The sequence below is a fragment of the Pinus tabuliformis genome, chromosome 9, assembly GCF_031772625.1.
Source record: "Pinus tabuliformis cultivar Carrire ecotype Pingquan chromosome 9, CPIR1, whole genome shotgun sequence".
NCBI classification, from domain to species: Eukaryota; Viridiplantae; Streptophyta; class Pinopsida; order Pinales; family Pinaceae; genus Pinus; species Pinus tabuliformis.
Genome location: NC_142307.1, coordinates 1,400,565,800 through 1,400,637,888, shown reverse-complemented (window position 1 = coordinate 1,400,637,888; position 72,089 = coordinate 1,400,565,800). Strand labels below are relative to the sequence as shown.

General features: G+C 36.9%; 2 protein-coding genes across 2 annotated transcripts; both read right to left on the bottom strand.

Annotated features, from left to right (window-relative positions):
- Nucleotides 1-36,198: 36,198 nt before the first annotated feature.
- LOC149153781 (uncharacterized) lies at nt 36,199-37,344 on the bottom strand. Its single transcript, XM_089443918.1, has one exon. It carries the CDS (start codon nt 37,342-37,344, stop codon nt 36,199-36,201), a length of 1,146 nt encoding a protein of 381 aa, XP_089300044.1.
- Nucleotides 37,345-38,633: 1,289 nt separating this feature from the next.
- On the bottom strand, nt 38,634-39,830 carry LOC149153780 (uncharacterized). Its single transcript, XM_089443917.1, has one exon. It carries the CDS (start codon nt 39,828-39,830, stop codon nt 38,634-38,636), a length of 1,197 nt encoding a protein of 398 aa, XP_089300043.1.
- Between the last annotated feature and the right edge of the window lie 32,259 nt (nt 39,831-72,089).

Below are 72,089 nucleotides of genomic sequence, written 5' to 3'. Positions count from 1 at the left end.
TGGATAACCATTTCAAACTAAGTAAGGAGATGTGTCCCAAGACATAGGAAGAGATGGATTATATGTGTAAAGTTCCACATGCATCATTAGTTGGATGCTTAATGTATGCAATGGTCTGCACAAGGCCTGATATTGCACATGCAGTGGGAGTTATAAGAAGGTATATGAAAAAGAGCATGGGATGGAAATGAAATGGATTCTCAAGTATTTGAGAGGTACCACAAATCAAGTATTATGCTTTACTGGTTCAAACATTTCTCTACAGGGATATGTTGATGCAGATATGGAAGGTGATATAGATAACAAGAGTAGCACCATAGGGTGTGTGCTTATTGTAGGTCGAACAATTGTCAGTTGGGTTTCAAAATTGAAAAACATTGTTTCACTTTCAACAATGGAAGCAAAGTATATTTCTGCTACAGAGGCTAGTGAATAAATGATTTGGTTACAAAGGTTTATGGATGAATTGGGAAAGAAGTAGGAGATAACAAGGTTATACAGTGACAACCAGAGTGTCGTTCATCTTTCAAAGAACTCAACATTTCATTCCAAGACTAAACATATATAACTCAAGTACCATTTCATATGCCCAGTGTTGGAAGATGGACATTTGAAGCTGGAAAATATACACACTAGCAAGAATTCTGCAGATATGTTAACAAAAGTTGCAACTAGGGAGAAATTGAGATTCTGCACAATTTCAATTAGTCTTCAAGTAGGATGGTGAAGATGAGAAACATCCAGGTCCAAGTGGAGTCATTGTCCAACAAGTGAAGCAATGATGGAGTTTATATAATCAATCTCAAAGTGGGAGATTGTTGTGTGTGGAGCCTGATTATCTTCCTGATTATGAGATAGCCTTTTGGATTAATCACATCATTGATTTTTGGTCGACGTTTTGAACCAACTAATGTGGTTCATCTTCTTGATTGTTCAGATGTTTTTTGTATCATCCACATTGGATCCTTGTTCATAATGAGGCGGCAACGTCACCCATTTAATCGCCATCAGGGGGGTCCATGGGGGGGCGATGACGAATTTTATGAGCCCCCTCCCTGATGGGGGTTAAAGAGAAGCAGGTCCCCGAAGCTAAAAATAGATGAAACATTGAAACATTACCTTATAAAATATTGTAATTTCGTAGTCAATCTGGGTCATTCATTAGGCGGATGATCTGACAGTAGAAGTTATGTTAATTTCAGGTTGTTTTCCCTAGAAGGCAACCCTCGATTTATATGAGGGAATTGTATTGTGACTATTTATTATTATTCTGAGTGAGAGAGAGAGAGAGGAGGATGCGTGAGAGAGAGGAGGAAATTAGAGCGGATCTGCTGTAGGTGCGTATCTCTTCATTTTGCTGGATAATATAAAAGAAAAGAATGGTTTTTTCTCTATGGACATAGCCCAAATTGGATGAACCAAGTATATTAGTGTCTCTCTTATTTTATGCATTTCTGTATTTGTGTTTCTGTAATATTTTGTGTATTTCATTGCCCCGTTAATTAATTTCTAACAATTGTCACACGCACACACTCGACTATTAATTATAATAAATAAAAACAACTCAACCATTACCTTGCCATGCTCACACCAAGCATATTTCCTTGTAGTTGCTGACACATCTGAATTTTCATGTCAATCACATGTTCCCAAAACCAAGAATACACATACATATATAATCATGCCATTACAAAATTCAAGACAAGCCTTTTTACCAATACTATCATCATAAATTAAAATCAACCTCTTTACCAAGACCAACATTATTAATTAAAATCAATCTTCGTTCCCCAAAGCTAGAAATCTGGACCTTTGTAATCCTAAACCAAGTATATAAAAGAATGTCATTTAACTAGCAATGTTGGTGTACCACAAGCACCTCCATAACTACCAAGGAATGGGAGAATCCACACATTCCATGCATACACTACATCAACAATTCATCGACCATTCATATTCGTGCGTTATTGGGAAGCAATACAATGATATATATCTGTGTGTCTGTGTGTGTGTGTTGGGCCCTCTACATGCTCCCGACAACCATATACAACATAGTCATTGTGCATACATATACACATACACCTCCTGTGGTGACCTAACAACTTTTGTGCGATGGGGAAAATCAATGGTACTGATTAATAACATAACCCTCACTTTTAAAATAATTTTATATTATAAACATTGAACATTGTCAACCAACATGACTAACATGCTTGGCATGAGGTCCTAATACCTTATCATACCATGTTAGAGTCCATACTCGTCTCTAAAGGTCTAGTGTTAAACCTTCAACTCACATTACTCTGCAACAAACCTTAATGCATTACGTTGCAATTTTAGAGACCCCAACATTGATCCCTAGAGGTCCAAGTATTGTACCTTTTGCTCTAATACCACTTTGTAACATCCCCATTCACCCCATAGGCCATCCTAATGGCATAAAAGGGTATTTATTTCATAAAAACCCAACCTCCATAGTCCTGTCATGGAAATCGGATCTCAAAAATTCCTCAGACCTCAAATTTCTCAGAACTAAAATATGACACCACCATCACATTTGGATCATGGAAAGCTTTCCGATGATATAAAATTTTCTGAAAAATAACTTCAGGATCAAAAGTTATGATCATTTGAATTCGGGTCATTTAACTCATGACATGCCATTGTTGTGCTTCCACGTGTCACCCACATGGTTCCCATGTGGTGCCCACATGGAATCCCTCCATCCTTTAGGGGAGGTCCATGCCATCGCTCCTACCCCTGTGGATTCCATCGTGGCTCATGCCACATCACCCTTGCCTAGGGCCCACAGGACTGACCCATATCATGTCTATGATCCTTTTCACATTATAATAGATTTTGGCATGTATCGAGCCTACTAAGGTTTGAACATACCAATTCTTCGAGTTGAGACAAACCTATTCACACATGAGTAGATGAGAATATATCTATGTCGACCCCCATTATAACCCAACGCGCACAAAACCATTACCTGAGGTCATGAATTTTTCATGTTAAGTGTCGAAGACTTCCCCATCTTGGCACAATAATCTCACCCTATCTTGCCATTGCACATGGCTTGCTCACTGCCAAGGTGTCAACATGATTCCATCCTCACATCATCTTCTCCATGTGGCCTCCTCTGAGGGCACCATGTGTCACTCATTTTTAGGGCCAATTTCCCCTATGACATGGTCAAATCTAGCTACTACATGGCACACCATCGCGTCACCATGTCTGCCTAAGTCCACATCATATTTCCACCTAGCCTAGGTTCCACTAGTCTCAACTATTTGGAGAAAAATGCGACTTTCACGTTATAAAAAAATCTCAATCTCAGTCATCCCTCTTTCCTTGGCACAAATAACAATACACAAAAGTGTTATACCCTGGGTTGGATGGCAAATATTTACGTTATTTGCTGAGTGGGATTTCCTGTCTCTCAGCCCCCACTCTCTCACCCTCCATAATATAGGTTACAAGTGGGAATCCTTCGAGGTTTGAGTCCCCAAGGTCCCACAATATAAAAGGGTTCTGCCAATTGTCAGGGAGTTTTTGTCTCTTGGTCTTGTCAAGAATAAACCCTCTCTTTCCATTGTCATAGCTAAGAACCCTGAGGTCTTGAGACAAAATTCCCACAACGTGAATTGCTGGGAATACTTCTCCGTCTCACCTTTGTTCCTCCCTCAATACTTAGTCAATTACACCATCACTCTTGAGATATGTATATATGTATGTATATAATATAGGGACACTAGGGCACTTATCCAACTTAGGTTATCCCTCTGTTGTGCTATACAACAACCCCCCCATTTCAAATTTTTAATCTTAGTCTTAAAATGCTAAATAAGAAATGGGTCCCCTTTAGGATATAAAAAGAAATAAAACTTTTTAATAAAATAGATTTGCCATATTAGTCATATAAAAGTTGTTTTATGAGTATTTAGGACTGCTCATCACAAATCGCAATTCTTTAGAACCCATGAACATCCATTTGGAAAGTTGCAATGCAATCAGAGTCATAGCAAAACCCTCATCGCGAAGTTTTAATCAAAATAAGCCATTTATAAAAAACATGAGGTGATATAACTATCACATCTCGCACATCATTAATCCCAAAGAATGACTTATAGTGTTTCATTGAAACCTTGCAATGCGATAAGGCTATCGCAATTGCATATCTCCGATCCATAGGAAAGCATCCAAAACACTCCATTGAAGAATTGCGATAAGACATAAATATCGCATATCGTTCTCTCGATAAAAGCGAGTAATAAATACTATGAATACATGCGGTATTGGGATAAAGCAATTATAGAGAAAAAATGTGATTTGCCAAGTTTGAAACCCTCCATCCCCCCATGCCAGCTCAGCACTCATCGCAATCACAACAATGCAAAGAAACCTTTTGAGCGTGGTGCTTGTAACTCCCAATTTGCGATACGCGATGGTTCTACAAATATTAAAATAATACAATCGCTAATCGCAAATCGCAAGAGTCATGACACCTGTTCTAAAAAAAGGACCGTTACGAAACCTGCGATGCAACATATATTACTTCAACATTAAAGTTTCACGTTATGAAGTTACGGTAAAAGCATTAAGGGGCAGTTATGGTTAAGTCCTTTAAGGATTTCATCCATGGTGGCTATGTACAATATAATATCTTTTGCATCTAATGCACATAACTGCTTGTAGTCTATAATTTGTGTATTATCTCCTCTCAAGATTTTCGCCTATTACGCTCCTCTTTCTCATTTTGCAGTGTTAATATAGAATCACACAGTTGGTCAAGATGTCTAAGAAATATCGAAAGGAAAAGGCCCCATTACAATGGAAGAAGGACAAGCAAAATTGGTGTTAATTGCAGATACTACCTGTCAAGGCCTTGGTAAAATCTCGTGGGAAGGCATATATGCTTTACTTGAAGCAGAGAATCCAAAGGAGATAGAAGAAGAAGCAACAACTAATGGAATTGATGAAACAGAAAACACTCTTAGTGATTTGGCTAGCTCCTTCCTCCATAGAATAGCAGCCCATGCAAAATTTTTACCATATAATGATTTAGTGACATGGGTAATCGAAAGTATTAATATAACAGACATATCTTTCTTCACAGCCGATAGAAGGATGTTCAGAACATTCAAACCTGAAGATGTCAAGAGAATGTATCACTTGCCGGGTCCCCAGCGACACTACAACAAATCATTCCTGGAAGCTTTCGCTAAGGAGAATTAGATAGAGTCAGACCCTATCAAACAGTGGAGACATTTTCCTAACAAGCATAAACATGAATCTTCTGGTATGTACTCTATGGACTCTTTAGCATCTCCACATTGTTATGCTGCTTCTATGGTATGTAGGCTCTTTGGAAGCTTCGATTCTGCTATATTTTCTATAGAAATGGTTCCATTGATAGAAGCAATGATCAACTCCTTTGTTATGGATTGGGCAACCATTCTATCGGATAAAATGGCCAGTCAAATACTATATTATAGAAGGAACATATTCGTCACCACCCAAGTTGTGCCCCCATTCTATATGAGTGCTTACATAATGGACACAATCTGTTTTAATTCTAACTTTCCCATCCTAAGTTGGAAATGGACTGTTCAGGATCCAACCCCCATTCATATTTATCATAAGTACTTATGGAAGTATGAATACAGTAATCATTTATACAGGATTTGCCATCGTTTCATTTTACCTATCCATCAAGCCATCTTTAATAAACCTGCTCCTCGGCTGTCTGACGAGGCTAGCGTTGATTTAACCTCAATCGGTAGTTGGTTTGGGGAGAAGAAGTTCACTTATATTAGGGTTTTTGGCAGTATCACAGACCCTCGTGTCCTTCCACTCTACATTCCAGATAAGCTGTTAGCTAGGGAAATAGCCTACCAGATAGTGGAAAAAGGGATGTCTAGAAACCTTAAAGACTATAAGAAACAAGTGTGGTCTCCATTTCCCCTCCGCTATGGCACTTACACATTACATGATTTTAAACATGCCGAGAAAGAAGCAGAGAAAACAAAGGATTTGAGTCTATCGATTATTCCTAAAAGAAAATATGATCCAAACAAGGTCGCGTTCAATTTCACCACTCAGGTGAAAGTTAGTAAATTCATACATGAGAATGATGAGTTTGATGACTTATTCGCTTCAGCAGAGTTATTTTCACAAGTAAGTCATCTGGAAAGATTCAAATTGGGAGCTGAGAAGATGGACAAATTCATGGAATACAAGACATAGAGGTTACTGACAGTACCTCTAGATTTATTAAATACTACCCCTATTGTTTAACAAGCAGAGCACAACGGGGAGCAGACTATTGAAAATATTTCCGGAGAAAGTGAAACAAGTGAAAAGACCAACGAACCGCTTAGCATATATGTTCATATTGACCCCATCTTGATTAAAGAATGGGAGCAATTTGATCAACAGATCAAAAGCCAAAGCAATCCCTAAAATATTATCACATCAGCATCGCCCGCAACACAACAACCCAACATTCTTGATAGTGCGATTGAAGGAACACCCAATAAAGACATAGCTGAGAAAGAGATTGAAATAATCCCTGAAAATTATTTAGGAGAAATTACATTGAATATTGAGGAAATACCACCCTTGGATGTATTTTATAGTCCAAAACACAAGGCTGTAATCAAGAGGCAGAGGAAAATAGACCAGACATGATCCACAACTCCTCAATATGAATTTATGAATGTTTTATGGAAGGATTCAGAGGTCAATCCTTCTGAGGATTTGACTAAGTTATCTCAATTTGCAGGGGCATACACAGTTGCTACAATTGATAAGGCAACTGAGGTTAACCAATTGTTCAAAGAAAAGGATCAAAGGATTAATCAGCTTGAAGAACAAGTAGCAGTAGAACAACAAAAGATTAATCGACTTGAGGAATAGTTGGCAGAAGAAAAACAAAAGAACGAGCAGCTTGAGGTACAATTAAACCTGGAGAAACAGAAGATTGACCAACATGCCATCCAAAAACAACAACAGTTGTCTCAAGAGCTCGAACAACTTCAATTGACACATCAACAAGAAATTAAGGCTAAAGAGGAGCAAATCACACAACTACAACTCTATATAGAACAGTTCAGAGATTATCCCAAGGTTGAGGAATTTAAAAAGGAAGCCCTAGAGGCAAATAAAGCCTTATCTCAACAGCTGAATCTACTTTGCCATAAAATATCTCTTATCGACCCATTATGCATCACAACTACATCACTGATCGATCAAGCAGTTAATACCAGATTAGAATTTGAGGATGCAGATGATAAGGTCACAAATTACCTCTCTTGGCAAAGCACAGAGGAAGGAAGAGCTGCTAAACTACCGAAAATTCAAGAGTCACATAAAGAAATATTGTTTTCGAAATGGGAAACACAGTTGATAAAGGCAGAAAGGGATACCTCCAGGGCCAAGGCTATAATGAATAATGTGATTGAGCTGGTAAATGATAGTTTATATGGAGCCAATTTAATTTCCGATTGTTCCCCAGGAAATATTCCAAAGGCGAAAGTGTTAGAAAATCAATGGAAGCAAGATTTGGCCACCAAAGATGAATAGCTCAACATAATACAAAGCCTTAACTAGGATGCATATTGGTCCTTTTTGGTCAAGCCACACAGCCAACAGATGACCATCAAATGCCTTGCCAATGTTGTTGATCGCATGATGCCCGAGCTTTCAGATGCCACTTACACGGGACAACTACATTCCAGGATGAGTCATCCTCCGAAAATTCAAAACATGCTCTCAATTTGTCAGTTGCGGATACAGGAGAAGAAATAGATGCGATGAATCTTTTCAAAGGTGATCACAATACTATTTTTGAAATTCAAATCCCAGATTTTAATGTAGGCAGTTCCAACAACTCTCAACGATTTTTGTGAACAGTTTGTTTTAATTTTATTATAAAACCCCTTTCATGTTATTTTAGAAGGGGTCCTCAATTTGTACAAAAACTAGACTTGAGAAGTTGCACTTCTGCACTTCTTAATTTATTTTTTATAAGCCGTGGATCAAGGTTTCAGATTTTTGTGAAAGAACTTCAATCAAGACCTGCATTTTTGTATCTCCTTGGAGTTTTTGGAATAAGAAGGTGGAACCAGAATGTTACTTACATAACGAGACTCAAATGCATTCGATATTCCTATCACTGTTCTTTCAATCTTGTTCTTTATGTAATTAGCATTCCATTTAATTTGCTATTGTTGATGTATTAACATGCTTCAAGCAACTCTATATTATGTCACTTCTGAATGATTTAGAATTGTTATATTAAAAGATATATGTCAGCAATAAATATTAGTATGTCATGCGATATGTTTTTACAATTACTTTGTTTAATTTCTTAAACAAAGTAATCATTATTTAAATGCATCTTTCTATGGATAAGTAAATCATCTATATGATTATTTGTCTGCTAGGAATCATCAAGAATCGCATTGTTATGAGATTACCTGAGTTATATAGATATATTTGTATATTTTAGAGTTATAGATTAAATCACCTATCATCTTTGTTATACATTTAAAACACTCATTCATCAAACCATACATTATTGGGAAATTGGTCCCATAACATCCAGTCGGAGCCACCACACCAAACAGAAAAGGAGTTGTACTAAGGTCTGGACCAGGTGGTTATCCCCAATGTTAGTGCTACGATTTTAGAGGCATCAAAATTTTTGGCGCTAGGAGGGCTTAACTATGAATGGCGAGTAAATCTAAATCCATAGGCCATTCTAAGAGTAAAACTCCCTCACCATCTCCTCCAACTTCTCCTTTGCATTCTAAATCTCCTATTCCTAAGCGAGAAGTTGAAAAGGAAAATACAACACCCACTACTGAAACCCTAAACACACCAGATAATTCTTCTCCTGAACCCCCTGAAGTACAGTCTTTGATTCATAAACTCCAAGGGTTTTCAATATCCCAAGAAGATTTTGAGTTATCTCAAGGCAGTATGACTTCGCAATATATCTCATCACAGCTGCTTACTAGGGCAAAGAGTGAAAAACTTGGTATTCCACTAGTTGAATTCCCTCTACCAAGTCAAAAAAGGGCTAGGAAGACACCATCAGAATCTAACAGTGAGACTTTGTCCTCATCATCATCCATTCCATCCATACCATTGCAAGGTCATCCATCCGTTTCCCAACTTCAGATCATAGTCCAAACAGGTACAAAAACTTCAACATCTTCTACCCAATCGCCTGCAACTGCTTCTTCACCCTATTCTACTGTTATCTCAACGATGGCACATAATCAACCTCAAACAAGGCCATGGACCAACCCAAGAGCTGTCAAAATTCTTGCACCTTTGAGCCAATTGCCAACACATCCTGAAAAATGGTTACCAAAATTTAATCCTGACATTGGCCTGTTAGCAGAAGAACATATAAACAATTTCATGTTATCAATCAACTTGAATGGAGTAACGGAAGAAGATGTTGTTGTTAGACTATTTCCATACACTCTACAAGGAGCAGCAGGATCGTGGTACTTTTCATTACCACCAGGGTCTATCAATAGCTGGGATGATTTTTAGGAGCAATTTCTAACTAAGTTTGGAGACAATAGGTCTACAACAACTTTGATTAATGATCTCTCCAATCTGAAATCCGAATCAAAGGAACCCATCAAAGATTTCAACTCACTCTTTAATAAACTGTTGAATAAAATTATTGCAACATCCAAGCCTAGTGAGGAAGTCCGGAATGAATGGTATATTTCTGCCTTGCCTTCAAACATAGCCATCTTCGTTGATAGGGCTGCTAAACCAACATTAGCAGAAAATATGAAGGAATCAATCGCTGTTGAAAAATGTATCCTTGCTTTGGAAAAGAAAAGTGCTCTAGAAGAAAGGAAATCCAAAAAAGTTACCTTTAGATATGATTCAAAGAATAAAGCAATCAAGGATCCATATGACATGGAAGGTTTACAAAAAGTTCTTAAAACTATGTCTAATGAAATGGTTGAAATAAAAAAGAAAGTAGCTGAAACTTCTACGAAAATACCATTTAGGAACTTTAAAAGAAATCAACCAACTGATCCTAAACCACCTAATGCTATATCTAATGCAGAATCTGATCTGGATGATGATGAAGATGAAGATACTGTTTTATCAGCTGAAGAAATGGATGAAGATGAAACAGTTGAATGTCATGGAATGTGGGACTTTATCTTACCCAACTCTGATAATGAAAGTGAACAGGAAGCTCTCCCAGTAAATACCAGAAGAAAAAGTATAGTAGAGCCTAATCAAGCAAATTCAAAGAAGAAAAACTCAAGTCCTGTTACTAAAGACAAAGCCCCCACAAAGAAAACTCCAGTTGTGTCTCCCCACAATCAACCATCATCCTCCAATCCTCCCCATCTTCTAAAATGCTAGTAGTTTCAGATTCCATGGATTATAACATTGTGGAAGACATGAAGAAGACTCGAGCAAATATTTCTTTACATGAACTTAGCAAGCTCAAACATCAACAAAAGTTGTTGCTTAAAGAATTAAATGCAGTACCTTCTTCTCCTCTTCCAACTGGTGTATTATCCAAGGCTGCCAGAGGATCAGGTAAGCCACCATCTGATAAGGTAGATGCTACTGATGCTGTTTTAATTGGGGATAGGTCAAATTCTCATACTCCTCCTTTTCTCTTGACTTATGAGATCTACAATAGAAATTTGCATAACTATTTGATAGATTCAGGGGCTTCATCAAATATAATGCCAGCCTTGGTTTGCTCCAAGTTAAATATTGAGCCCCAGAAGTCTGCAGTTCATATTGTTCAATTAGATCGAACTAAGGTTCAAGTTTTAGGAGAAATAAATTTAGTTACTATTAGATTATTAGCTGATCCCAGGGTTGTCCAAAGAATTGATATATTAATTACTGACATCCTTGAGTTTTATGGTTTGATCCTTAGCAGAGATTGGTCCAAAAAACTTCACGGTTATATTTCGATTGATTCGTCTCACATGTGGCTTCCCTATAATGGGAAACCAAATCAAATCAGCATAGATCGTGAAAAACATTTGACTCATCAGTAACTGAGATTGAAGAAGAAAATAAACTTGTAGCCTTCAATAATAACATTCTTGGAAACTATTCCGTTGAATCATTTTTTGGGAATTTTAATGCTCGACAATCCCCTTTTCCTGTTAATAGTGTCATGTCACAAATTGAAAATTTCTCCCATACTGATACCTCAAAGTGTGTTAGTGTTGTAGATGAACTTGTAAATAAGCCTTTATTTTGGTCTTTGTATTTTGATGGATCAAAATCTAATGACGGTGCAGGAATAGGATGTATTTTAGTTAGTCAAGAAGGAGAAAAAATGATGTTATCATGTAGGCTAGAATTTGAGTGTACCAATAACGCTGCAGAATATGAGGCATTGATTTAAGGGTTCTATAAAGCAATAGGCTTGAATATCCAATATCTGAAAGTATTTGGTGATTCTGAAATTGTCATTAAACAAGTGAGAAATACTATCCACTGTCTCTCAGGACATCTCAAATATTATCAATCACTTGTTCAAGATCTCATAACTCATTTTTTGGCATTTGACATTTCTCGTGTTCCTAGATCACAAAATGCAGTAGCCGATCTTTTGGCTAATGTTGCTTCTAAACTCCTTCCATCCAAGGATTATAGTCCAGATAGGTTTTCTATTGAATTAATTTTTCGGCCATCTGTTCCAGATAATGTCACCAATTGGTGTGTGTTTAATCATGATGAGGATATCTTAAATTTCTTGACTTCTGAAGGATCTTATGACAACCAAATTATCGATGAAAGCAATCATGATATTCAATTAAAGCAAAGACTCAATGAAAATCCTATTCCTAAATCTGTGGTCAAGCTAGAAGATATTTATGACATTAAAGATAGATTCAAAAAGGTCACTAATGCAAAACTTCAAAGTTCTACTTTAAGGTTTGAATTAGTAAATCTTGGCACTGAGGCCAAACCACAAAATTTCAATCTAGGACTTGGACTTTCATCAGATGAAATATTTTCTTTCATCAGATTATTAAAAAAATACAAAAATGTTTTCGCTTGGAATTACAAATAGCTAAAAACTTATGATACTTCTATCATTCAACACACAGGTCCAATGATTTTTGATGAGAAACCTATACAACAGAAGCTAAGGAAAATTCACCTAAATCTTGAAAGTCAAATCAAAGTAGAGTTGAATAAACTCCTTAAAGCTAAAATAATATTTCCTGTCAGACATTCTAAATGGGTCTCAAACTTAGTACCAATAAGAAAAAAGAATGGTGATATTAGGATTTGCATAGATTTTAGAAATCTCAACAAAGCATGTCAGAAGGATAATTTCCCATTACCAACAATGGAGTAGATACTTCAATCAGTAGCTGGCTCAGAGTTAATGTCTTTTCTTGATGGTTTTTCAGGATACAATCAGATACTGGTACATCTAGACGATAGATTAAAGACTACATTCAGAACTAAATGGGGAACCTATGCTTATCAGAAAATGCCTTTTGGTTTGATAAATGCTGGAGCTACTTTTCAAAGAGCCATGGATATAGCCTTCAAAGGTTTGATCAATAGGACAGTCGTTGTTTACTTAGATGACATAACTGTCTATTCTAAGAAAAAGAGCAATCATCTGCATGATTTAAAATAGATCTTTGAACATTGCAAAAAATATGGGATTTCTTTAAATCCCAAGAAATCATTCTTTGCTCTTAATGAAGGTAAAATCTTAGGGTTCATTGTATCCAAAGATGGCATATAAATTGATCCAGACAGGATAAAAGATATTTCTGATATCCCTTTGCCACATAATAAGAAATCTATGCAATCATTTTTGGGAAAGATAAATTTCATGAAGAGATTTGTTCCTGATTTTTCCCATATAGTTTTGCCCTTGCAATCCATGATTAAGAAAAAATCATTCTTCAAATGGGGACATAACGAAAAAGAAGCCTTTAACTCAATCAAACAAGCAATCATTAATGATCCTGCATTGAACACTCCAAATTTTTCTAGTCATTTTATTTTGTATAATTTGGTCACTGAAACATCTTATGCTACTGTTTTAACATAGATAAATGACCAACAAGTAGAAGCACCCATATCTTTCTTTAGTTCTAATTTGCAAGGCGCTGAGCTCAACTATTCCGAAGTTGAAAAACAAGCTTTCATTGTATTTAAGTCTATCAAACACTTTAGACCATTCCTCCTAAAAACACACACTAAAGTAATAGTCCCATTCTCTGCAGTGAGACAATTGCTAATTCAAAGGGAAGTAGGAAAAAAGAGAGCTAACTGGGTAACAACTTTACAAGAATATGATATTGATATTAAACCAGTGAAAATTGTTAGAGGGCAAGGTTTTGCCAGGTTATTGGCAGAAGCTTCCAATATTCTAGACCATGCAGATTCAGATAATACTGCACAAGTAAATGAGATAAGTATCATTAATTTTGAATCTCAATATGCTGATCTGATCTTTTACTTAAAAAATGGATATGCTCCCCCTGAATTCAGTTACAAAAACAAACGCGCCTTTGAAATCATTGATAATGTGTTATTCAAAAGAAATTATGACTCAATTTTATTAAGATGCCTTGAAAAAATTGAAGCACAAACGGTTTTGTAGGAATTGCATGATGGCCCAGTAGGTGAACATTTTGGAGGAGACACTACAACTCACAAAATACTACATGCTGGATATTATTTGCCGACTTTGTTCAAAGATGCCCATGAATACATAAGGAAATGTAAGATATGCCAAACTGCTAGTGGAAGACAAAGGAAAACAGCCTTTCCTTTACAACCAGTAAACATTGAGAAACCATTTGAACAGTGGGGGCTTGATATTATAGGAAAAATCGTTCCACATTCTTCCAAGCAACACAGATATATCCTCACGGCTGCAGACTAATTCAAAAAGTGGGTAGAAGCAATTCCACTAAAGGTAGCCAATTCTGATGCGATTATTGAATTTATTGATCAGTTCATCATTACAAGGTTTGGTTTACCTAACGTGCTTATTTTTTATAATGCATCTTATTTTTCTGGGAATAGTATAGTTGAATTTTCTCTTAAGAGAGGTTTTAAGTTAAAATACTTTGCAAATTACTATCCTCAAGGAAATGGCTTAGCAGAGTCATCTAACAAGAATCTCATCAAGATTACTAAATGAACTATTGATCAAAACCAAAAGAATTAGCATAAATCTTTAACATTTGCATTATGGCAGATCGCATAACTCATAAGGCCTCAATAGGTACTTCTCCTTTTAACTTGGTGTATGGGAAAGAAGTTGTAATACCACCAAATTTAGCACTCCCATCTCTAGCCCTAGTACAATTCATTGAAGAAATTCCTTCCTCCTCTATTCAATTGAGGTTTGATCAAATCCTTAAATTGGACGAGGAAAGAGAAAAGGCCAAAATTACTCATTCTAAATATCAGCAGGTCATTAAATCTTCTTTTGATGCAAGTTTTGTTGGCTCAAAAACATTACAGATCGGTGATCTCATTTTGAAATGGGACAAAGCACATGAAGACAAAGGTAAGCATACCAAATTTTAGAATATGTGGCTTGGACCATTTCATATCGTTGAAAAGATAGGCTCATCAACGTTTCTACTGCAAGACTTATCAGGAAAGAGAGATTCTCTTCTTGTGAATGGGCTTATCTTAAAGAAATTCTTTTCTTAAGGAGGTAACCCCTTCTTACCTGTACATATTCTTTATGCAAGCCAGTTTCTTTTAGGAAATAATGTTGTAAATAGTCTACCATTGGCTTTTCACTATTGAAAAGCTCTTTGAAAGAATATTGTGAATACTTGCTTTCAAAAAGTAGAAACTTTCAAGAAAATGATTACAGTTTTGGAAATTAGATAAAACATGAATCTCTGAGATCCTCTTTAAATTGTGAAATCTTCCAAACTTTGAAAGTACATTAAATCATTTTGAGTTTTATCAATTGAGAAAGGTTATTTGTAAAAAGGTGAAGACTTTTTCTAGCTAAGCATCCATAACTCTAGAATTTTCATCCATAAACTCTTAAGGAGTAAGTCATTCACCCCATCCACTAGGTTTATGATTTTTCAGAGTGTAATTCTAAAATATATCTGATTTAAAAGATAAGAGGTCTCATGACGAGCCTGCTTACCATGATCATAGGGAACTAATTAAACTAACATTACCAATACTGCATACCAAAACAGGGTAATGGATTATAATCATAAGACAAGGGGTCTCATTACGAGCCAACTTGTTTAGTTCAATTACAACCAGTGAATGGCATTGTCATCTTCTGGCTCCCAAACCAAGACAATGGCTTTTATCCAAAAAAATAAAAGTAAAAAATGAAAATACATGTAGATATATCTTTTTGGATTTATCTTTCAAAAGTTATACTCTTAGATGGATGGGACAATGAATGATTGATGGTTAAAAGGTAACCCTGTCGAGACTATAGATGTTTGCTGGCAGCAGAGGCACTACCTGTGACAAAAGAGTAAATTTAAACGCTGATTTGGAAGAGCCCCCTACTTTATCTTTAACAACCAATCAAATCTTGAAGAAACCCAAAAATGTTTTTATTTTATCATAAGGGTTTGTAAATGAAATTGCAAAATTGATATTTTGTTTATTCAGAGTAAGATTTGTTTTATCTAACCAATTGTTGTGCTATACAACAACCCCCCCATTTCAATTTTTTAATCTTAGTCTTAAAATGCTAAATAAGAAATGGGTCCCCTTTAGGATATAAAAAGCAATAAAACTTTTTAATAAAATAGATTTGCCATATTAGTCATATAAAAGTTGCTTTATGAGTATTTAGGACCGCTCATTGCAAATCAAAATTCTTTAGAACCCATAAACATCCATTTGGAAAGTTGCGATGCGATCAAAGTCATAGCAAAACCCTCATCGCGAAGTTTTAATCAAAATAAGCCATTTATAAAAAACATGATGTGATATAACTATCACGTCTCGCACATCATTAATCCCAAAGAATGACTTATAGCATTTCATTGAAAGCTTGCGATGCGATAAGGCTATCGCAATCGCATATCGTCGATCCATAGGAAAGCATCCAAAACACTCCATTAAAAAATTGCGATGCGATATAAATATCGCATATCGCACTCTCAATTGATCTGAAAATGGGGTGCTAAAGGCTTCTTGTGAACTTACAAGAACCTCTCCCACTTTCAAAGTGTAAATATTCCCAAGATATTATGATTAACCAATGCAAAATTTAATAATGTGCCTGAAAATAAGGTGTATGCTGGTGTTTATTTTTTACTGTTTATGTGCTTTAAAATTCTGTTGTTTATGCTGATATAACATGCATATAACAGTAAAACAGTGCAACAAATAACAAAGACATAAGACAACAATTTAATTAGGAGTTCACCAAAAACTCTTGGGCTACGTCTTTGTGAGCTCTAGTCAACTCGAATAGGCCCTCTGGGATTATGGCAATAGTCCTTTTACAAGATCCTCACTCAACTCCATTGGTTTACACAGAACACAATGGGTTTAGACGCCATATTATCCCTGGCTCTGAAGCTCTCGGCTTTCTGGCTCTAGCTCTGTGCTCTGGCTCTGGATCTGGCTCTTGGTTCTAGCTCGTGGCTCTAGCTCATGGCTCTGGCTCTGGCTCTTGGCTCTCGGTTCTAGCTTCTCTAAGCTCTCTCTCAGCCTCTGCGTGCATCAGTGGTTCGCTAGACCTCCCAGCGACCTTTTGCAACTTTACTGCCTGTCAATCGTGCTCTCTGGTTCACTTGACCTCCAAGTGACTCCAAAAAACTCTCAACTCTCTACGCTGCCTGCTTTTGCTAGCTTATTCCCTCAATCATGCTCTCTGGCTCCTTTGAGGTACTTTTCCAGCTCTTCAGCTTCCCCCAGCCGTTTATTTGCGTATAATCATCCCTCTTAGGCATTGCAGCTTCTCTGCGCATTGTCTGTTCGACTGGCCATCTAGATCTGCGGCTTTGTGGCTGCAGACGCATCATTGTCTGCCAAAAACACCTGCTTGCGGCGTGGCATGATGATCAGGAGCCGTTACAGGGGATTTGGGGCCTTTTTCCAGGCAAAAAAGCCGAAAATGGAGAAAAATCTAATACACAGAGAGTTACTGGAAAATATACTATCGGGCGTGAATTCCAGACGTGAAATTCCATCAAATCGTCCCTAAAAACCCTATTAAGTCCGCCATTAGGCAACATATCACATTGCAAAGGTGGATTGGGAAAAACCTCGAATACATGGGAAAACACTGAAAACCCTGTCAAAATGCTTTCTATCGGACTTCAAATATTATTGCATTTTCCCTATAAGCATATCGAGTCCACCTTTGGTCGATATTGCAAGCCCCACCATTGATCTGTGTGATCTCTGGTCCAACGGTTGATATTCATTTTCGGGTGGCGTAGGAGTACGAAGGTTACCTACCCAAAAAGGTGGTTTCTCTCTCTCCTCTGCCAACCACGTGTTGGCCATTGTATGGTATTGGGCGGAGCCAGCCCAATACCACTTACCTCCTAAGGCCGGCCCGAAATCCCGCTTATGGAACTCAAATAATATAGGGCCGCTTCTAAAATTCCTTTCAGGTCTGGCTTTACCGCTTCGGGGCATTTTCCTTTGTATTTCGATTTTATAGCAGAAATGTGTTAATACACAGAAAATCCGAAAAAAATGGATTTCATATTTTATGCAATCGAGCTTATAATTCCCATCGGGTCTGGCCCTTATCACTTATCGCAATCGCAATCGCATTAGCCCTGCTATCAAGGATCGTCGATTACCGATTGCCAATTTAATCTGGACCATTGATCTGATCCTCGATCGGATGGTCCAGATTGCATCGCATATCGCTATCGCATCGGCCCTTTGTGTCGAGGATCGCCGATTTAATCCTAGCCGTTGATCTCATTTCCGATCCGACGGCTGAGATCACACGCCGCAGATCGCTATCGCATATCGCATCGCATACGGCCCAGGGGTTCTGTACATTGCCGATGTCGATCCGCCGATCCGATCATCAGCAATCAACATATCACATAATCGCAATCGCCAAGTCCTCCTGCCAGGCCTTTGTCCCTTCATCGCTCCGATCCAATACATCTCACGGATCTAATAAGGGTTTAGGCTATAGAACATAATATTTCGGGTTCGCCCTTTTAACCTTTCACACGCGATTTTGCATATAAGGCCTTTTATGCCATTTTTAGAAGAAATGCCTCCTTTTCCAAAGGACAAAGGCAATCTTCTTTCTGCGATAACTTCATCATCCGAAGTCCATTTTAGCCCATTCAAGTTGCAGTAGATTCAGAATGAAAAGATCTACACAATGGGGCCATTTCCAAGAGAATCCTTTGACTTTCATTTTCCTCTGTGAGGAATACCTAGACTTAGAAGTCTATCCAAAATCCATTTTGGATCATCGATAAAAGTGAGTAATAAATACTATCAATACATGCGGTATAGGGATAAACCAATTATAAAGAAAAAACGTGATTTGCCAAGTTTGAAACTGTTATGAAACCAGCTCACAAAAAGATAGAAAAGAGAGATCCACGCCTTAGAATTCAGCCTCTTCGAGGGGGCAACCTCCTTTACATTACATAAATGAACAATTCTTGGATGATACAAATGAAAATACCTCCTTTATATATATAGGAGTCTAAGTGGTCCCAATACAATCAAAGCCTACATAACAATAATATTGTAGGGCACAACAATAACAATAGTGGGCTTCTATGTGGCACAATAGTAACAATATGGGCACTACATGGGTACATCAATATAAATAAGAGGTATAACTACAATAGTAATGGGGTAATCACTAGTATTATAGGGACCCAACATGCCCCTCTCCTTCAAAAAAGTGTTGTCCTCAACGCTTGAGTAGTTCAGGATACTTCTGCATAAAATTCTCATCCTCCCATGTGGAATCTTCAGCGGATAAGTTCTTCCACTTGATAAGGTACTCTGAAATTGATCGATTTCGTAGCTGTCGAGTTCTTGTTTCTATAACTGCTTCCGGTTCCAATATAATTTTTCCTTCTTCGTCAAGTTCTGGCAATATTGTTTGAACTGGGAGCTTGTCGCCTATAACCTTCTTTAAGCATGAAACATGGAAAACTGGGTGCAATCGAGAAGCTGCAGGAAGCTCCAATTTGTATGCCATAGTACCAATCTTTTGCAACACCTTGTACGGACCATAATACTTTGGTGATAATTTATTATCCTTCTTAGCTTGCTTGAGGGACATTTGCTTATATGGTTGTAGCCGTAGGAATACCCAATCACCTACATCAAAACTTCTTTCACTGCGATGTTGATCTGCCTGTTGTTTCATTCTATTCTGTGCCAACACAAGGTTATCCTTTAAGAGTTGGAGGACTTGTTGTTGATGTTCGATGTGATGTTCCACTGCCTGAACCTTAGAATTTTCTCTTAAATATGATGTGATGGATGGTGGTTGATACCCATAAAGTGCCATAAATGGGGTCATTTTTGTTGCTGTATGAAAGGAAGTGTTATACCACCATTCAGCCAGAGGCAACCATTTGACCCATTGTGTCTGTTTATCAGATACAAAGCAACGAAGATATCCTTCCAAACATTTGTTTACTATCTCAGTTTGCCCATCAGATTGAGGATGATAAGATGAGCTATGAGCTAACTGAGTACCAAGACAAGAAAATAATTCTGTCCAAAAATTTCCAGTGAAAATGGGATCTCTGTCACTTACAATAATCTTTGGGTTTCCATGTAGCTTTTGAATTGTTTCCATAAATGCAGTAGAAACTGTACTGGCTTTAAATGGATGTGATAATGCACAAAAGTGTGCATACTTGGTAAGTCTGTCAACTACCACCATGATGACACTCTTTCCCTCAGACTTGGGTAAACCTGTGATAAAATCCATTGAAACCTCCTCCCAACGTTGGCTTGGAATGGATAAAGGTTGTAATAGACCCGGTGTCTTAATTGTTTCAACTTTATTTTGCTGGCAAACCAAACATTCTGCCACAAACTTTTGAATATCTGATTTAAGGCCATCCCAAAAAAATTCCTTCTTAACCCTGTGGTAAGTTTTTAAAAATCCTGAGTGCCCTCCTAAGGGAGAAGTGTGCAATTCCATAAGAATCTTTTGTTTTAGCTGGGAATTCTTACAGAGGTATAAGCGATCTTTGTACCATAACGAATCATTTTTCCAGCTAAATGTATCAGACGTACTGGAATCTTGTTGTAGCTTTCGAATAAGTGCCCACACTTCTTCGTCATTCTTCCATTCCTCCCTTGCTTCATTTATCCAATCTGGTTGGATAATAGAAATGGCGCACAACAATGCTTCCACATCCTCATCCTTTCTTGAGAGTGCATCTGCCACCACATTTTGCTTCCCTTTTTGTAGATGATTTCAAAGTCATAACCCAACATCTTTGTGACCCACTTTTGTTGCTCTTCAGAGGATAATCTTTGTTCTAAAAAGTATTTAAGGCTATCATGATCTGTTTTTACCTTGAAGTGTCTTCCCATTAGGTAGGGTCGCCATTTCTTAAGTGCATGGAGTATTGCCAACATTTCCTTCTCATAAATAGCTTTTCTTAAAAACTTTCCCTTGATTGGACGACTTTCAAAAGCAATGGGTCTTTCATCTTGCATTAGAACAGCACCAATTCCATTTCCTGAAGCATCACATTCCACAATAAAGGTTTTTGTGAAGTCCGGTGTAGCTAAGACCGGTGCTTGGCACATTGCCTCTTTAAGATGTTCAAAGGCCTTTGTTGCTTCCGGAGTCCATGAAAATGCATCTTTCTTCAATAATGTTGTTAGAGGTGCTGCTATTCTCCCATAATTCTTAACAAACTTGCGATAATACCCTGTCAACCCAAGAAATCCTCGCAATGCTTTATGGATGTGGGGATTTTCCATTCCTTAATGGCTTTAATTTTGCTAGGGTCTACCTTAACTCCTTCATGAGATACAATATGACCCAAATATTCCACCTCCTGGACTCCAAAGAAACATTTGGATCTTTTTGCATATAATTGTTTCTCCTCCAATAGTTGTAGCACCCTGTCAACATGTTCAACATGATCCTTCCAAGACTTGCTGTAGATTAGTATATCATCAAAAAATACTAACACAAATTTTCTAAGGAATGGTTTGAAAATTGAATTCATCAAACCTTGAAATGTTGAAGGTGCATTGGTAAGGCCAAAAGGCATGACCAAAAATTCATAATGACCCTCATGAGTTCTAAATGCCGTTTTCGGAATGTCTTCAATCTTCATTCTGATTTGATGATATCCTGAACGAAGATCCAACTTGGTGAAGTAAATTGATCCATGCAATTCATCCAGTAATTCATCAATGACAGGAATGGGGAACTTATCTTTAATAGTGAGCTTGTTGAGCTCCCTATAATCCGGACACATGCGCCATGATCCATCCTTCTTGTGCACCAATACTACTGGAGCAGAGAAAGAACTTTGACTCGGTTGAATTATACCAGCCTCTAGCATTTCTGCAACCATACGTTCAATTTCACTTTTTTGGACATAGGGATATCTGTACGGCCTGATGTTTGGAGGAACACTTCCTGGAATCAGATGAATAGCATGATCATGATCACGCATAGGTGGGAGACCTTTGGGAGTCTCAAATACCTTGGAATGATTGTCCAGGACTTTTTGGAGATCTGGAGAAATAGATGATTCTAATGTGGAAACATCTAGCGAACATAATTGTGCAATTACACCCTTTGCTCCTTTTTTAGAAGCTTTGTCATACCATTAGAGCTGATTATCTTTCCTGGTTTCCCTGCAATACCCCTTAATTCAACTTCCTTTCCTTCCACAGAAAATTTCATGAAAAGTTCTTGAAAATTAAAAGCTATTGTACCCAAGGATTGTAGCCATTGGACTCCTAGTACAACATCAGCACCTCCCATTGGAATGGAAAGCATTGGGCTAGTCAATACATATTCTCCCATGGATAGCTTGATATTATGGCACTTTCCAGAGCAATTTATTGTTCCTCCATTTGCAATCATCACTTGACACTCTGGTGCTGGATATAGGAAGCAATTCAATTCTTTTGCTACCCTACAATGAATAAAATTGTGGGTGCTTCCTGAATCAATCAACACTATTACCTTTTTCTTCTTGATTTGTCCTTCTATCTTGATGGTTTGAGGAGTGGTAATTCCTGCCAATGCATTACAAGATATGGTCGGATTTATTTGTTCTTCATCTAGGCTTTGTTCCTGGAATATATCCTCTTCTTTTGACCTTTCTTGCTCCTTTTCTTCTTCCTCTTCACAATCTATGTAGAATAATTTCTTCTCAGCACACTTATGACCTTTTGTGTATTTGCTATCACAATTGTAACAAAGCCCTTTTGCTCTTTTTTCTTCCAATTGTTGTGGTGTCAACCTTGTAGGTTGTGGAAGACTATGGGCAACAACACTTCCATCTTTATAGTTGTGAATGGTATGCTTCCTAGTTGCCATAATTTTGCTTTCCATTTTTCTTGCTAACCTGAATGCCTTCTCTAATGAATCAGGTTCCCAAAGGCGCACATCATGTTGGATATTATCCTTTAAAGACCCTATGAACACATCAATCCTATGCTCCTCTGGAATATCTTTTATCCTTATGTTCAATTTTTGGAACTCCTCAATGTGCTCCATTATTGAACCCTTTTGTTTGAGATTATCAATTGGCTAAAAAAAGTGTTGCTTTTTGTATCCTCATAATGTGCTATCAATTCTTCCGTAAAAATTGCCCAAGTGATAAATTGTTTACGAGAACAAAGCCATTGATACCATACAAACTGATTTGGTTCCAAATATAAAGTTGCCATACGTACCTTTTGTGTGTTTTGCACATTATTGAGATCGAAGAATTGCTCCATCTGTAATATCCATGTGGCGGGATCCTTGCCATCAAACTTCCTCATATCGATTTTTGGAACATGGTGAGTCTTCGATCCAACATTAGAGTCTATGGAATCATGATTAACATTTCTTTTATTCTCATCATGAGTTTCCTTTACTACCTTTTCACCATTAGTGACCCTTTCTTGTAGCAACTTCTTCAATTCATCCATCTTATCATCCATGCCATCAAATTTAGCGTCAATCTTAGCTTCCATGCCATCCATCTTAGCTTCCATGCCATCCATCTTAGCTTCCATGCCCTTTATCTTAGATTCCACGCCATTTACCTTAGATTCCACGCCACTTATCTTAGCTTCTGTTAGCTTTTGTGAGCGTGACATTTGTTGCACTTGTTCTTGTAATTTTGATATATCATGTAGCATTTCTTCCTCTTCTTCATGAGTCATGCTAGAGCTTTCAGGTTCCTTACTAGGTGTTTGCATTTTCTTTCCTCGGGGCATCGGTTACCGATAATAATGCTTTACTATGCCCTTTGAATTCCGTTAAACCAAGCTTACACAAAAATTTAAAAAAACTACACACCTTTTTTCACTTTATTGAGGCCTGATATTGAATCTGATGTATCTCTGTGATTTTGGATCATCCAGTTCTGAAATTGCTATCTGTAGTAGCCTTCTGCGTCCTCTTTCCAATGCCACAAGTCTGAGCCAAATTGGATTCTCCAAGGAAGAGTTATGTGAAATCTCCCACAGTGACTTGCTTTTAGACTGGTTCAGTAGAGCGAACTTGTACGACGTGCCACGAGTCACTGTTTCAACCTTTGAATCTGAAACTCACCCACAAGAAACTACCGTCCGTCTGATTTATGTACCTTTTTACGAAATTTCAATCCGATCCTCAGAGAGAGAGTTATGACGAATTTCCCCAGGTCACCTGTTTTGAATGTAATTCAGGAGTCTGCAAAAAGACCAACTTCCTCAGATCATATCTCCGAAAATATCGCGAGAAAAGTTCTGAAATTCGGACCCAAGGTTCAGCGCCAATTCTTCTCAAATGGGTTTTTTTTTCGACTTCTGAAACGTCACAGAAAAAAAGTTATAGCGAAAATTCCACGATGACCTGTTTGGAGCAGCGAAACCCTAGAATCCAAAGCTCTGATACCAAATGTTATGAAACCAGCTCACAAAAAGATAGAAAAGAGAGATCCACGCCTTAGAATTCAGCCTCTTCGAGGGGGCAACCTCCTTTACATTACATAAATGAACAATTCTTGGATGATACAAATGAAAATACCTCCTTTCTATATATAGGAGTCTAAGTGGTCCCAATACAATCAAAGCCTACATAACAATAATATTGTAGGGCACAACAATAACAATAGTGGGCTTCTATGTGGCACAATAGTAACAATATGGGCACTACATGGGTACATCAATATAAATAAGGGGTATAACTACAATAGTAATGGGGTAATCACTAGTATTATAGGGACCCAACAGAAACCCGTCGTCTCCCCATGCCAGCTTAGCACTCATCGCAATCACAACAATGCAAAGAAACCTTTTGAGCGTGGTGCTTGTAACTCCTAATTTGTGATACGCGATGGTTCTACAAATATTAAAATAATACAATCGCTAATTGCAAATCGCAAGAGTCACAACACCTGTTCTAAAAAAGGACCGTTACGAAACCTGCGATGCGACATATATTACTTTAACATTAAAGTTTCACGTTATGAAGTTACAGTAAAAGCATTAAGGGGCAGTTATGGTTAAGTCCTTTAAGGATTTCATCCGTGGTGGCTATGTACAATATAAGATCTTTTTCATCTAATGCGCATAACTTCTTGTAGTCTGTAATTTGTGTATTATCTCCTCTCAAGCTTTTCGCCTATTATGCTCCTCTTTCTCATTTTGCAGTGTTAATCCAGAATCACACAGTTGGTCAAGATGTCTAAGAAATCTCGAAAGGAAAAGGCCCCCATTACAGTGGAAGAAGGACAAACAAAATTGGTGTTAATTGTAGATACTACCTCTTAAGGCCTTGGTAAAATCTTGTGGGAAGGCATATATGCTTTACTTGAAGTAGAGAATCCAAAGGAGATAGAAGAAGAAGCAACAACTGATGGAACTAATGAAACAGAAAACACTCTTAGTGATTTGGCTAGCTCCTTCCTCCATAGAATAGCAGCCCGTGCAAAAGTTTTACCATATAATGATCTAGTGAGATGGGTAATCGAAAGTATTAATATAACAGACAGAGCTTTCTTCACAGCCGATGGAAGGATGTTCGACACATTCAAACCTGAAGATGTCAAGAGAATGTATCACTTGTCGGATCCCTAGCGACACTACAACAAATCATTCCTGGAAGCTTTCGCAAAGGAGAATCAGATAGAGTCAGACCCTAGCAGACAGTGGAGCCATTTTCCTAACAAGCATAAACATGAATCTTCTGGTATGTACTCTGTGGACTCTTTAGCATCTCCATATTGTTATGCTGCTGCTATGGTATGTAGGCTCTTTGGAAGCCCCAATTCTGCTAGATTTTCTATAGAAATGGTCCCATTGATAGAAGCAACAATCAACTCCTTTGTTATGGATTGGGAAACCATTCTATCAGATAAAATGGCTAGTCAAATACTAGATTATAGAAGGAACAGATTTGTCACCACCTGAGTTGTGCCCCCATTCTATATGAGTGCTTACATAATGGACACAATCTGTTTTAATTCTGACTTTCCCATCCTAGGTTGGAAATGGACTGTTCAGGATCCAACCCCCATTCATATTTATCATAAGTACTTATGGAAGTCTGAATACAAGAATCATTTATACAGGATTTTCCATGGTTTCATTTTACCTGTCCATCAAGCCATCTTTAATAAACCTACTCCTCGGCTGTCTGACGAGGCTAGCATTGATTTAACCTCAATCAGCAATTGGTTCGGGGAGGAGAAGTTCACTTATATTAGGGTTTTTAGCAGTATCATAGATCCTCATGTCCTTCCACTCTACATTCCAGATAAGCTATTAGCTAGGGAAATAGCTTACTAGATAGTGGAAAAAGGGATGTCTAGAAACCTTAAAGACTCTAAGAAACAAGTGTGGCCTCCATTTCCCCTCCGCTATGGCACTTACACATTACATGATTTTAAACATGCCGAGAAAGAAGTAGAGAAAACAAAGGATCTGAGTCTAGCAGTTATTCCTAAAAGACAATATGATCCAAACAAGGTCGCATTCAATTTCACCACTTAGGTGAAAGTTAGTAAATTCATACATGAGAATGATGAGTTTGATGACTTATTTTCTTCAACAGAGTTATTTTCACAAGTAAGTCATCTGGAAAGATTCAAATTGGGAGCCGAGAAGATGGAAAAATTCATGGAATATAGGACACAGAGGTTACTGACAATACCTCTGGATTTATTAAATACTACCCCTATTGTTCAGCAAGCAGAGCATAGCGGGGAGCAGACTATTGAAAATATTTCCAGAGAAAGTGAAACAAGTGAAAATACCAGCGAACCGCTTAGCACAGATGTTCATATTGACCCCATCTTGATTAAAGAATGGGAGAAATTTGTTCAACAGATCAAAAGCCAAAGAAATCCGCAAAACATTATCACATCAGCATCATCCGCAACACAACGGCCCAATGTTCTTGATAGTGCGATTGAAGGAACACCCAGTAAAGACATAGCTCAGAAAGAGATTGAAATAATCCCTGAAAATCCTTCAGGAGAAATTACATTGAATATTGAGGAAATACCACCCTTGGATGTATTTTATAGTCCAAAACATAGGGTTGTAGTCAAGAGGCAGAGGAAAAAGAGGAAAATAGACTAGACATCATCCACAACTCCTCAATCTGAATTTATGAATGTTTTATGGAAGGATTCAGAGGTCAATCCTTCTGAGGATTTGACTAAGTTATCTCAATTTGCAGGGGCATACACAATTGCTACAATTGATAAGGAAACTGAGGTTAACCAATTGTTCAAAGAAAAGGATCAAAAGATTAATCAGCTTGAAGAACAAGCAACAGTAGAACAACAAAAGATTAATTGGCTTGAGGAACAATTGACAAAAGAAAAACAAAAGAACGAGTAGCTTGAGGTACAATTAAACCTAGAGAAACAGAAGATTGACCAGCATGCCATCCAAAAACAACAACAGTTGTCTCAAAATCTCGAATAGCTTCAATTGACACATCAACAAGAAATTAAGGCTAAAGAGGAGCAAATCACACAGCAACAACTCTATATAGAATAGTTCAGAGATTATCCCAAGGTTGAGGAATTTAAAAAGGAAGTCCTAGAGGCAAATAAAGCCTTATCTCAACAACTGAATCTACTTTGCCATAAAATATCTCTTATCAACCCATTATGCATCACAACTACATCACTGATCGATCAAGCAGTTAATACCAGATTAGAATTTGAGGATGTAGATGATAAGGTCACAAATTACCTCTCCTGGAAAAGCACAGAGGAAGGAAGAGCTGCTAAACTACCAAAAATTCAAGAGTCACATAAAGAAATATTGTTTTCGGAATGGGAAACACAGTTGATAAAGGCAGAAAGGGCTACCTCCAGGGCCAGGGCTATAATGAATAATGTGATTGAGTTGGTAAATTATAGTTTATATGGAGCCAGTTTAATTTCCGATTGTTCCCCAAGAAATCTTCCAAAGGCGAAAGTGTTAGAAAATCAATGGAAGCAGGATTTGGCCACCAACGATAAATAGCTCAACAGAATACAAAGCCTTAACTGGGATGCGTATTGGTCCTTTTTGGTCAACCCGCACAACCAACAGATGACCATCAAATGCCTTGCCGATGTTGTTGATCGTATGATGCCCAAGTTTTTAGATGCCACTTACACGAGACAACTACATTCCAGGATGAGTCATCCTCCAAAAATTCAAAACATGCTCTCAATTTGTCGGTTGCGGATACAAGAGAATAAATAGATGTGATGAATCTTTCCAAAGGTGATCACAATACTATTTTTGAAATTCAAATCCCAGATTTTAATGTAGGCAGTTCCAACAACTCAGCGATTTTTTTGAACAATTTGTTTTAATTTTATTATAAATCCCCTTTCATGTTATTTTAGAAGGGGTCATCAATTTGTACAAAAACTAGACTTGAGAAGTTGCACTTCTGCACTTCTTAATTTATTTTTATAAGCCATGGATCAAGGTTTTAGATTTTTGCGAAAGAACTTCAATTAAGACTTGCATTTTTGTATCTCCTTAGGGTTTCTAGAATAAGAAGGTGGAACCAGAATGTTACTTACATAACGAGACTCAAATTCATTCGGTATTTCTATGACTGTTCTTTTTGTCTTGTTCTTTATGTAATTAGCATTCCATTTAATTTGCTATTGTTGATGTATTAACATGCTTTAAGCAATTCTATATTATGTCACTTCTGAATGATTTAGAATTTTTATATTAAAAGATATATGTCAGCAATAAATATTAGTATGTCATGCGACATGTTTTTACAATTACTTTGTTTAATTTCTTAAACAAAATAATCATTATCTAAATGCATCTTTCTATGGATAAGTAAATCATCTATATGATTATTTGTCTGCTAGGAATCATCAAGAATCGCATTGTTATGAGATTACCCGGGTTATATAGATATATTTGTATATTTTAGAGTTATATATTAAATCACCTATCATCTTTATTATACATTTAAAACACTCATCCATCAAACCATAGATTATTGGGAAACTGGTCCCATAACATCCAATAGGAGCCACCACACCAAAAGGAAAAGGAGTTGTACTAAGGTCCGGACCGGGTGGTTATCCCCAATGTTGGTGCTACGATTTTAGATGCATCAACACCCTCTTGAGCATATATATAAATATATGTATCTATATGCATGCCTTTGTTGAGGACTCTTGGCACTTGACAATGTGTATATCTCCTAAGATTTTCAAATATATACAAAGGCCTATCTCTCTTAATCTTCATTGTAGTGTGTGTGTGTGTGTGTGTGTGTGTGTGTGTTTATCAAATGGATAGGGATGCCTCCGATAACCTACCATATAGGCCTATCTCTCCCAAGCTTGGAAAATTCCCTTCCCCAACCCTTAGAATTGAGTCTAGATATCCTTCCAGAGCTCAAATGGGAATTCAATTCATCCCATCCATCTCAACTATTACAATGATTTCATAAAGGAAAATCATGATTTTTAGCCAAGAATTTCATAGTATAAGTCCTACCAATATAGTATCTTGATTGAATAATTTAACCAATTAACATAGAGAATTTACATATCTCACATGTATGGAAATTAAACTAGATTCAAGCTCATAAATTAAACACAAGAATTAGCCATTCCTTTGCAATCACACAAGAAATCAACATTCTGCATTATCCATACAGGAAATAAACATTCTTCAACACAACAAGCCTTCATGCAAGATTTACATACATGGGAACTTAGTTAAGAACTTATCTTGTAATGTGAAGTCTAGCAACTGAGATTGAAACTTCAACTCTCCACACAACCTTAGATTGGTTTTGCTGCAATATTTCTTGCATCCAATCACCCTTGAGCCAAGTTTAGAGCTTGAGGAGTGCTCAAAGGAATAAACTGACACCGTAATCCAAATGAAAGTTGTAGTCCATTGAGTACTGATGTTTCATCCACATTGTTACTGTGTGCATCCACGACCTAGCTTCGGCCTGTGAACACTTCTTCATCCTTCCACACTATGCTAGCATGCTATCTCTCTCTAACTTCCTACCGTGCCCTCTAGCAGTCTGATGTTATTGTCTTCTTCTTTTTCCCTAGCATTATTTCCTTTCTCTCCACAAAATTTTATCCTCTCGATCATATGTGCTTCCCCAACACTCTTAACCTTGTTACCTATGCATGTCCTTTTTCCTATCGAATGCCACTAATTTGGCTTGTTGACTTGACCAATGCAATCCACGAAACAATCATAGGGGTATGGGCTTGTCCTCCATTGAGAAAGCCCATACTCTTCCTCAAATTAGCCTTTAATTTTAGTCAACTCTCATTAAAGCAAACCATCCAAGCCATGGTTGTCATTAAATGAGCATTTTCCCCAATTTCTACAGCAATCTCCTCCTCAAGGCAACTGAACCTATGTGCCTTTTCTCAGCCAATCCATTTGTGTTCACATTTCAACAAATATAACTACAACAAAATTTATAAATATTTACACAAGGGAGTTTACCAAAAGGGTTGTCACATGCATAGTCTAAAAAGGAAACATTTTCCCCTTTTCACTAGAAGCCGGTGATGCAATTCTTGGTGATATTATATTGTTTTGTTGTTTAAATTGTATTTTTGAATGTGGAAATGGATTCAATTCCCTGGAGAACCCAAGAAACTCAAATTGTGTAGTCTCAACAATTTAAACCTACAATTTTGTCAATTTATAGTAAGTCTTCAATAATATTGACTAAAAAAACTATTTGGGAAAGGTGCAAAATGTTGCCTCATTAGATGATGCCTTTTTCAAAGCCTTGAAATTTAAGATGTTTATGCTACTATGTGTCTATGAGGTTAAACCATTGAAACTTTCTAAAGGTCAGGTTTTTGAATCACATTAACCTTCAAGGATCAATTGGAGAGAAAACAAAGAAAATGTTAAGGGTTGCAGTGACAAAATTGCCTATTTAAAGGTTTGTATGAGACTCAAGGATTTATTTCTTAGTTTTTATCATTAATTTATTTATATCATAGTGATATGCATCAAAAATTTATTTTGGGATTGACATTAAATCTTACTTCTACATTATTATATAATGTGGCCAAATGTTCTCACGAAAATTTACATATTTACTAATTTACACATCATCAGAATCATGCCTTATGATTATTTGTATGTTATAAAAACATTTAACACAAAAAATAGTGAGAACCATTATTTGTTTTAATGTTTAAAATGATGCAACCTTTCTAAATTATAAATGTCAATGGAATGCAATTGTCACATGGCATTATCATTGTGATGACAAAATTATGTGATATTTCTACTTATTTTCTACTGTTATATTTTGTCTTCTTGTACTATCAATGTTTGAGGCGAAGTTGGGAACCTTCATATTGTTAGACTATGACTTCCTAGACAATGACAAAGTCCAAGAACACAATTTTCATGAGTTGTAATTATGATCAACTAATAAGTTGTTAGTGAGATCTAAATCTATATCTATTATATCTAAAAGATCTAGAATGATTATTAATGTACTATAAATTTAGATAATGAGATAAATACAATTGCAATAGAATTACATTTAGTATCATAGCTAGTTTATGAGAAGTGAAGTCTAAGTTGAGGTAATGGATGGAAGATGCTCCATTGTAGTGATCCATGAAAGAAGTCATGTTGCCTACATCAACAAAATGTAGATCTACATCACCCAAGATGAACAATGGTAGAGATGAAACAACTCTTCATGGTAAAAAATTAAGTCATCGTTTTTTTTGGAAAAGTTTATTTTGTGAATCTAGAAAAAAAATAGATCTACTAATCAATCTCATAGTAGTGATCGGCCATATATTATAGCAATTTCCTTGATTTGTAAGCACCATAAGTCCGGTTTAGTTGTTATTTGTCAACACTCTTAACTAATAGTTTGGGAAGTTGTTTGCTACAAACATAGTCAAATTCTTGTTATTCTACATCTATTGTAGATCTATCTCTATTGTAAATTTTTGCACCTGGTATTGTTATGAAACGGATATGTTATTTTCAAATGTTGTATTTGGAAGAATTTTTTGTGCAATTCTCATATGTACAATATTTTATGGTTTAAGCCTATTTGTGCAATGGATTGCATCGTGCTTATGTGCATTGAAATCACAATTTTTTTGGAAACCCTCCATTCTTTCTATCTAATACATCACCATTGTTTCAAAGTTTGATCAGATGTTTCCTGCAAAAATTTGCGTTACTTTTCCATACCACACATGGGATAATTTCACATCCCTTTTTTGAACAAGTATGAACATGAATCTTGTGACCTGTCTCCCAGGCAATGAAACTCTGTCTATTTATTCACTCAGCAGAAGTCGAAGGCTGAATAAATGCCCAACGATGTTTTACACCGTCCACTGCCAACAACGATAGCGCATCCGTCGAACCCCTAAACTTACATGTTTATCGCTCAAATCAAGAGTAACACCCATTGCCTTGGTGAATTATGGATTGTCTATAAAGTTGGTGACCGAGTGAATGTTGGTTTGATAGGCTTTATTGGGCTTGGAACTAGAAATGAAGAACCCTTCGAAACCTGAAGGATTCCTCAATGCAAGAGTAGATGCACACGATGCGGGTTTCCTACATGAATAACAAATGAGCATAGAAAGCTCCTTGCGCAATAATGATGCTATGTTGTTCGTTACAATGGCCATTGATGCAAGAATTACCTCGCTTCCCTTGTAAATCAACTAAAACCTCCAGCGCTATTGATTTCTAGGTTTGGTTTTTTTTTTTTTTTTGAAAAATACAAGAATAGTAGATATTTAACTTCTATTCATAATATTATCTTATCATATTTTTCCTATCTTTCCTACGCCCATACATTTCTATGTCTAGTTCTGCTAAAAGTCTCTCTCTAACCAAACTAATGTTTAAAACCATTACATTTTCAGAAATGAAGACTTCGATGTCTTTTTTATACAAAACTTCCTTCATTTTCAGGTTTGTGTTTAACTATCTTCTAAAATTAGTTGATTCTTCTTGTGTTTACCATTATGCCCTGCTTGAAGACTTAGAAAAAAAATGTACCTGTCTCCTTTGAAATACCTCTTTAAGATAGGAGGTCTACAATCCAATTCTACTCTCTGTATATATGTTGGAAGTAGATATGATTAAAAGTCCTTACCAAGTTTTGGATCCTCGACATTCAGTTTGCAAGTATGGGGGGATCAAAAGTAGTATGATTACTTACCTAGTCAATCATGTTGTACAATTAGTTCATGCTTAATTTTTGACAATTCATTTAGAGATAGAAAATCTAGTAGCTTCTATATCTATCAAAATAACATAACTCATACCATCGAGATTACCTATCATCTCTTGTACAGTGGACTGGTGCTTAATATGGAAATTACTCATCGGACACATGGATGAGATGAGCCTTTCCTAGATCCCCATTGTGGCTTGTTGTGGAGCTGGGTTGGAATTACCTTGCCATAAATCATTCTCGAAGTGTGGACCTACTCAATTCAAACACCCCCTCTTAAGATCTCGGTTCCTACTACCAGTTGAACTAAAGGCTAGGCTGAAACTATGCTGATATAAGAAGACTATTGCGCTAGATGCTTATATGGTGTGGCATAATATTGATGTGTAGAATGATACGGTGGTGTCTAAAGTGACTATGGGGCAGTAGATCCTGCATGGTGAGATATAGTGCATGATTTTTATGTTGGAGGCCGATATGGGGGCCTCTACTTTCCTGCTGACTAGTTTTGATGGTTGTGAATTGATCCCCTCTAAAAGCTCCTACATTCTATATTATTCCCACTAGGTGTTGTTGACCCTTCAAGCTCTGGTGGCTTGCTCTATCCACTATTCAATATATCTTCTTTAGCAATGACGACCCATTGAACTACCTCATGCAAGGTACAAGGAATCAAAATTCTAATCTTAGCCCGAATGTTGAAATTCAATCCATAAGCAAACTTGTTTAGTCTCAACTTCTCTGTCTTTAAGTGTGGGACATAATGAAGTAGTTCCATGAATCGGGCCTTATACTCAAGTATTAATTGGCTACCCTTCTTCAATGCATTAAATTCATTTAGTTGTCTCTCAACGAACCCTCTGACAAGTAGCATTCTCTAAATTTTTCTTAAAACAACTCCCAGGTTAACTTTAAAATGTTCATCCCTAACTGAGGTAATAATGCTTTCCGCCATAGCAATGCACTTCCTTTTACTGAGATACACCCATTTTAACCTTCATATTTGACATGTAATCCCTCAAGGTGAAACACATGGCCATGTCTCCAGTCATGCCTCTACAACTTGTCCATCTATGGATTCCCAAGATTCTAGAAACTTTACCGTTTACAATTCCCAACACACATCGTACCTTGTTGGATTTTGGGATCCTTCATTTGGTGCAATGGGTTCTACCCGCTCTTGTTCCAAAGGTTTTATTAATGCCTATGAAATATACTGAAATAATTTCATTAAATTCAAAACTTATCTAACAAGAATTTGTTTTTGCTGCATTGTGTTCCCCATCATTGGGTGGGGGGGTGACAAGAGTTGGTTTCTACAATGGTGCCATGTTGTGCACTTTAACATCCCTACTCCTTCAAGCTCCTCTTCTAACCACGATTACCTATTTCATTCAACATCACTAGTTTAGTTAAATCAAATAGCAAGTGCTAGGATGCTAAGTGACAATGGTTTCAAGGCCCAGTGTATGAACCAAGTGCTCTAATACCAATATTTAACACATACTCCAAAATACATTAACTAACCATATGAAATAAATGATTTTTTTTGTTTATTCTTTTATTCTGGTCATAGAGTTGTGTAACTATTCTATTCTAATTTCAAGATTGTGTATTTTTTTGCCATTAAATTTATCAAAGATCTAATAATTTAATTATCATATTACAATCATAATTTAATTATATAACCAATTTAAGTGTGATACTAATCAAGATATAATCCTCATTTCATTTTTATTTTTTTTTTTATATCATAGTACCTTTGTTCACAATGCATCACCCTCTTTCCATTTATTTACAAGTATGAATATCAGATTCCTAACTCATTATATTGTGCATTGATACACATATTCATCTCAAAGCAATTGCTAGAAACAAGAATTAAAATTTCTGTTGTTTTACTACAATATCTTATATTCGAATTTGATGTTAAGATTCCAAATCAGTCAATCAACTTGGGCATCTTTATATTCGAGTAATTAAACTTATTTAGCAAGGGTTTTTTTTTTTTTTTTTTTTTTTTTTTTTTTTTTTTTTTTTTTTCAGCACGAAAAAACTATATATATTGTATTCATAGGAGGAATCAAAATACAGATACATTATCTCGGATATATGGCCGGAGAAATATGACTAACGAGTATATGGCACATTCTATAAAGATGACTAAAAATATGGACCATATGCAACCTATTTACCTGGAATAGTTACTTTGGGAATAGAGTAGAAATCAATAGGACTTACAAAACTTACAAAAACTTGAAGAGCACATACCTTAACAGAGAGTTAAGCCATTGTATGAGAAAAAGAAAAAACATAACAGAAATTAACTGTTTTGAGAATCATATACCCTGAAAACGAAAATCCTGGACCTGGAAGCAGTGGTTGTCCGTTCTAATTTGCATTCGCCATGTGCCTTGGGGAGATCTCAAAGCAATTGCTAGAAACAAGAATTAAAATTTCTGTTGTTTTACTACAATATCTTATATTCGAATTTGATGTTAAGATTCCAAATCAGTCAATCAACTTGGGCATCTTTATATTCGAGTAATTAAACTTATTTAGCAAGGGTTTTTTTTTTTTTTTTTTTTTTTTTTTTTTTTTTTTTTTTTTTTTTTTTTTTTTCAGCACGAAAAAACTATATATATTGTATTCATAGGAGGAATCAAAATACAAATACATTATCTCGGATATATTGCCGGAGAAATATGACTGACGAGTATATGGCACATTCTATAAAGATGACTAAAAATATGGACCATATGCAACCTATTTACCTGAAATAGTTACTTTGGGAATAGAGTAGAAATCAATAGGACTTACAAAACTTACAAAAACTTGAAGAGCGCATACCTTAACAGAGAGTTAAGCCATTGTATGAGAAAAAGAAAAAACATACCAGAAATTAACTGTTTTGAGAATCATATACCCTGAAAACAAAAATCCTGGACCTGGAAGCAGTGGTTGTCCGTTCTAATCTGCATCCGCCATGTGCCTTGGGGAGCTGAAAGGCCCATTTTAGATAGTGAATTGGCTTCACTATTTTGGTTCCTGTCAATGTGGGAGATGGAATAGTCCCGCCTGCTATTCCACAACATTGCAATCCTGTCCAACCACCTTGCAAGGTGAAAGTTTTCTATATTGTGCTTTTGCAAAACATGATCAATGATTAACCTCGAATCTCCATAGATTTTCAAATTCGGAATATTAAGAAAATTGCAGAAGGAAAGGAGTCCCGTTAATGCCACCGCTTCAGCTTTATTGTTGGATCCTGGACCTGCATTCTAGTTGATTTCAATGGCTTGATCCTTTGCAGTCCTGATGAGTACGCCGCATGCACATATTCCCTGTTGGGTTGCGCCATCGAAGAAGGCGCATGGGGGGTTCGCGGAGAACATTATCAGGGGATCTCCTCCATTTCTAAATCTCTTTGAATTTGTCGTTAGGCTCCTTCCATAAGAGATCCTATTCTTACCGTCCAGACCAAGGGAGCTGTAAAGAGATATAATAGAAGCGACCACCGAATTGTTTGTATCCTTCTTTGAACTGAATATTCTGCCATTTCGCCACTTCCATATAGCCCAAATGACCAATAAGGGAATGGCTCTCTGTTCTTTGTTCATATTGCTCCATTTCTTGAAAGCTTCAGAAACCGTAGAGAAAGAATAGTGGGCGAAACCGCATTGTGTTGCAATGTTCTGCCATATGGGAAGCACCTGGGGGCAGGTGAAGAAAATATGCAGGTTATATTCCGAGTTTTCCATGCACAGAGGGCAGATGGCAGGCCCGTGCCAATTCCGTTTTTGAAGATTATCCCATGTGAGGTTCCTGTTGTGGAAAACCAACCATGCGAAGATGATGATCTTTGTGGGGCATCCAGATTTCCAAAATATAGGGGGGAATATCTCTCGAGAATTGTCTTCCTCAGAATTTTTGAACTGCAGATATATATGTTTTACCTTCGCAGTCGTAGATCCGTCCATACCCTTCCATATAAGATAATATTTAACCTCAGAGCGATAAATACCATGTCCCCACAGCTTTGTTATGATATTATTCCATTGTACCGCCATTTCCTGTTGGAGCTGGAGTTCGTATGCTGTTTTCCATAAGGGGATAGCTCCATCCCAGGTTTTTATGGCGCTGGCCCAGAAGAAGATCCCCCGGCTATGTAACGCTCTCATCAGGTCTGGGGAGATCTGTATTTTACCTGCCCCTCCAGCAAATTCATCCCTGCCGATCATAATTTTAGCTCCCGTTTGAAATCTCCAAATAAGGTTCTGTTTGAAGAATGGCTCCAGTTTCCTAAATCCTCTCCAAATGGAAGATCCATAAGGGGATCCAATGGTGTTTTCCCTGATCCAAAACGATATATCCATGTTGTTCATATATTTTGCATGGATGGCCGAACTCCATAATGAATCCCCCATAATTTCCCTCCACATAGATTTGCATAGAAGTGCTTTACTGAATTGGGCAATGTCTAAAATGCCCCATCCTCCCATTTGCTTTGGCCGCGTCAGCGCTGATAATTTTGTTAGATGGAATTTTTGTTGATCCTTGTCACATCCCCATATAAAATTTGCAATCATCCTGTTCAGGTTCTTTATAATAGTGGATGGAATGAAGAACAGGTGTGCCCAATAAACCATTGTCTGGACAAGAAATGATTGTGTCATGATCATGCGTCCGCCTTTTGTTAAACACAGATGCTCCCATGCTGTTATTTTCTTGTAGAATCGGTCAGCAATCTAGGTCCAATCCACTACCCGGTACCCCACGGCTTTCAGATTAAAACCCAAATACTTTATACCGTGCCTGAGAGGGATGGCTTGGATGTTAAACATACGAGAGAGGAATTGGATCAAATTCCCATTTATATCCTCCACATGGAAGGAGGATTTCCCTTCATTAACTATCATACCAGAAGCGGCTTGAAATCTGACCAATATATAATGTAAACACAACCAAGTTGCTCTGCACAGGATTGCCGAAATAAGGATGTCGTCGACAAAAAAGTTGTGGGATATGTGTATCCCTCTGCATATTGGAAGAGGCCGACAGGAATTTATTTGAACTGCCTTCTTGATATGTAGGCTAAGAGAATCCATAATCAGAATGAAGAGGAGAGGAGACAAGGAGCAGCCTTGTCTAAGGCCCCTGGCAGCTTTAAAAAAGGGGTGGGGTAGCCATTAATCAAAACAGCATAATTTACCTCCTCCACACACGCCATAATCCACCTTGAACACCTGTGGTTTAGGCCAATCTTGGCTAGTAGACAACGGATATAACCCCAGTCCACGCTATCATACGCCCTTTTTAAATCTATTTTTAATAGGGCAGCTTCCAGATTCTTTGAATGCATAGAATGCAGAGCTTCTTGAGTAAGGGCCACGGCGTCCATGATGTTCCAGTCCTTTAGAAAGCCGTGCTATTCGGGGGAGAGATGCATGGATAACACATTCCTAACCCAGATGGCAATAATTTTAGAGATCATCTTGTATAGAACATTGCATAAAGATATAGGGCGGTATTCAGAGAAGCATGTCGAGTGTGATTTTTTAGGAATCAGAGCAATGTATGTGGATGTGATACGGTGGTTAATATATCCATTAAGTCTGGATTCTTCAACCATATTTAGGATGTCATCCTTGAACAAGTCAAAGAAATGGATGAAGAAATCAACAGACCACCCGTCCAGTCCTGGGCATTTATCCTTCTAAAAAGATTTCAATGTCACCAGCAATTCCTCCTCCGTGACTTCAGAAAAGAGGGCTTCATTTTGACTTTCATCGAACATGGTGGGGTACAGCTCAATGCCCCATCGTATGTCTTCAATATGACTACCAATCTCTCTACTGTAGGCCCTGCTGAAAAAATTAACTGCTTCTCGCGATATGTCCTCCTGAGAGTAAAAAGATCTTCCAGCTTCATCTTTAATTTCCCAGATCATGTTTTTCTGCCTCCTCCTATTGGCAAACCTGTGAAAAAACTTGGTGTTTTTATCACCCTCCTTGAGCCAAATGGCTCGACTCTTCAGTCGCCACGTAGATTCCTCCTCTGTCAGAATTTTTTGTTTCCTTTTTTCAAGATCCCAGATCTGTCTACGAATTTGTGAGGAAATGGCATCACTTTTAAAACGGGAGGACAAGAGTTGCAGGTCTTTATCAATACCTTTCAGTTCCTTTCTGTTACGTTCTATTTTCTCTCGTTGCCACAATTTAACCTTGTTACGCAATTGAGCCATGCGGGTAACAAAATCCGATGTCTTTCGCCGAATCGGTCCAGATTGTTGCTGCCATGACTCTTTTACAAAGTGATTAAAATGCTCATCGGATAACCACGTTCGGTTGAATTTGAACGGGTATCCCAGTTTGAATACCTCATTGTTCCATTGAATATATATTGGACGGTGATCCGAGATGTGCAAAGGGATGATTTTCATCTGCGACAGACCGAATCTATCAATCAATTTTTCATGGAGGATATATTTGTCCAGTCTTTTAGCCAGGTAATCATCATTAGACCGCCCGTTATCCCAAGTGGGCCCTTGACAATCCGGTTGTATGTCTATAAAATTATTCTGGATGATGGCATTACGAATCATCCGTCCTATCGGGTCCGCTCTCCTGCCATTGCCCCAAATCTCATTGTTACACAAAGTACTGTTAAAATCACCACCAATCAGCAAGGAGTCCATATCAAAAAGTTCAGATGCTAGAAGTTTTTCCCAGAATGGAAAGCGCTGTCTATGAGGAGCATATATATTTAAAATGTGCACAGGATCTGAACAATTACGAAAATAGGCTAATATAAGAATGCCTGCAAAACATTGGAAAGCAACCGCTTTGACCCAAGTGGGATCCCATAGAACAGCAAGCCCCCCAGACAAACCTACAGCATCAGTGGCCACCATATGCCAAGTAGGGAACATTCTTCTAAAATAAGAAATGGTCTAGGAACAATCATGCATTGTTTCCTGAATCAAAAGCAATCTGGACTTTGTAGATCTAAAGAGGTCCTTTAGAGCCAAAAACTTAGGGTCTGCTCCAAGGCCCCGGATATTCATAGACAAGATGTTATTCATTTCGTCCTTCAGATGGCCGACTAGCTCTAAGAGGCCCTTTTGTAGAGAAATCATTTGAAGCGATTTCTGAAACCGGAATATCAATAAGATTGAGGTCCCTGGAAGTCGAATCCTTTTTCCCCTTTCTCCCTCTAAAGTGTCTACTTCCCCGCTTTTCTTTGCGACGAACAGTAATATTACCGGCGGATTTTGGACTAATGACCGGGGAAGGAGAACGGTCGGGTTTGTGTATGATGAGAGGCTTTAAGTTTAATGAAGCTCGTTTCATGAGCAGATCAATATCACAATCGATAGAATTTTTTCAGAGGAAGATGGTGGTTAAAATGGAGTATTAGACTCCCGAATAGCCTTTCCTTTAGGATCCTCTTGATGAACAGGAGAAGGTTCCCCAGCGGGGAGGGAAGGGGATGCAGCAGGGGACAAAGGAGAGGAAGAGACATATAGAACAGAATGTGATGGGCCCGCCAAGGATGATTTATCAACCGGGGGAGGGAGGGGAATGGCTATATTTGGAGAGGGTTCAGGAGGATGTTGGGGTAAAGAGAAGCTCTGACGAGATGAGAGCAGATCAAAGAGAGGCCACTAAGGGATCTTGGACGAGACAGCATCCCGAGGACAGCAAGCATCAAACCCACTATCCCGACCATGTGGTCCAACAGATAATGAGCAGGGGCGCAAAGGACCAGAGGATCTATCCCTAGGCGAACCTTTACTTGGAGAGGACCGGGATTTCAGATTAAGTGGGCCCCAAAAAGGATCGACACTAAGAGGCAGAGTCGGATGCGCGCTTATTATTGAAATATCAGCATTCCTCTTCGGCATATTCTTATGACTGTGTTTATGTGGCTGTCAACGCGGACATTGTGAATGAAGGTGGCCGGTCCTATGACACACAGAGCACCTAAATGGTACTCCCCAATAATCTAGCCACTGATGGACATTTGATGAATCCCAGTTAAGTTCAATCGATTCAGGGAAACCACCTCTAAAACCCCTCTCAATGAGGACCCATGCAACACGTTTGTCCTTTGCGCCGATGCATCTGGGATCAACATATATGTATCTTCCGACAGCGTTGCCAATTTTTTCAATTGATTCTTTGTTCCATAGCTCAATGGGAAGACCAGGTAGTTTGAGCCAAATGTAATTGTTAAGAGGGGTGCTCCTGAGCGGATTAAATCCTATGTACCACCTGTAAAGGGCCAGAAAGCTTTGGTCCCGGACCCAAGGCTTAGAGAAGATAATCTCAAGATCCCACTCCCGGAGGAAATGGAAGCTGAACCAGTCATTCATGAGCCTGACAATTGTGGGGGAGTAGCCAAGCAGAGGAGCCCATTTAGCCACGATCCAAGATCGAAATTATGACTCCTCCATCGATGGGAAATGCCATCGTCCCACTAAGGCTCGCTTCTGCAAACTAGAAATCATGTCAAGTAGCAGAGGCCCATCCAAGTTGATGGCTTCAGGCGGAGGGGAAGATTTAATCGGCCGATTATGTTTACACTTCGGGAGAGAAGCAGAGTCACCACCTTTGGGAGACAGGTCCTTCTGAGAAGCATGAAAAATATCCATGTACAACGAGGCAGCCCATTCAGCGTTGGAAAATTGGTTGACGTGGGCTTTCTCTGCCTCTAGGGTGGCGCGCACCAGTGCAGAAGCCACAGAGTTGTTAGACAGATAGTCCATATCAAAGCACTACAATAGAGATCCCAAGGACCAAAACAAGATTTCCCAGGATAGACCAATCAGACAAATTACCACAAGGCTTATTCAATAAGTGGGAAAAAGCCAGATAAATCAATGAAGTAAGTACTTCCGCATCTGGAAAAGGATGGGATCGGATAGAGTATTTAAGAATATAGACGCTAGAGATGGATTCACATACCCCCAGATGTACCCCTTCTAACAGAGAGATATAAATGAGTCGTCTATGTTCTATAGGAAAATGTGGAATGACGGTGAACATAATCCATAAAAAGATCGTGAAGAGGACCCCTAAATAAATGCAGTCATCCGGGCATCAGCAACCGGAAAATTCAAATTATCCAGCACCAGATAAAGACAGGGGGATGAAACCAGTTGTAGAAGAGAGCCTCAGGAATTTGGACAGGCGATGCAGCAACAGTAAATCTCATATATGCACCAGCAAGGACCAATCCTTAGACGAAAATCCGAGCAAGGTTTGGAGATGATGAAAAATTTCTTAATGAATTTTAAAAAAGTCCCCCACCACCCAAAAAATTCAGACCCCGACATATAGATAAACCAGATTTACTGAGAAAATGGAAGAGTCTGAACCTCAAGCATTACTGAGCGAAGAGCACCATGGCCAGAAGAGGCCATATACCACTTTCGCAGAAACATATGAGGTTGTTACAGAAACATAATGCATTCATCCATTCTATGTGCATGACAGGGAATGATGAGAAAACCGCAGAAAGAGTCCGCTCTCTCGTCCGAGAGATGGATAGGTAGGGAGCAAAGCCTCTATCCGCAGGTTGGGAGATGGGATATAGGCAAATACCAAACTTCGACTTATAAGAAGTAGGAGGCAGGAATAGCCACGTACAGGGAGAGCATGCAGGTGCTCATCACCAATAGTACCTAGAGGAGAGTCGAATAAGGATGAGGCGCAGCCTTCCATCCACCAATGGAAGCGCAATGGCTCCCCATGCCTCCATCTGTCGAGAGAAAAGGAGCTATTCCATATCACGAGGGGAAAAAGACACAGGGAGACAGAAAGAGTTACTTGTATGGGATAGATGATGCTCTCCATCTCGGTAGCTCACAGCTAATTTTCAAATCTTTACATTTAGTCATTGGACGACTACCTCAAAACTAATCAATTTTCTTTGAAATTGAACTCCTCAATTGATCAGTCCTTATCTTGAAATCACTTTTGCTGGCACGAATTCACTGGTTCAATTCCCTTAACATTCAAATAAACATAAAAAAACAACAAACAACCCCTAAACAATCAACAAAAAGATCTAAACACAAGAAAAGAGCACCAGCAGATGAAGTATTCCACCACCTAAACACAAGAAAAGAGCACCAGCAGATGAAGAATTCCACCACCACCAACAGTCCGGAGGAGGAATAGAAAGAGTTCCACCACCAATACTGCAGAGAAGGAGGAAAAGAAAGACGGTCTAGCAAGGGTTACCAACTCATTTTTTTGTTACAACTCCCGATGCTGCAAATCACGTTTTCTACAGCTCTCCCTCATGCTCCACGCAGCAATGTTTTCTAAAACTCTCGCTCATGCTCCATTTGTTGCAACTTCAATTCCCGTTGTTGCAACTCCCTATGTTGTAACTCCAATTCATCAGAGGAAATGTTGTATTATATGACTAGCTCGCTTTCATGTATCACCATGTTTACATCCAACAACTTATTTTATTAATTGATAGGTTGATAGTGCATAAATTGCATGAATCAACAAAATGTATTCTTTAAAAAGAAATATGCCATTGTAATTATGAAATATATTTCTCTTTCTTGAAGATAATTCTTTTTAAATGTCCATAAATTTTATAACTACTCCATTAGGGAAGAAATATGAAAATATGGTTACATTATCCAAGGGTTAATTAAAACATCAATATTAGTTTAAGATATACTAATATTATAATTTTTCACGTATAACAATACTATTTTTTAAGAAGTTTTATGGAGTTGTCTTTAGTGTGATTTTTTGGACTTTCCTGTGCCTGAATCCAGTGGAAACATTTGAGGTGAAATCTTGATTTGTATTATTTAAACTGGTTTTTTGACTATATATATGGATTCAGCACCTTGAAAAACCTCTAGGGCACTTCGATTGTGCAGGGTTTACCCATCAAGCTTGTGATTTCAATAAATTCCTATTGGATTGTAGAGAAAATAGACCAGAAAAACCCACCGAAAAAGCTTACAAAAAGTCTCACTAAAGACAACTCGGTTAGAAAATCTGGAGTTGTCGTCTTGTATTAATATACCAAATGATGTCATTGATCACCTTGCATAATAATAATCTATATTCACACTATCTTCCTCGAATTTTTACTAGAATGGATTCCATGAATTAACTGACAATCAGCCATTTGGTTACACATCAGCCATTCAAGTGAAGTGAAGTAACATTTGGTGGAATATATTACTCCCAAGAAGTAGAAAAGGAGGAATTAATACAAGTTTAATAGAAGTTATATAATGAATTTGATTCAGATATAAGAAAAAAACTTGCACTAGCTATCTGGAAAAAAGAAGAAATGAGGATGAGGAAGTGTAGAAGCCAAGATTCCTGTCATATCCACTACCAGGTTAACACCTTAAGGATCGAGACTAAACACAATCTTCTAATAATTTTTGCTTACTTTATGAATCTTCATTTAGTCATTTTTCTTACTGAGTATGCTAATTGATATAATCACAACTGTCATTCACCCCACCACTTTATCACAGTTACAACAACAACCCAACTTGAGAACAAGAATTTCTTAAGAAGTATTGAATTCTATATATACATTGATATATATTTCTTAGCAAGGCATGTCTACATGAAAAGTAAACAAAGAGCACCACAAATTTTGTGTTGAATCAATGGCTCAACATTGCATTGATCCATTAACAACCTTACCTAGGATTATGCACCAAATTTGAATTGTTATGGAGTCATCTTTGTCTATTAGCTCAATTCAATAACTTACAGGTAAATTCATATAAAATCTCACTATGTATGAAATTTTAGTAACTTATGCACAAATTTTAGTTGGAGAAGGATTAAAACGAATATACGGAATTGAGTAATGAATTTTCTTTAATGCAAAAGTATGATGGATGTAAATACCACATCCGTTTGATATCAAGAAGCCCTAATATCACGAGGCTCTTCAAATTTGGAGTTTCAGTTGATCATGGAAAACTAAATAGAAGCATATGGTTAAGAAGTTCAAGAAGGGGTAACACCCATATAATATTACTTGCAATAGCATGCAATTATAACGGCCCAACACACATATATAAACACATCACTAGTGACATTAAAAATCTCTAGAATTTATCATTTTATATTGCCAAGAATTTTATAAGCCATTTTTTCATTTTATAAGTCAACAATTTTCTTTTTCAAAATAACAATTAAAATCATGAGCGGGAAGAGTACAAACAATAACATAATCTACTTATGAATATAGATACTTCCAATAATAGCTGTAATTTATTTGCATTACTTATAACATTGTTTGTTGCCTTTATCAAAATAATAGTAGATTTATCCATGTAGATAATAATGTAGTCCGTATATAGTCCTTCATGCAGTTACAATGGAACAGTAAATGAAATAATGAAATAATTGTTTTCAACAATACACTAGAATTACCAAACATCAAAGAATGAGTGCCCCTTAACTTTGTTGGTGAAGTTTTAGACCTTCTCTCCCAGATGTTGAGTTCTTCTCGCTTGGTCAAACTGTTAACCCACTGGTGAACCTCCCTACCTGCTCCTTGGGTTCTCTTCTTCCCAGCGGACCCCTGAGTTGCAATGGGGCTATACATGAGACAAGTGCACTAGCAAGTGGAGGAGAGCCTTCAAGCTCAAGAGATTCCCACTCACGATACCTCCACTTTCACCAAACTCACCACATATCTCAATAATCACTCAAAATGTAAATTATCATTATGACATTCATCTAACAGTAGGGTGCTCCAAAAAGTCATTTTCTCATCATTTCCTCCTCACTTTATAGAATATTTCAATAATGACACTTGGCACCTCATGCACAACAATTATTTTCTTTATTCCAATATTTTGATTATTCATCTATCCATATGTCAACCCCTCACCAAAGCTCTCATGAAATTGTTATCTTAATTTCTTATTTAAAGGTTAATTTGCATTGGAGATTCCAACAATGCAAAGTTTTACCACTAAGGTCCAAATGACAATCTCCTCTTCAACCCGTGAATATTTGATAAGGATTTGGGAGAATCACTCAAGTGTCTTTGATGAAGAACAATCATGGAAGATTTTTTATCAAATATTTTAGAGAGATTTGTGGGAATATTATTAGATATATTCCTTGTTAATTATTAGCAAATGGTTGTAGTCACATGTGAGACATGTGGATCCGAATTTATTATTGGTTACCTTATATTTTATATAAATAATGTTGATTTTTGGTAGCGTCAGTCAATATTCAAATAAAAAATTTAAAAGAGAGTAAATTTATTATTTACAAGTTCATGTAGGTTCCAATGTGTGTGGTCAACCCCACCAGTTGAATGGGTTTGACCCTTGGTGAGAACCCACATGATTTGACCACTATAAATAGACCATACAACCTCCTCCATTTGTAATCAATAAAATTTGGATCATCAAGTCAAGAAGTCTTTTGTTCACATGTGTGAAGGAGAGAGAGGAGATCTTAAGTTGACCAATAAAGGTTGATTAGTTGTGGAAGTTTGTTTGACCAGCATTGACCAATTCTATATCTACTTTATTTGACCGCATCTTTGACTGCTCTCTTTGACTAAAATTATAGAGGGTTTGCCAAACTTCTTTCTGGTTGAGTTGACCATAGAGTTGACCAAAATTTTGAGTTTGACCACTATTTTTATATGACAGTTTGACCAAAATTTCTTAGGTAAATTTGACTATAGTTGACTGAGACTTTCTGAGGTAGTTGACTATAGTATTGGATGAGGTTTGACCAAACCTTCTAAGACAGATTTAACCGCAGTTGATCGAGACTTTCTAGGCAATGTTTGACCGCAGGTCACGGTAGAGTTTACCCATATTTATTAGAAAAAAATTTGAGGTCTAAAATGGACCTCCTAAGGAATATTATAAAATAACACTAGACCATCCTCATGGAGGTGGGGAAGGAAAAACCCCAATTGGAAGGAAAAAACTTATGACCCCCTGGGGCTATAGAGTAAACATAATTAGGTCAAAATCATAAGGATGAGGGCGGGGAGGAAGGGAAGCCAGGATAGGGAGGGATGCTGGTAAAGAAGGTGGTGCTTAAACTAGATCATCCATTGGTATTGGATAAAGAACTAAATCAACTACTCGTATTACTACTTAAAAAAATAAAACATAAAAACTATTTTTTCAACTCGTTTTTTCAATTTATCACCTAACAATTTTACTCAAATTTCGAGCGGGAGCACTCGTTGGATGAAAATTATAATTCCGCATCCAATGAGTACCCATGTTGCATACTTTTGATGGACCTTGCTGCAAGAAAAATGAGAAATACATGAAAAATGTAATTTCATGAGAAAAGTATGCAACATGATTTCACGTTTTTTCATGTATTTCTCATTTTTCATCTAGCATGGTCCATTGAAAGTATGCAACATGGGCACTCCTTGGATAAGGAATTATATTTTTCATCAAACAAGTACTCCCAATCGAAATTTTAATAAAAATGTAGGGAGATAAATTGAAAATACGAGTTGAAAAAGTAGTTTTTATTTTTTTATCTTTTAATCTTTTTACTTTTTTAATCAAAAAATGGTGAATCATCCCCCATGGTTGACATCATCTTCTTGAATCCTATTGGTTCTTATAAAGTTGATTTGGGTTGTAAATTTTTATTTTGAGGCCCATTTTGTTGATAGGTGGTTGTCATGGATGTCAACCCAAGCAACACCAAGAGCTACCCTGATCTTTGTTGGCAAATTTGGCATGGAAATGTGTGTTTTTTTGTCTCCTAATCACTTTAGTTGGTTTCTCCTCGGAAATATATTTCCGATGATATGTGGTACCCAATGCAATTCTTTACGGTTTGAAAGTTATTTGCATTTTAATTTTAATGCCTACCTTTGTGGGCTAAAACCCCAAAGGGGTAGTGACATGACACCTTATCATTTATTCACCTACGGTTGTCAATATATGACAACAATTCTCGCCATAATCTCATTGTGTATAAGTTGAATAACTTTAAGAACCAAATGCATTAAACCAGTCACTAACTTCACAACCTAGGTAGGACCATATGCATTAAGTCAATAATTGATTTCAAAATTTTAGTGAAATTGAAAATTTTTGTAGAAAAATATTAATAAGGGATAGTAATTAATTAAATTAAGGGTAATTAATTAGTTTCAAGGGAGCATCATCCTAGGAGACATTTTTTTAAATAAAATGTATCCATCACAATCTTAAATGATTTGTCTCCTTTATATGGTCAATGACATCACAGCTTAGGGTTCAAGGTAATAAATTTATTAGAAAAATTAATACATTCATTTTCTTTAATCCTCCAACGTTCATATGCCCCTCCCAAAGTCATCTAATGGCTCATCCAAAAAAAATATAAAAGGACACCTTAACGATTATCAAAAGATAGAGCTTCAACGAATATCTTTGGAAATGTCACTCTGAAATAATTCGACCTCTATGTGCCAACGAAAATATGAAGTTAGGATTTCATTTTCTTGGGTTTTGGGTGATTGTTTTGGGCATTTTTCAAATTGCAGGAACAAGACTTCATTACAGACACTCGGTCCTCATTAAGGAATTTATTTTGAGCATTCATGTTGTTGGAAACAATTATATAATTGAGCATTCTATAGCTTGAGAAGAAAGGTCGCAAGTCTAATTCTCATCCTTGACCTCTTTTGTAAAAAACTATGTTGATGTTCCATGATTGTGGGGCTTATTAAGGTTGCGAGGTACCTCAAACCACTTCTTTTCATTTGCGTCCACAAGAAGGTCTCAGTCACACGAGTTAGCAAGGCCTTGTTTATACAACCTACATGATCATCAAATACCTAATCTACACCAAAGCAGCCAAGTAAAGCTATTAGATATTGTTCAAATAAAAGGGAGACCTACAACAATGAACAATGCCATGAATACAAGATAGTCCCTATTACAATTTGTATTGGATCTCAGTTTGGTGTAGGATTATGTTTATGCTAATTGAAGTCTACTTGAGATAATTATTAGGTCTAGTTAGGAATAATGTTTAGTCCTGGTTGTGAAGTAAAGTCCAACTTCATTGGTTCAGTCATGTGGCACTTTTAGGTCTCAAATATCTCAATATTGATCACAACATCAATATAAGTCCTTGGCATCAAGGTAGGTCCAGGTAAGTATTGTCGTTCTCATCTTTTTGTTGCATTAAAACTATAATGTGTCTCTTATTGCAGGTGGAAGATCAGGTTGAGTACCTTAGGTATGTTTTTATGTTTATATTGTTGCACTAGTTCTTTATGGAAGGAAAAGGTAAGTTTTTTAGTTGAGGGGTTATATGTTTTATTTTTCTTTTGAGTATTGGGATTTTCCTTGGTACTATTCTTGCTTGCAGGTACAGTTGGCTTAATACATCCAAAGTTGAAGCAGACACTTATGAAGAACAGTTCAAGTAACATCACTCAAGGGACAAAGCAAAGGCATTAGAATAGTAGAACAAAAAGCAGTGATGACAATATAAATAGAGCAACAACAAGGTTCCCCAACGAGAACAGTTGGCATAACAACCTTGTATACATATTGTAAGGAGTTTGTCCTAGATTCCCTTTGTAAGTTAAAGTCAAGCAGTTTACATCATTATAATTGAGCCATTGTCCCTAATTTTGGAGTCCAAATTTTGTAAAGAGTTTGTGCCATTGCCTAGAGTTCAAGAAAGAAATCTTGTTTTGGGAAAAGGGCTTTGGTTTGTTTTTGGGACAAGGGTTCTTAGTTTGTTGGGATGAGGGCTTAGGTATTAGTGTGTCATTTAGTTAAATAAAATCATTGTAATATTGTTGTAACGTGGATCATTATCCCTGGTACAAGAGTCCACACTTTTGTATTTAATTTTTGTCTTTATAGGGTGGTAGGGTGGTGCTAGGCAGGTGAATGAAGTCATCTTTAGGTTAGGGCCTGCAAACACTTTATAGTGATAGGGTGGTGCTAAGGTGAGTTGTGGCTCACTAGGGTGTTGGGGAATCCTTTCAGCTGATTGCTGATAAAACCAGGGCGTTGGTGCATCCTTCCAATGGGAGTTGGAGAAGAGTGTTTTCTATAATTCTAGGAAGTTGTTGCTTTCTTTCAGTTGGGGCTGAAGATTAAAGAATTTATTTGAAAAGGATTCGATGGTTTTTGACCTAGAGGGTGTTTTCCACCTAAAATTGTTGTGCCTAATGTATCTATCTTTTGCATTGTTATTTGTAGGTTTTAACCCCATACAGAAATTACCTGCATACGATTCTAGAACACAAAACATAAATAATGCGAGAGCATAACACATAAAACACATATACACATAGATTTTCCCCTGGATTCCAAAACTGGGACCACCAGCTTGATTTTTCATTATGTTCCTTTCAATGTTACAATACATATTTATACATGCTGAAGCATCCAATACCATGGACCGAAAACCATCGCATCCAAAACCATGTGCGAAAATCATGCACAAAACCATAGGTAAGTCTGCCTAACCTAATATAGGGTCCAAAAAACAAAATTTTCCAGGGCGATGCCCCAGACCTCATAGAGGGGGGTTACCTACACCCCTCAAACCCCTAGTGACTCCCCCCGCTACGCAATCGACGCAACGAAGGGGGGGCTCTGCCCCCCTTCTAACCCGCTGGTTAACTACGTGGGCTAGTCGTGGAAAGAATATAACACAACCCAACATTATTTACTACTTTCACTAAATAATTATAATAATTTAATACTAACTAACGCTCTAAAAAAAGATTAATAAAGTTCTAATTTCTAAGAAATAATGATTTACCCCCCCTCTTAGTATTTCCAACACATTGTTTACCTCAAATTTCTCTAATGTCTGGGTAAGTTTGACCTATTTATTTTATGTGTTCAGGTTGACCAAGTTTGACTGGAAAAATCAGATTTTACACTTGTTGAATTGAACAATATTTCTCCTGGAAAAGATTGATGGGTTTTTCCCAAGGTTTAGTTTCACAGGTGAAATTTTTTTGGTGTCTATTGTCTTATTGTTCTACTATGATCTCTATTGTTCTAATGCATTTATTGTTGAAACTTTTTGAAGTATAATTTCCTACTAATTTGGAATGTGATAAAGTAAGAACAATATCATTAGAAGTAATTATTTATAGCAGATAATTGTTCTTGTCTTTATTGCACTTGAAAAATTCAACATGGTATAAGGGATTTGGTGAAGAAAGGACATTGAGATCACTCCTTGAAGATACCTATTCTATAATCAGATATATGACATGAACTTTGACTGATATGACTCCCTTTATTAAGTCAAACACGAGCTGAAATGTGCATCAAATTTCATAGCATGGAAGACCATAATATTTTTTATTCTTGAAGAAAACAATGTCATAGAATATGTGAAAGGCAAAGTTTCTGATTGCAGGGATAATGAGGAAAAGATCCAACACAAGATAATGGAAACCAATGCCAAGAGGATTCTTGTTGAATCCATCAAAGATCACTTGATTCCTTTTGTTTCATGGATGAAGAATTCAAAACGAATATATGATGCCCTAGTAGGGTTGTATACAATCAATAACATTGGACATAAAATGACCTTGAGAAATCAACTTCAGGATATTCAGATGACTAGATGAGATAATGTGACTTCCTACTTCATGAGGATCTCTCAATTGAGAGATCAACTCAAGGCCATTGGGGAAAATATTGATGAATAAGAACTTAAGACTACAACTCTTAATTTTTTGTAAAATTCATGGGATTCTTTTATATCAAGCATTTATGACAAAACCAAAATCTCAACATTTGAACAACTATGGATTACCTGTAACCAAGAGAAATCTAGGCTATTATCAAAAGGAAGAATTCAGAAACCTCAAGATGGTGAATCTCAAGCATTTGCAACTCATGCGAAGAATGGTAGAGGAAGAAGAAGTTTTGGAAATTTTTAGAAAAGGAATACAAGTAGAAAAACAACTCCTGATTGGGATCAGAAGAAGAAGGATATGTCTAAGATTCAATGTTTCCATTGTCACAAGTTTGGTAATTATCAAAACAAGTGGCTTTAAGGGAAAAATGATAAAAAGAGAAAAGGCAAGCAACTTGCTTCAACAAACATTAATGATGATGAGCATCCACAACAGAAGAAATCAAAGTATGACAAAACAAATGAGGACAAGGACAATGATATGCTTGATTTTCAGTAAATAGGCCAAGAGCTAGAGGGATTTGTGGAGAAATTCTCTCTCATATAAAGAAAAGAAAGTCGTAACTCTCATACTAGAGTATGATCTATTCTTGCAACAATTGGTAGACTTAGGGTCTATAAACCCTAGGAAAAATTTGAAGGTTATGATTTAGAAATTCGTAGGGTTTTGGAATAAAACCCTAGAGCTATATCTAGATTCGATGAATCTGCTAAATGAAGAAACCTTAGATTTCATGAAAACAACATGCATTAGGAGTTGATGATGGGGACAAGGATTAAGAGGGAGTTGAAAAATCCCTCCAATCCTTGGATCAAAAGCTAAGTACTTTATGTTTCTTTTCTTTGTTCATTGCTTTATTTTTGGTTAGCCTCTTGGTTTTGTATCTTTTTCTTGGTTACAATTGTTTCTTCCATGAACTCCTAATGAGGGTTGGAGGTACATCATGAAGGTTTCCAAGGCTTTGGCAGTAGACAAAAGCATCAGGAAGAATGAAGCAAATTTTGTGACAAGAGGACTCTCCCATGATTGAGCATAAACTTAGTTAGAAGTAATTTGTGTTCAAGAGGGAGAAATTGTATTGGCATCTAGAACTATGCCAACTAACAAAAATAGCTCCTAGTTTAGAGGAAGAAGGCAAGCCAACAAGTTTGAAGGATCCCATGATGTAGGAGGTTATGCCAAGACCTGAGGAGAAGTCATGGAGTGACTTACAAGAGGATTAAAAAGATTAAGCATGTAGCAAATGGCAACATGGAGAAGTACAAAGTGAGATTTGTGAGGGTTCTCCCAAAAATAGGGAGAAGACTATGAAGAGACATTTGCTTTAGTTGTTAGGTACACTTTTATTAGAACTATTATTTCTATTGTTTATGTTGCTTATGTTGGAGATTACATCGGATGGACGTAAAGATCGCTTTCCTCGATAGAATGATTGAGGAAGAAGTGTACATAGGGCTACCTCAGGGCTTTGAGGTACATGAGAAGGAATCTCACGTCTTCAGACTGAAGAAATATTTGTACATACCTCATACATGATTTTTGAATGTATGATGAGTCTAGGTTGATCATGTTATTATATGAACTATTTATGACAAGAGAAGAAGGACTCATGCAAAAGAGGGAGCAATAGTGGCAGGAAGATTTACTTTTGTGATAGAGGAAGCAGTCAAGCCCTGCTTTAGTGATAGAGGGAGTTGACCTCTGAGTTTGAGATGAAGAATATAGATTTAATACATTACTTCTTGGAACTGGAAGTATGGCAGAAGCCAAGTGACATCTTCCTTGGTCAATGAAAGCACATCGGTACGATTCTTTAGATATTTTGAATGATTGACAACAATTCCATGGCCATTCCCATGGTTACCTATCTAAGGAAGCTAAGCGGCAGAGGGAGCACCTAGGATTGCCTCAATAGGATCTATTAGAGAGACCGGAAAGAAACTATGGTGATGGATCTAGTAAGGAAGTTGGTCAATTTATAGCTGAGCCGAGACATGCAGTAAAACATGTGTTAAGGCACTATCATGGTACAATTGAATATAGATTTAGATATGTCTCAAAGGATGAAATATAGTTGTAGGGATTCAAAAATTCCGATTTGGCAGTAAGTATTGAAGATAGGAAGAGCACATCAGGATGTGCTTTTTAGTTCTACTACGATACCCTAGATAAGAAAATAAAAGACATTTGCATATTGTAGCTTCTTTAGCAAGTTATGAAGTAATGTAGCTTCAAAATATACATGTGAGATTTCTTGATCAAGTGCAGAAGATGACCATGATGACAGGTCGAAGCACATTGAGATCATGGTACCACTACATTTGGGACATGGCATAGAAGGGAGCAGTGAGTCTCCAATACATTTCTACAAAAAAGCATGTTATTAACACTCTCATAAAGCCTTTGTCCTGATATGAAGTTTGTTTACTTCAAGGACAAGCTTGGAATGGTTGAGAATGCTTCCCTTAGTTAAAAGGAGTGTTTATGTTGTAACATCAAGGGCCAGAGATTCACCCTAGGTCAAGGTTATTGACCAGGTCATGGGTAGTGAGTAGGAGTCATGTAATGTGGGTAGGAAGATTGGCCCAGTGAGCATCAAGGCATAGGATGCTCCCTCGTTCAGGTGTTACCTAGCCATATTTCCAAGGGTTACTTGGATAGTGGGTTGGGTGAGTTCCTCATATCATTAGGAAAGCATCTTTACCATTCAATAGCATGTGACGACATGTGGGAATCGTAAATGGGCCCAGGGTTTCACCATTTATCAAGGGGTACCTAACATGGTTCCAAGTGATGACTTGGTGGGTTGGTGAAACAAGGACTAGTCTTGTGTCAGGGGGTACCTGACCAACCAATGGATAATTAACTTGCAGGTGAATAGATCCTTTGCAAAGGAGATTTGACTATTGGGTAACTAGATCCCTTTGCATGATGTTGATGTGGGATGCTTTCCACATGCAGTGGATGGATACATCAACATAGCTAGCTCTTTTAATATTATCTTGGGATGGAGACATTGTTTCAATGAAATGTGCATATGAGGAAGTTAAGGTGAATACCTCCCTAACTAAGAGGGAGCATTGATTTTTGGTAGCTTCAGTTGGTATTCAAATAAGAAATTTAAAAGAAATTAAATTTATTATTTATAATTTCATGTAGGCTCCAATCTGTTAGGTCGTCCCAAACATTTGAAAGGGTTTAACCCTTGGTCAAAACCCACGTGATTTGACTACCATAAATAGACCAAACGACCTCCTTATGATTTGGCATGAATAAAAGTTGGATCATCAATTCAAGAAGTCTTTTTTTCACACGTGCGAAGGAGAGAGATGAGATATGAAGTTGACCAACAAAGGTTGACCAGTTGTGGAAGTATATTTGACTAGCGTTGACCAAGTCTATTTCTGCTTTATTTGACTGCATCATTTGCTACTCTGGTTGACCGAAATTCTGAAAGATTGATCGAACTTCTTTATGGCTGAGTTGACCGCAAAACTGAACGAATTTCTGAGGCACTAATTTGTCCGAATTTCTGAGTTTGACTGTAGTCTGTCTGTGGCATTTTTACTAGAATTTTTGAGGAAGAGTTGACATCAGTTGACCAAGACTTTCTAAGGAGGTTGATTATAGTCTTGACTAAGGTTTGATCAAACCTTCTGAGATAGTTGACCGCAGTTGACCAAGACTTTCTGGGTAGTGTTTGACTATAGGTCAGGGTAGAGTTAACTAAGATTTATGGGTAGTAGTTTGGCTGAACTTTTGGGCAATTCTAACAGGTTTGACATAGTTATTTTATTGTTCAGGTTGACAAAGTTTGACTAGAAAAAAAGATTGTACACTTGTTGAATTGAACAATATTTATCCTAGAAAAGATTGTTGGGTTTTCTCCCAAGGATGGGTTTCTCAGGTGAAAAATTTATGGTGTCTACTATCTTACTATTCTACTGTGATCTCTAATGTTCTAATGCATTTATGGTTGAAATGTTTTTGAAGTATAATTTCTTAATGATCTGAAATGTGCTAAAGTAAGAATAATATCATTGGAAGTAATGATTTGTACAGAAAATTGTGCTCGCCTTTATTGCATTTGAAAAATTCAACAAATAAGAATTCTCACTCCAGTCCAAAGCAAGGACGCTTGGAGCATATGTCCAATTTAATATAATGGAACTAAATAAATTGTTTGATATTTCCCTTCACATAGATTACTATTTTCTATAATTTTAGATGTATTATGTTTCGATTTAATTTATGATATTATAGAGTACTTTGTTATCTTGGTATTTGGGAACTAAGCTCACTGCAAATTGAACTTAGTGGCCTTTTATTTCACGTTATATTCTCTTATTTGGTTTATGAAATATCATTTCATAGTTAATTTTTACATTGATACAAGTGTGGTATGTTTCCTTTTATCAAAGCTTGCTAACAACATGAACAATAGTTCATGTGAAATGATTCAAGGAGATAACCTAGTGATAATAGGAACCCTACATAGTAGTATAATTAGTGACAAGTACATGAACATTGCCAAGAGTGATTAACATTTATTTTGTTTTATCATTTTTTTTTAACTTTTCTCTTATACAATTCATATTCTCGTAAGTTTAGGATTTGAATTGAATGCATTGCTTAAATTATGATTTTGTTTTGTATGACTTATGATTACTTTAGAAATTTATTTTTATCATTGGCTGAAGTAGTGAATGTAACACCTACTCTAAATACCTTAATTAACCCTTGGAAAAGCATGATTATTTTTGTTTATTCTTTTATTCTGGTCATTGAAATGTGTAACTATTTTATTCTAATTTCAAGATTGTGTATTTTTTTCCATTGAATTGATCAAAAATCCAATAATTTAATAATCATATTATAATTGTGAGTTAATTATGTAACCAATTTGAGTGTGATAATAATCAAGATATAATCCTCATTTCATTCTTTTTATTAATCATATTAAGTGCCTTTATTCATAATACATCACCCTCCTTCCATTTATTTACAAATATGAATATTACATTCCTAACTCATTATATCTTTTATATGTGATTCGTAGTCCCCAAAGATTGGTGACCGCTACGTCAATGGAATATTGTACCAGGAAGATCTACCCAAAGGGGTCACTTCTTATCAGCTCAAACATGGAGCCTGACACCAAGAGTGTTGAGAGAATTGAATATGTGACCTCTCAATAATAGAGGTGCTTTAACAACAAGAACTCGACCAATTGAGCTAACCCTCGGGGTTGGTATGATTACTAACTCATTATAGTATACATTGATATATTGATTTAAATCAGAGAAATTTAAAATTTTCATTACCTCACTACAATATCTTAGATTAAATTTTGATGTTAAGCTTCCAAATCAATTGAATCAAATTCAGGCATTCATTATACTTAGGTAATTAAAAGTGTTATTGTTGGGAATCACGATTTCCGTTAGACCAAAACCAGTAGGTGTTAGTCAACGATCGCATCGCTAGAGATAAGGATCCACAAGAGACGATTATTCCATGTCGCAAAACACATAGGGAGTGTTGGTTTATCCAGTGTCCAACGATCTCCCCCCCAATGCAATCCGGGTGTGTATCGAACTCGTGACCTACTCTTTGATACCACTTGTTGGGAATCATAATTGTCGTTAGACCAAAACCCACAAGTGTTAGTCAACGATCACATCGCTAGAGATAAGGACCCACGAGAGGCAATTAGTCCATGCCGTGAAACATACAGGGAGCATTGGTTTATCCAATGTCCAAAAATTGTTGAGATGTCAATGTTGTCATTGATGGCCATATGGATTGAATATATATAATATACAGACAAAATCCCAAGAAGTGTTGGACCCAAGGAGAAAGAGGAGCAGTACCAAAGACAAGAGAAAGAAGTAGTTCAAAGATAATTCATCGAGAGCCAAGGAAATATCACCACTCAAAACTCTGATCGTCGATCTCTGATAAGACCTAAGCTTCGATTTCGAACTCCGATCTCCAACTCGGATCTCTGATATGGACCTCCGATCTCCAATGTGCAATATGGACCTCCACTCTCCAATATGCGATATGGACCTCCAATCTCCGACCTCCGCTATGCAGACCCAACGGGATTTAATTTAATGATTTAATTATTAAATTGCATCCACCCTTTATCGAAACTTTTGAATGGCACCTCTGATAAGTCCCTCCAATTTCTGATTGTCGATATGGTTACAGACTCGATTAGTTTTATTACAATGGTTCTAATATAATATCGCATCTACCTCGTCAGAGATTTTCTATATTTCAAGTCTTGTAGGCCATGTCATGTTAAAACCTCTGATACAAACCTCGATATCCAGGTGGGGCCAACGTATGAAAGTGATGATGTGACATGTGGTACCTCCCAACATCCATTATAATATCGTTTCACATTATTCGTATGAATAAAGGTCAACCTCTTCTCTAATGAATGTGTCTTTTCATTTATTGGTGAAACTTGTATAAACACAGGTCAAATACTTCATTTCAAGTATTGATTCAATGAAGATCTATTATAGATAAACATTACATTTCACAACTCGTGAACGAGGAACACCAAGAAGGAATTGAAGAATTAAATTGTCTGGGGATATATGTTATAGTGCTCGGAAATCGGATCTATAGAAGACTTGTGGCTCGAATCACGAAACATTTCAGTTTCGGTAAAGCCCAGATTTATGGGATATTTCAGCTTCGGTGGAGCGCGGATTCGTGGGTAGTGCAGTCCTGGTGGAGCCAATATCTTAATATAAAAGTATTGTGATCTCTTAAGACTGTCGGAGGAGGCTTAGTGTTAAAAAGGGTGAAATAATATTCAGACTATCTATGGAGGGATCGGACCTGCGAACAATAATCAACTTGGGAAAAATCATACCTGTGATTTCAGAGTGGTGATATAATCTTCAAACCTGTGTTTGTTGGGAGCTCGGACTATACTACAACGAATAGAGAGCTCAGACTTGTGCAGACGCTGGACCAGTAAACAGTTTGAGAAACTCAAATTACAGTAACAACATTTAGAAAGATCTTGTTGTTGAAGCATTGTGAAGACTTCCTTGGAGAGTTCTTGAAAAAGCCTTTGAAGAGGCTTAGAGTAGGTGCACAACTTGGGCTTCCTATTGAAGACCTCTTGAAGGTCTTGGAGACATTAATGGAGACTATGATGAGTTGAAGCAATCATGAGGTGACTTTAGAGATAATTGTTTGGGTAACATGAAGAGAAGTGGTGACACCTTCTAAGAAGACAAGGTTTTCATTGATGAAGTGATTTGGAGGAGTCATTGCTGAAGGTAGACAGGGCTTGTTGCAGAAGATATTGGGAGCCATAAAGAATCATCAAACTTTTCTTGATGAATTGCAGTTGAGGGTTGGAGCCTCATATAGACAAGGTTGGTGCCTTGGAAGATAGGGTTTGAGCCCTAGAGGATAGGAGTCCTCAAGAGACCAAGTTGGAGCCTATACTGAAGATAAGATTGGAGCCCTAGAGGATAGGAGTCCTCAAGAGACCAGGTTGGAGCCTGTACCAGAGATAGGGATGGAGCCCTAGAGGTTGGTGCCTCAAACTGACAAGGTTGGAGCCTTGGAAAGTTCAGGTTAGTGCTTGGTAAACTACAGGTTGGAGCCTGGTGGATTGAAGATTGGTGTCTTCATCTAGGGTTGGAGCCCTACACATTATTGTATTGGATTTATTTTAAATATGATTGGAGTACTCGTTATCTATGATTAATAAAAGTATTTATTCTTATTGTTCATTTTGTGTTCTAATTATAAGTGATCTAACTGGTAAAAATAAAAATTGAAAAATAAATATTGATTCACCCCCCTCTCAGTATTTCCAACAATTGGTATCAGGGCCATTACCTTCACTCAAAGCCTAACAACTTGAAGGCTGATCCTTAGAACACAAATGGAAAAGCCAAGGAAGAAAGCCTCAAATCCTTCTAATGATGTATCTTCCTCATCCATGAAAAATTGGGAAAGTTCCATTGTTTAATGAAAATTTTGATATATGGAAGATGAGAATTAGGAATTTATTAATGGCTCAAGGCATTGAAGTATGGGAATCAATGATTAGTGAAATCATGATGGAAGGAGAATCCAAGGAATATAATACAAAATCAATGAAGGCAATCTTGAATGGGCTACCAGATGCTATAAAGACCAAAGTTAAGAAATGTTCATCGACAAAAGGTATGTGGGACAAACTTCAAGATCTTCACTCAAAAGGAACATTCACCATGGCTGGTATTCAAGAATATGATGTAGAGAAAGAAGGAAATCCATAACCCATTAAGGAAGCTAAAAACAAGAGTGAAGACATCAAGATCAAGGAAGACCTAGAAGATGAAGAAAATAAAGATGTCTTCGAAGAAGATCTCATGGAAACGTTTTTAGCTACCCTAGAAGAGATAAGAATTTTGAAAAAGGAGAATGAGGACCTCAAGAAGAAATCACAATTTGGTAACCATGACCTTGACAAGACAAGGAAGGAAGCTAACCTATTCAAGCTTCAAGTTCTAATTATAAGTGATCTAACTGGTAAAAATAAAAATTGAAAAAGAAATGTTGATTCACCCCCCTCTCAGTATTTCCAACAATTGGTATCAAAGCCAATACCTTCACTCAAAGCCTAACAACTTGAAGGTTGATCCTTAGAACACAATGGAAAATCCAAGGAAGAAAGCCTCAAAGCCTTCTAATGATGTATCTTCCTCATCGGTGAAAATTGAAGACAATCAAATTGGGAAAGTTCCATTGTTTAATGAAAACTTTGATATATGGAAGATGAGAATTAGGAATTTATTAATGGCTCAAGGCATTTAAGTATGGGAATCAATGATTACTGAAAGCATGATGGAAGGAGAATCCAAGGAATATAATACAAAAGTGATGAAGGCAACCTTGAATTGGCTACTAGATGCTATAAAGACCAAAGTGGAGAAATGTTCATCGACAAAAGGTATGTGGGACAAACTTCAAGATCTTCACTCAAAAGGAACATTGATCATGACTGGTAGTCAAGAAGATGATGGAGAGAAAGAAGGAAATCCAGAACCCATTAAGGAAGCTGAAAACAAGAGTGAAGACATCAAGGCCAAGGAAGACCTAGAAGATGAAGAAAATAAAGATGTCTTCGAAGAAGATCTCATGGAAAAGTTTGTCGCTGCCCTGGAAGAGATAAGCAGTTTGAAAAAGGAGAATGAGGAGCTCAAGAAGAAATCACAATTTGGTAACCATGCTCTTGACAAGACAAGGAAGGAAGCTAACCTATTCAAGCTTTAAGTTCTAATTATAAGTGATCTAACTGGTAAAAATAACAATTGAAAAAGAAATATTGATTCACCCCCCTCTCAGTATTTCAAACAATTGGTATCAGAGCCAATACCTTCACTCAAATCCTAACAACTTGAAGGCTCATCCTTAGAACACAAATGGAAAATCCAAGGAAGAAAGCCTCAAATCCTTCTAATGATGTATCTTCCTCATCAGTGAAAATTGAAGACAATCAAATTGGGAAAGTTCCATTGTTTAATGAAAACTTTGATATATGGAAGATGAGAATTAGGAATTTATTAATGGCTTAAGGCATTGAAGTATGGGAATCAATGATTACTGAAATCATGATGGAAGGAGAATCCAAGGAATATGATACAAAAGCGATGAAGGCGGTCTTGAATGGGCTACCAAATGCTATAAAGACCAAAGTGGAGAAATGTTCATCAACAAAAGGTATGTGGGATAAACTTCAATATCTTCACTCAAAAGGAACATTCACCATGACTGGTAGTCAAGAAGATGATGGAGAGAAATAAGGAAATCCAGAACGCATTAAGGAAGCTAAAAACAAGAGTGAAGACATCAAGGCCAAGGAAGACTTAGAAGATGATGAAAATAAAGATGTCTTCAAAGAAGATCTCATGGAAAAGTTTGTAGCTGCCCTAGAAGAGATAAGCAGTTTGAAAAATGAGAATGAGGAGCTCAAGAAGAAATCACAATTTGGTAACCATGACCTTGACAAGACAAGGAAGGAAGCTAACCTATTCAAGCTTCAAGTTCGAATTATAAGTGATCTAACTGGTAAAAATAACAATTGAAAAAGAAATATTGATTCACCCCCTTCTCAGTATTTCCAACAATTGGTATCATATCCAATACCTTCACTCAAAGCCTAACAACTTGAAGGTTGATCCTTAGAACACAAATGGAAAAGCCAAGGAAGAGAGCCTCAAATCCTTCTATTGATGTATCTTCCTCATCCGTGAAAATTGAAGACAATCAAATTGGGAAAGTTCCATTGTTTAATGAAAACTTTGATATATGGAAGATGAGAATTAGGAATTTATTAATGGCTCAAAGAATTGAAGTATGGGAATCAATGATTACTGAAAGCATGATGTAAGGAGAATCCAAGGAATATAATACAAAAGTTATGAAGGCAATCTTGAATGGGCTATCAAATGCTATAAAGACCAAAGTGTAGAAATGTTCATTGGCAAAAGGTATGTGGGACAAACTTCAAGATCTTCACTCAAAAGGAACATTGACCATGAATGGTAGTCAAGAAGATGATGGAGAGAAAGAAGGAAATCCAGAACCCATTAAGGAAGCTGAAAACAAGAGTGAAGACATCAAGACCAAGGAAGACCTAGAAGATGAAGAAAATAAAAATGTCTTCGAAGAAGACCTCATGTAAAAGTTTGTAGCTGCACTAAAAGAGATAAGCAGTTTGAAAAAGGAGAATGAGGAGCTCAAGAAGAAATCACAATTTGGTAACCATGACCTTGACAAGATAAGGAAGGAAGCTAACCTATTCAAGCTTCAAGTTCTAATTATAAGTGATCTAACTGGTAAAAATAACAATTGAAAAAGAAATATTGATTCACCCCCCTCAATATTTCCAACAATTAGTATCAGATCCAATACCTTCACTCAAAGCCTAACAACTTGAAGGTTGATCCTTAGAACAGAAATGGAAAAGCCAAGGAAGAGAGCCTCAAATCCTTCTGATGATGTATCTTCCTCATCCGTGAAAATTAAAGACAATCAAATTGGGAAAGTTCCATTGTTTAATGAAAACTTTGATATATGGAAGATGAGAATTAGGAATTTATTAATTGCTCAAGGCATTGAAGTATGGGAATCAATGATTTCTGAAAGCATGATGGAAGGAGAATCCAAGGAATATTAATACAAAAGCAATGAAGGCAATCTTGAATGGGCTACCAGATGCTATAAAGACCAAAGTGGAGAAATGATCATTGACAAAAGGTATGTGGGACAAACTTCAAGATCTTCACTCAAAAGGAACATTGACCATGAATGGTAGTCAAGAAGATGATGGAGAGAAAGAAGGAAATCTAGAACCCATTAAGGAAGCTGAAAACAAGAGTGAAGACATCAAGGCCAGGGAAGACCTAGAAGATGAAGAAAATAAAGATGTCTTCGAAGAATATATCATGGAAAAGTTTGTAGCTACCCTAGAAGAGATAAGAAGTTTGAAAAAGGAGAATTAGGAGCTCAAGAAGAAATCACAATTTGGTAACCATGACCTTGACAAGACAAGGAAGGAAGCTAACCTATTCAAGCTTCAAGTTCAAGAAAGAGATGAGGATCTCACCAAGATTAAGGTGGAATTTCATCAAAACAAGAGAAACCATCGTGAAGAAGTCATGTCCATGAAAAATCAATTGGATAAAGAAAAGAAAAGGGAAGAAACCTTGTCAATCCACCTTGAACAAAGACACATGATCTTGAACAAACTTGAAGCAAAAATTGGTCAATACAAGGAAGAGGTCTCCTCCCTTAGATCTCAGCAAGAAGAAATAAAGAAACAAGCACAAGAAGCTGAGAAGGTGATGGAAGCTTTGGCACTCATAGAAGGACAAGTCAATAATGCAAAAAGGGAAAAAAATGCCATGACAAGCGAATTAGAAGAAAAGGATGAAGAGGTCTTCAAACTGAAATTAGATATCAACTTTCTCAAGGCCGAAACATGTGAAGCAACAAGGATGAAGGAAGAAATGGAGATCAATATAGCAAAGGAGAATGAAGAAATCTTCAGGATGAAATCAGATACCTCCTCCCTTAAAGTAGAAGCCAATGAAGCAACACGAGTCAAGGAATAAATTGAGAAACAACTAGCTAGGAAAAATGATGATTGTGGAAAAATGGAAGAGATTGTTTCACTAAGGAAAGAAGTTGAATTGCTGAACAAAATCTTGAAAATTTTTCAAGCCTTGGATGAGATGCTCAGCCATCATAGATCTCTATTTGATAAAATATGTCTTGTTTATTCAGGTGAATCCTCAAACAGAAGTGAAGCAACTCTTATCGCTTCAAACAAAAGAGATGTGGAGAAACTTGGAAGAAATATTGATGTCCTCAGTTCCATGAAAGGAAATGAGAAGAGTCAAGATGACATTGGAAGAAAATCTACTCCAAGAAGATGTGAATATGGTGTCAAGACTGCAAGAGGCAAAAAATCTGATCAAAGGCTTCCAAGATAGAATAAATTTAGAAGTACATCGAGACAAAAATGTGTAGAAAGTGTCAAGGATGCAAAAGGAAATGGATATCATCAAAGAATTCTGAGGCAAAATGTTTTCGAAAGTGCAACAAGGCAATCATCATTTCCCAGGTACCAAAATTTATTTCATGGTTATTGCTATTGTTGCACAAATTTTGGGCACATGGCAAAGGATTGTAGGGCATACCACAAGAGAAAATAAAATTGTTCCCATTAGTTTCCTGGAAGCAATTTTGCAGGAGGAAATTACACTTCCTCAATTATGTACAAAACTGAATTCTACAAATGTCATAATATTGGTCATATGGTTCGTAATTGTAATTTGAATTGGGTCCCTAACCAAGCTAAAAACATGACTACCAAGCAAGAGAAGAAGGTCACACAAGTTTGGAGAAGAAAGTGAATTAGATCTGAATGTCTCTTGAACACAAGCCAACAACACATGATGTTAATTTGATGGAGACATATTTGATATTCCTAGTATTTGATGATAAGACTGCAAAAAGGAAGACCATGCATACAGTTAAGGTGAGCTTGTGATCATTCATGCAGAATCTATTTGTGAAAGGGCCCTATGAAATCCTTGATGAGTCACACATGGACAATCGTGTTATTTTGCATATTTCCCAATAGATAATCTCCCAGAAGTAACTCCATTGAAGAAAATCATCCATTGATTGAAGATACCTTTCACTTGCAACAATCTTTCATGTGTGAAGAAAACAAAAGATCTAGAGGAGTTTATGTAGGTAGGGGGAGCTTATTGATCATCTAAAATTGAATTGTAGACAACCACTAGCGTTGGAAAATTATGGGCTACTTGTGTTGAGATTAGACTGATAGCAAAAGATAGTAAATGCTTGGTAAAGATAGAAAAATTAAGCTGATATCAATAGATTATGAACAGAGAAAAAATATGGAAATGAATTTGTGGAAGAAGACAAAAGTTGAATCAAAAGGATATACAAACAACTAGAAAGTATTCGAATTGGTACTTGAGTCTCTGCAAAGAAGAATAAACAAACAAATATTATAATACTTGACGGATGGAGTAAAACAAACACAAATCAATATAACACCATTGGATAAATATAGAACAAAATGACAGAGGTGACTAAGCAGCATGATGATGATAGAAAAGGGAGCATAGCTTCAGGGGGAGTTGTACAAGAAACTATCTAAGCAATAATGAAAGAAGAAACATGATAAGAAAGAGCAGCAGGTCGAGGAAACACAACTATTGTTGAGATGTCCTTCAAACAGACATTAAAATTCATTAAGAAATTGTTGGGCACCCCATTTTCCATTGATGCCAAAGGAGGAGAGAATACAAAAATGAGAGAATCCAAGAAAAGGAGTATATTGCCATTAATGAAAAAGGGGGAGATTGTTGAGATGTCATTGTTTTCATTGATGGCCATATATATTGAATATATATAATATACAAATAAAATCCCAAGAAGCGTTGGACCCAAGGAGCAAGAGGACTAGTACCAAAGAGAAGAGTGAGAAGCAGTTCAAAGAGAAGTCATCGAGAGCCAAAGGAAATCTCACCACTCAAAACTCTGATCGTCGATCTCTGATAAGACCCGAGCTCTGATCTCCGAACTCTGACTCTGATGCTCGATATGGACCTTCAATCTCCGATCTCTGATATGGACCTCTGATCTCCAATGTACGATATGGACCTCCGATATTCGATGTGTGATATAAATCTCTGATCTCTGATATGTGATATGGACCTCTGATCTCTGACCTCTAATATGCGGACCCAACGAGATTTAAGTTAACAATTTAATTATTAAATCACATATTTCCTTTATTAGAACTTTTGAATGGCACCTCCGACAAGTCCCTCAGATTGTCGATTGCTGATATGGTTGCGGACCCGATTGGTTTTATTACAACAGTTCTAATATAATATCGTGTCCACCTCGTCAGAACTTTTCTATATCGCAAGTCTTGCAAGCCATGTCATGTTAAAACCTCCAATACAAACCTCTGGTATCCATTTGGGGCCGATGTACGAAAGTGATGATGTGGCATGTGGGACCTCCAGGCATCCATAATATGGTTTTGTGTTATTTGTTTGATTAAAATTCAACCTCTCCTCTAATCAACGTGTCTTTTCTTTTATTGGAGAAATTCGTATAAAGACAAGTCAAATACTTCATTTCAAATATTGATTCATTGAAGATCTATTATAGAGACACATTACAGTTCACAACTCGTGAAAAAGGAATACTAAGAAGGACTTGAAGAATTAAATTGTTTGGGGATATCTGTTCTAGAGCTCGGAAATCGAATCTGTAGAAGACTTGTGGCTCTGATCAGGGAACATTTCAGTTTCAGTAAATCCTAGATCTATGGGGCATTTCAATTTTGGTGGAGTGCAGATTCGTGGGTAGTGCAGTCTTGGTGGAGCTCAGGTCTTAATATAAAAGTATTGTGATCTCTTAAGACTACAGGAGGAGGCTTAGTGATAAAAAGGGTGAAATAATATTCGAACTATCTGTGGAGGGATCAGACCTTTGAACAGTAATCGACTTAGGAAAAATCAAACTTGTGATTTCAGAGCAGTGATATAATCTTCAAACCTATGTTCGTTGCAAGCTCAAACTATACTACAATGAATAGAGAGCTTGGATGTGTGCAGACCCCGGACCAGTAAACAGTTTGAGAAACTCATATTACAGCAACAACATTTAGAAAGATCTTGTTGCTGAAGCATTGTGAAGACCTCCTTGGAGAGTTCTTGAAAAAACCCTTGAAGAGGCTTAGAGTAGGTTCGAAACTTGGGTTGCCTATTGAAGAAATCTTGAAGGCCTTGGAGATATTATTGGAGACTATCATGCATTGAAGCAATCATGAGGTGAATTTGGAGATAATTTTTGGGTACCATGAAGAGCAGTGGTGACACCTTCTAAGAAGACAAGGTTTTCATTTATGAAGTGATTTGGAGGAGGCATTGTTGAAGATAGACAAGGCTCGTTGTAGAAGATATTGGGAGCCATAAAGAATCATCAAACTTATCTTGACGAATTGCAATTGAGGGTTGGAGCCCTAGAGGTAGGAGCCTCATAAAGACAAGGTTGGTGCCTTGGAAGATAGGGTTGGAGCCCTAGAGGATAGGAGTCCTCAAGAGACCAGGTTGGAGCCTGTACCGAAGATATGGATGGAGCCCTAGAGGATAAGATTCCTCAAGAGACCAGGTTGGAGCCTATACCAGAGATAGGTTGGTGCCTCAAACTGACAAGGTTGGAGCCTTGGGAAGTCCAAGTCGGTGCCTGGTAAACTACAGGTTGGAGCCTGGTGGATTGAAGATTGGTGTCTTCATCTAGGGTTGGAGCCCTACACATTATTGTAAAGAGGATTGGAGTCCTTGTTATCTCTGATTAATAAAAGTATTTATTCTTATTGTTCATTTTGTGTTCTAATTACAAGTGATCTAACTAGTAAAAATAACAATTGAAAAACAAATATTGATTCACCCTCCTCTTAGTATTTCAAACATTTATAACCCACTATAATTTATTTAATTCTTTGCATAATTTAGTTATAAGTAAAAATGAATCAATTTGGGCATCCTTTATATTATGGTAAGTAAACTTATTTACCAAAGGTTACCAACTCACATTGTTGTTGCAACTCCTATTCTTGCAAATTCTAGTGGTTGCAACTCCCACTCACTCTATTGCTACAACTATCATTGTTGCAACTCAAGTGGCTACAACTCCCAATCATGATCCACTTGTTGCAACTCCAATTTAGCAAAAAAAAAATTGCATTATATGATTAGCTAGCCTTTATGTATCACCATTTTTCCATCTAATAACAACGTTTATTAATTGATAGGTTAATAGTGCATAAATTGCATGAATTAAAATAATTAAAAAAAAAAAGGAATGTGTCATTCTAATTATGAAATATTTCTATATTTCTTGAAATTAATTCTTTCAAAATGACCAGTAAATTTTATAATGGAGTTGAGTAATGATTACATTATTTAATTCGCAAGTATGATGGAAGGAAACACCATATCCATTCGATATTAAGAAGGCATGTATAAGTTTCATTCAATCATGGTGAACTAAATGCAATTGTATAGTCAAGTCAAGAAGTTCAAGGAGTAACATCCATATGTATATGTATGTGTATTTTTTAGCGGAGAGGTTCATTCTACAACCCAGTATGATGTGTAACCCATTCGTTCGTCATCAAAGTTGAAATTTTGCTCATGTTGACCAAAATAAAATTTAAAAAAAAATCTAAAATAGAAAAAGATTAAATAACTATACAAAACATTTAAATAATGTTTGCTCATAAAAAAAATTGCAAGTGAAGAAATTAGATCCCTCTTATTTCATGTTAGATCCATATTTAAGATGGATCTATATTGGTTTTAAACACATTACTAGTGGCATTACGAATGTCTAGAATTTATCATTTTATAATTCTTCATTCACCATTGAAAACGGTGATTATTTTTTAAAACAACAGATTAAAACATGAGCCAGGAAAAGTATAAACAATAATCTAATCTAATTATGAAGTTAGATACTTCCAATAATAGTTGTAATTTATTTGTATTACTTCTAGCACTAAAATTGTCTCCTTTATCAAAATAACAATACATTTACCCATGTAAACAATAATGCAATCAATACATATACATAGTCCTTCTTCATGTAGTCATAGTGGAACAATAAATGAAATAATGAAATAATTGTTTCTCGACAATACACTTTAGAATTACCAACTACCGAAGGACGAGTATCCATAGAATTTGCTAGTGAAGTTCTAGATCTTGCCTCCTAGTACTTGATTTCGCCTTGCATGGTTGAACCAATGAACCTCCCTACCTGCTCCTTGGGTACTCTTATTCCTCGCAAACCCCTGATTTGGAATGGGGATATAAGGAAGATGAGTGGACTAGCAAGTGTAGGAGAGCCTTCAAGCTCAAGAGTCTCCCACTCACATGACCTCCACATTCACCAAACTCACCACAAATCTTAATATTCAATCAAAATAAAAATTATCATTAAGAAATTCATCCAACAGTAGGGTGCTCAAAACGTCTCTTTCTCATAACTTGCTCATTTTATAGAAGGTTTCAATAATGACACTTGGCACCTCATGCAAAACAATTATTTTATTTATTCCAATATTTTGACTATAATCTCTCTATGTGTTAACCCCTCACCAAAGGTCACATGAAATTATTTTATTCATTTCTTATTAAAAGGATATTTTATATCACCCACACATGTTTCTCTATTTCTTCTCCTGGTTGTCCCCTGATCCCAATTTAAACCCCCATTTTGTGTCCAATTAATTTAAGTTAACAAGTGGGTCTCATACTTTTGTCCCCAAACTACCCCCTAGTCTTTTTCAAGTTAAAGTATTAGTTGGAGATTTGTGTTATGCTTTTGGCCATGTGGTGGTTCTCTCATGAAGTTCATTTTCCCTAATTTTTAATCCAATGGTCTCCAGTTTCATGCACAACCCCATTTTCTTGTTAAGAGTAATTGTCATGGAATTAATGTTTCTATTTTGACTTCAGCTCCCCATCTTCCTTTGGTATTAGAAAAATTTAATACTTAGGAGTTATTTGTTTCTTAAAGGTTTTCCATATCAGGGCATAAATGATTCACTGAAGCTTAGAGAGCTCAGAAGTGTTAAGTGAGCTCTAAAGACCCAAGGTTATTTATTGCTCACTCATAAGTGTGAGGTATTTCTTGCTCGATGTGAGGATGATTGGTAGGATTATTTTATTAGATTTAGATTTTATATCTACACCTATTCTTCCCTTCCTAAGGATTTTAACTTTTGAATTAAATTTTCCTTAATACCTTCTTATTTATATTGCGTATTTTAGTGCTTATAAATGTATGAGTGTGAACCATCATTTACATTCGATCTTTTCCTAATCCCAAGGGTGCTAAGTCAGTCATACCCATTAAGAACTTCCTCCTGAAGTTCCAAGGGTAGCACATCGCTTGTTGGGTCCCTATAATACTAGTGAATACCCCATTACTATTGTAGTTATACCCCTTATTTATATTTTTGTGCCCCCATTGCCCCCATATTGTTATTAATGTGCCCATAGAATCCCTCTATTGTTATTTTTGTGGCTTTATATTATTATTGTTAGGTCGGCTGGATTATATTGTGACTCCTTAGACTCCTATATATAGAAAGGAGGTTTTGTCATTTGTATCATCCAAGAATTGTTCATTTATCTAATGTAAAGGAGGTTGCCCCCTCGAAGAGGCTGAATTCTAAGGCGTTGATCTATCTTTTCTATCTTTTCTTGAGCGGGTTTCATAACATTTGGTATCAGAGCTTTGGATTCTAGGGTTTCGCTGCTCCAAACAGGTCATCGTGGCATTTTCGCTATAATTTTTTTTCTGTGACGTTTCAGAAGTTGAAAAAAAAAACCCATTTTAGAATAAATCACGCTGAACCTTGGGTCCAAATTTCAGAGCTTTTCACGCGATATTTTCGGAGATATGATCTGAGGAAGTTGGTCTTTTTGCAAACTCCTGAATTACACTCAAAACAGGTGACCTGGGGAAAATCGTCATAACTTTCTTTCTGAGCATCGGATTGAAATTTCGTAAGAAAGTACAGAAAGAGGACGGACTGTAGTTTTCTTTTATATATTTTTCAGAGTAAAATATTGAAACAATGACATGTGGCACTTCATACAAGTTCGCTCTACTGAACTAGTCTATAATCAGGTCACTGCGCGAGATTGTGCATAACTCTTTCTTGGAGAATCAAATTTGGATCAGACTAGTGGCATTGGAAAGAGGACATAGAAGGCTACTACAGGTCACAATTTCAGAACTGGATGATTCGAAATTACAGAGATACATCAGATTCAATATCAGGCTTCTACAAAGTAAAAAAAAGGTGTGTAGTTTTTTTTTTAATTTTTGCATAAGCTTGGTTTGAAGGAATTCAAAGGGCATAGTAAAGCATTATTATCGGTAACTGATGCCCCGAGGAAAGAAAATGCAAACACCTAGTAAGGAACCTGAAAGCTCTAGCATGACTCATGAAGAAGAGGAAGAAATGCTACATGATATATCAAAATTACAAGAACAAGTGCAACAAATGTCACGCTCACAAAAGCTAACAGATGCTAAGATAAATGGCGTGGAATCTAAGATAAAGGGCATGGAAGCTAAGATGGATGATCTGAAGACAGATTTGAGGACAGATTTGAAGATAGACATGGCAGATTTGAAGACAGATTTGATAAATTTTCTACAAGAAATACTTACTAATGGTGAAAAGGTTGTAAAGGAAACTCATGATGTGAACAAAAGAAATGTTAATCATGATTCCATAGACTCTAATGTTGGATCGAAGACCCACCATATTCCAAAAATTGATATGAGGAAGTTTTATGGCAAGGATCCCGCCACATGGATATTACAGATGGAGCAGTTCTTCGATCTCAATAATGTGCAAAACACACAAAAGGTACGTATGGCAACTTTATATTTGGAACCAAATCAGTTTGTATGGTATCAATGGCTTTGCTCTCGTAAACAATTTATTACTTGGGCAATTTTTACGAAAGAATTGATAGCACATTATGAGGATACAAAAAGCAACACTTTTTTTAGCCAATGGATAAGTATCAAACAAAAGGGTTCAATAATGGAGCACATTGAGGAGTTCCAAAAATTGAACATAAGAGTAAAAGATATTCCAGAGCAGCATAGGATTGATGTGTTCATAGGGTCTTTAAAAGATAATATCCAACATGATGTTCGCCTTTGGGAACCTGATTCATTAGAGAAGGCATTCAGGTTAGCAAGAAAAATGGAAAGCAAAATTATGGCAACCAGGAAGCATACCACTCACAACTATAAAGACGGAAGTGCAGTTGCCCCTAGTCTTCCACAACCT

Excerpts from the sequence above, each read along its gene's own strand:
- LOC149153780 (XM_089443917.1), bottom strand. The coding sequence starts at position 39,830 with ATGGTGGCCACTGATGCTGTAGGTTTGTCTGGGGGGCTTGCTGTTCTA.
- LOC149153781 (XM_089443918.1), bottom strand. The coding sequence starts at position 37,344 with ATGGGGGATTCATTATGGAGTTCGGCCATCCATGCAAAATATATGAAC.